At 40.1% G+C, this 72089-nt stretch overlaps 1 protein-coding gene across 4 annotated transcripts; it reads left to right on the forward strand.

Annotated features, from left to right (window-relative positions):
- The first annotated feature begins 6244 nt into the window (after positions 1–6244).
- Positions 6245–52925, forward strand: SLC27A6 (solute carrier family 27 member 6). Of its 4 annotated transcripts, XM_036410435.2 has the most exons (10): positions 6251–7046; positions 18017–18220; positions 22964–23122; positions 24681–24805; positions 34299–34493; positions 42045–42135; positions 45101–45299; positions 46507–46604; positions 47987–48117; positions 52344–52925. In XM_036410435.2, exons 1-10 carry the CDS (start codon positions 6566–6568, stop codon positions 52518–52520), a joined length of 1860 nt encoding a protein of 619 aa, XP_036266328.1. In that variant the 5' UTR covers positions 6251–6565; the 3' UTR covers positions 52521–52925. The 4 variants fall into 4 exon arrangements, with proteins under 4 accessions (XP_036266331.1, XP_036266330.1, XP_036266329.1 ...); XM_036410437.2 differs by lacking the exon at positions 47987–48117 and having other exon boundaries at positions 6248–7046; XM_036410436.2 differs by lacking the exon at positions 34299–34493 and having other exon boundaries at positions 6249–7046.
- The last annotated feature ends 19164 nt before the right edge of the window (positions 52926–72089 follow it).

Raw genomic sequence — 72089 nt, forward strand, 5'->3', positions numbered from 1 at the left:
TCACCTATGAAGTATTCTTGCCAAAAAATGTTTTAATCAGAGTTTCATCAAATCATCAGGACTAATTATCAGTTTACATGAAATACAGGGGGAAAACTAATGTGTTAATGGTATTAAAGAACTAAATTCAACTGAGAAAAAATAAAGAACTAAATGGCTCTATTAAAAAGTTTCTAAATGGGGCTACTCCCAGATAGCAACAACCGTGTTTCCCCGAAAATAAGACCTAGCGCATGGAAAGATAAGACATCCCCTGAAAATAAGACCTAGCACAACTTTGGGAGAAAAAATTAATATAAGACACTGTCTTATTTTGGGGGAAATAGGGTAGAAGGGTGCTCAGGTGAGTTGTATGTACAAAAGGAAGGATTTTATAGACAGGAGAAATGTGGAATTAAGAAGTTAGAAAAGGGGAGTATTTCAGACAAGGATACTCCTTTTAGGGAAAGGTGGAAAGTCTCATCAGGCAGATTACTTTACTACTGTTGATCAAAAAATTCCATCTTGTTTGCTTTAAAAGTCCACTCCTAGAAGAGTCTGCAACTGCGATTGAGTGAGTTATTAAATTTTGATTTGGTGATATAGCTTAACAAAAGTGATTCCATTTTGGCCTGCTGTTTCTTTTTTTAACAAAGGAGAACATAGGGAAGCATTCAGACCAATGCAGAAAAAGGACACCCAACAAGACCATTGCCCTATTATCTTTAACAAGGAAACGTCTTAGAAAAAGATAAAGAGGTTGTAATGAAGACTAGTTTATATTAAAAGATTAGAGGCCTGGTGCATGAATTCATGCACCAGTGGGGTCCCTCAGCCTGACCTGTGGGATCAGGCTGAAATTGGCTCTCTGACATCCCCTGAGGGTCCCAGATTGTAAGAGGGTGCAGGCCAGGCCAAGGGACCCCACCAGTGCATTATCGGGGTCACGGAGGGATGTGGGAAGTTGGCCAGCAGGGAAGGGGTCAGGTCGTGGGAGAGCTCCAGAGCATGGCCACTCATCTTGCTTAGTCCCAATTGGCTGGACCCCAGAAACAAGCTTACCTACTGGTCATAGTGTCTGCCCCCTGGTGGTCAGTACACGTCATAGTGAGCAGTTGAGTGAATTTAGCATATCATTAGCATATTACACTTTAATTGTTGAATAGATGACCGGACACTTAGCATATTAGGCTTTTATTATATAGGATAACTTGGACTTCATAAGTTGAATTGATTCTGGTTTTAGATCAGCCAACTCCACAAGACATTTTGGGAAGAATTAAAAAAGGACTATGGTATTAAAGAATTGTCAATTTTACCAGATGTGATCATGTGATTAGGTAAAAAAATGTTCTTTTTTTCAGAAATGTATTTGAAGTAGAAATGTCATGTTGTCTGCAATTAAAGTATTTCAGAAAAAAATCATTGAAACAAATTGGGCAGAATGTTAATCGTGAAATCTAGGTAATGAGTAGAGAGTGTCATTTTTATTATTTATAACTTTACGTGTGTTTGAAACTTTTCATTTAACAAAAAGATAAACAACAAAACTGAAACAAAAAACTACCAATTGACTGGCTTCCCTAGTGCCCCATTCCCCACCTTGATGACTTGTGTCAGGAAAGAGCTGAAGCAGCTGCCTAGACTCCATGAGTGGAAGCCACAGGTTGACCTTGGCAGAGTCATGTCAGCCCTGCACCTACCAGCACTGGACTGTCTGACCCCAAAGGGGGAAATAATTATCATAATAAAGCCATTGAGGGGAAACTTTAATTTTAAGTATTGTAAATTTTCATGATGTGTCAAGAAATGAGATACACAAGAAATAAGACTAAATCTTGGGCCTCATAAGACATGTACAGGTAGGGGCCCATGGAACCAATTCACTGCCATATTCAGAATATTGTTAATGCCCAATAAAAGTTATCAGTTTTTTTAATATATCTCACTGATGATCAGGTGACCTGTTTTCATGTAGGTGACATAAAATAGAAATGAAGCTACCCTGAGGACTTTGAGTCAGTGATAAAACTTTACATAAAGATCTGTTCCAAATATTACATCTCACCAATACTGAAGAAGGGGAAGTTTCATAAACAGAAGCATCTGGAGATAAGAAAGTTGTTTTTAAAGCCATAGATAAACTATATGTGTAAAATGTCTTGTCAGGAGCCTGATCAGTATAAATTTCTGGACATAGCTTTTAGTCTATGGCAAAAATGATAGTTAAATATTTAATTTGTTTGAGAATTATTACCAAGACTGTTATTATAGAGTCACTGATTGGTGCTATAAATTTTTTATATTTCAAGAGTGTTTGATGTGTCTAAGACATGTAGTAATGTTAACCCCTCCCTACCCTCTAACAGCAGCCCTCATCTTTAATGTTGAGTTTGCTTCATGAGTCCTTGTGAGGAATAATATTCTGGGTGATGATTGCTCATTAATGCAAACAGATTGTAAGAGGAGTAAGCTTCCCATCAAAAACCAAGCTATGATCAGAGACTAAAATAGTGATTAAAACCTGAACACGACTCTGTTCCTGGACAGAATTGTAAAGTAGATGAGTCTTACATTGAGTATCTGACCCTCATTTTTAGAGCTACAATATTTACTCCCTCACATATCCATTCCACCCTTATCCCCTTCCTGAAATGCCAGCTGCAGTCTAAGTACTCATGGCTTCTTGGCCCATTGCACACACTTGTCATCATGTATTGGGACCAACATAGCATCATTTGGGTCCTTTCTGAATATCTTCCTTCTCACCCAAACCTCCCGTATTCCAAAATGTGACTGTTGTAGAATTTCATCAGAGTTCTTCTGCACACAAGTAATGTGTTTGTATAAAGTCAGAATTATGAACTTACAGTGGTAAAATCCTATAGGCATAAGACAAGGCAAAATTCTATGGGCATAAGACAAATATGATACATTTCTTTCAGTCTTTCATCTACTCGCTGAACAGTTAATCTTCAACAGAACTGAGGGTGCAGAGGGAATTGGGGCTGTATTCGAGAGAAAACTCAAATCAGAAATGGAAAAAGGGCAGATATATTTTCTTTTTTGCATTGATCTGCATGGTCACAATATTTTCAAATAACATTAAAAACACAAAATTTCTACGTTTTCTAAAGAGGAACCTAAGAACCACTGCATTGTCCCTAGTCAAAAATAATGTTAACAAGTGTCTAGACTATTTGCATGTTGATACTTCTCCTTATTTTAGTTAAATGATAAATTTACTAAGTTGTTACTAGCTTATTGTCTATCCCCCATTTTTCAATAATTGAAAATTATAATTAATAATTATATCTTTTTACTCAGTTGTGCTTGGCACTATCTGAAAGTGAATCCAAAATTTCTGGGGGGGGAATAGGAATAGACACATGGCTTTATGCAGGAATGCACACATCCCAAGATTTTCAGATTCCTTCCTTCGTAGTAAGATTTCAGACACAAAGTTGTTCTTGGTAAATATAAATTTTGGCAACATATGCTTGTAGTTTTCCCAATAAGTCAGATTGTCTCACGTTTATGGTACCAAATATATTTTTCAACTCACATTAGTAATTGATGAAAATTTAGTTCCATGCCCCGGGGTATTGTTAGCAGGACCATGATAAAAATAAGTGCAATACAATGAGTTTTTCATGAAATTAATTTTATTTATTTTGAAATATGGTCCTTTATTATAATGTTATGCCCTTCCTTCTTTTTAACGTTGAAACAGTGGTGACAGTAGAGAGTAATTGTTTTAATGTGTGCCTACTGTTTCTAATTTAACAAAATAAAAAGATGGAAATGGTGTTTCTCTACTCATTGTCTTCCACTAGAGGAGAACAGACTTGTATTGTAAAGCTAATGTCTGAGACCAGCTGTTCTATATTCCATTCTCTGCTTCAAATGTTTTCTAGGTGAATGAAGCAGACTGTTGGCAGCTAGAATGCTACTAGGTGTTAGACAGGACCTTGGTCTAGTGACCCAGGTGCTTGAGTTCTGGCTGGGAAAGAATTCAGAGCCAAGATCCAAACTATAAGAGAAAGTTTATTTATTATAGAAAGCCAGAGGTAGAAGAAGTGAATACAGAAGAAATGGATTCAGGAAACAAATTACAGAGGCAAAAGAAGGGTTCTTGGAGCTTAGCAGAGAGGAAGGTAAAGGCTTTTAGAGGGAAGAAGAGAGGGAGGGGAAAGGCATGGGCATGCTGGGGGTGGGGGGGAGAGAGAGAGAGAGAGGGAGGGAGGGAGGGAGGGAGGGAGGGAGGGAGGGAGAGAGAGAGAGAGAGAGAGAGAGAGAGAGAGAGAGAGAGAGAGAGAGAATACAACTGGGTCCTCAGTCCGAAGGACTTTTAAGGATGGGGTTTTAGAGGGCCTCCCAGGGGATGGTTTCAACAGCTCTCAGCTTTCCAGGTGTACCCTCTCAGTATCGTGGTCTTCACTGATTGGGGGTCACTAGTTGCCGAAGCTGGTCCTGAGGTCAGCTCCGGATCATTTGTGTGGTTTTGCTGCTTATCTGGGCCTAGAGCTGAAACACAACTGAGGCCTAGATGTATTTGATGTGGGTTAGAACCTCATTGTCTAGGAAGCTTGATGCTTAAGGACTATTCTGTGGTCCCCTTGTTCCCCCTCTAGGCGGGACTACTACATGACTAGGAACATGCCTAGAGAAGAAAAGTCAGGGGAGGGACAGAACCACATGACCAGCAATATGCTAGGCCCCAGCAGCTAGGGGGAAGGAAACAAGGCACAGACCTTGTTTTCCTAGCTTTGCCAGTTGCTAAGCCCCTGGGGCTTTCTCCCTGGTGATCTATACCTGGCCCACGGTCCTTGCCACAAGAGAGGCCTCGGAGTGGAAAGGAGAGAACTTCCAATACGCTTTTCAAGCTGCAACTGACTTTCCCAGTTGTGAACTACTTGATGCTATCGCTTCTCTTTTAACTGAAAGATCTTTCTGAATTGCCAATTTAGAAATTATTTTCTTCATCTACACAAAAGGGTTTGAAGAGCGTCTTGCGGGCTCTTCACCATGACTGCAAGTAATCACTTTCAGACATCTGTCTTTGGAGTTACCAGCTCTTTATTAGAAAATCTGAGGTTAGCTAGAACCCAGTTGCAAAGCATAAGACAGAAGCAGAAGCCGATAATGTGAGACAGCGCTTCATCATTTCAACACGTGCAATTAATCTTAAAAGCAGAGAGCTGGGGTGAGTGTCTGCAAGGTAAACAGAGTAGATAAATGCCTCTGACTTGAGTCTTCGGTAAAATTTCATCATTTACAGGATTTTGCTATTATTCTTTGCAATTACCTGTTCCCTCTCCACCTCCTTCTGCCCCTTTTAGAATCCTTAGTTTGAAGTCTGATAATTTTTTTAATGGTCTAACTTTAAACTGTTATCTTATTTTTAAGGACAGAGAATATTCGGTGTTTTATACTATTTTTTTAAAAAAAATATGGATGTCCATATGGACTGAAGCTACCACATCAATCAATGTTTTTTGGAATTTTTGTGAAAAGCACTGTCTAGGCACTCTAAGCATTGAATTCCAAAATAAATGTCAACACCAACCTATTAATATGTTTTCAGAAATAAGTTTTGTAGAACAAACCAACTCTGTGGTGGTTTATGAACAAAGAATTCAAATATTCCTTGACCGATTGCTCCATTCATATCTCTCTGTCCCTCCCTCCCTCCCTATCTCTCTCTCGTTTTGTTTTCTGCGATTGTCTCCCAGCAGCCTGGTTCTCCTGGATCCTTTGTCACGTCCTCTGGCATCCCGGCCCTCCCCTCCACGGGACTGTCCTGTTCTCTGCCAGCCCGGAGGCCAGGAGGAGCTGGGGCTGGCCCGGGGCCCGGAGGCGGGAGGCAGGCGGAACACCCCCGCGGCGCCCCGGGCAGAGATAAACCAGCCCCCGAGGTTCCCGGGAGCCCAGGCGCCTCCTTCCAGCGGCGACGCGGACTGCGGGGCAGGTCGCCCAGACCCGGCGCGTCGGAGGGGAGTTGGGAGCGCAGCCGAGCCGGGGCCCACGGGCCTTGGGGTCGCACGCGGGACGGTGGCGCGGTCCCGAAACCTTCCTCCACGGACCCCGTGGTGTCTGGACAGAAGCCTCTGATCTCTCAGCTGTCGCCACCCCAGTTTCTCCAGGTTCCAAGTCGCAGTCGCTGGAAGAACTACTCCGAGGAAGAGGAGAGCATTGGCTCCCTGACTCCCTCCGGCCGCGGCGGGGCCGGTGCAGGCTCAGCCCCGGGGCAGGGGCTGCCCGGTGCGGGGGCGCCGCGGGCTGCCTGCCGGGCTGGGCTCGCAGACTCCGAGGCCCCTGGCGGCTGCCGGCGTTCCCTTCGCCTGAACCCAGCGCTCCCTACCCAGCCACCAGGTGTCTGTCTCAAGCCTCCCTCCTGGGATCCCCTCTGTGCAAGCTTCTCTTTGCAAACTTCTAACTCTGTTTCCGAAGCTCCCCTCCCCGCCCCCGGCCCCCAGAGGCTGGAAAGCAGGGCAGGTGCCCGTCCTGGGCGCTGAGCCCGGCCTGCAAGGGAAGGCCACTGTCAGGGCTGGGATCAGAGCGGCCTGCTGGCCCCGTGGCCCCCATGCTCCTGCCATGGGTATCAGGACTAGGGGCGGGCATAGTCTTCCTGCACTTCCTGCAGAAACTGCTGCTCCCTTACTTCTGGCAGGACCTGTGGTTCCTGCTGAAGGTGATCCGCTGCGGGATTCGGATAGAGCGGTACCGGCGGCAAGGGGAGCTGGTCACGGTCCTGGACACCTTCCTGAGCCACGCCAGGAGGCAGCCCCGGAAACCCTTCATCGTGTTTGAGGGAGACACCTACACCTACGAGGACGTGGACAAGAGGAGCAGCAGAGTGGCCCACGTCTTCCTGAACCATTCCCCGCTGGCAAAGGGGGACACCGTGGCTCTGCTGATGAGCAATGAGCCCGACTTCGTGCACGTGTGGTTTGGCCTGGCCAAGCTGGGCTGCGTGGTGGCCTTCCTCAACACCAACATCCGCTCCCACTCCCTCCTGCACTGCGTCCGCAGCTGCCAGCCTCGGGCCCTGGTGGTGGGCGCAGGTAGAGTATGGGGTGTCCTCCGCTGCAGATTGTCAGCCCCTTCCACCCTGACTCCAGCCATCCTTCTCCCCCACCCCCCACCTTTTTTTTGTTTTGTTTTGTTGTTGTTAGAACAGTGCACAGCTAATACTTTGGGTGTGTGATGAAGTTTGCAGGTTACAAAAGAATTTTACAATTCTACCGCTGGGGGTTTAATACCCTCCTCTCCCACTTACGTACTCTGTTGTAGATTAGTAAATATTGCAGGACAATTTCAAAACACTTCTGAAATCTCTGCTTCTGTTTTGAATAGAGGGCAGTTTTACTGCTATTTAGTATAGATTGATTGAGTGCAAAAGCACAGAGACTTAGAACTCAGTCAGTTCTAGATTTGATCAGATCTGAAAAAAAGTTTTTGATGAGTAGGAAAGATATCTTGATTTCATTGTGGAATACCTACCTGCCTCTAATAGTAACATTGTCAAGGTTGACTATTCGCAGAACAAATATTTTTCATCTGAGGTGCATGAATTCCTATCTTCATGTCTACTCTTATTTTGCACTGCCTGCAAGCTAGGATTTGCCTAGCAAGGTTGGGCACCCACCTGCCAGCCAGTGGGCGGGTTCTTGGCAGACTCTAAGGCCTCTTTCTCTCTTCCCCTACTCCCATCTGTATGTCATTTTTCTTTTTCTTTTTTAGAAAAATAGCAAACACAGTTGTTTCATTGACTTTATTGAGGTGACGTTGGTTAGTAAAATTATATAGATTTCAGGTGTACAAATCTATAATATTGTATTATGTGTTCACCACCCCAAATCAAGTTTCCTCCCATCACCATTTATTTCTCCACTCCTTTATGCTCTTCCACCTCCCCACCTCTTTTCCCCTCTGTTAATAATCATACTGTTATCTGTGACTGTGAGTTTTTTGTTTGTTTATTTGTTTAACCCCTTAACTTTTTCATCTAGCCCTGAAACTTCTCTGTACTCTGACAGCTGTCAGTTTGTTCCTTATGAGTCTTTTTCTAATTGTTACTTTATTTTGTTCATTAGATTCCACATATGAGGGAAATCATATGAGACTTGTCTTTCTCTGGTTTATTCCACTTAGCTCATCATTTTCTCCAGATCCATCCATGCTGTCGCAAAGGTTTAGATTTCCTTCTTTTTAACAACCGAATTGTATTCCATTGTATAAATGTACCACAACTTGCTTGCTGGCTTGCTTTCAGTAAGTTCTAACCTTCTTTCCCCTCCCTTTGGATTCAGACTTTGGATATACCAGTAAGTGTTGACACTGATCTAAGAAGAAAAGTCTTGGTTGAATGCCTAGTTACTAAAGATGGGTTGCATGATAAAGTAAAATCAAACGATGAAAAATGATATTTGTCCTCTGAACTGTAGCAGTAAGTAGTAGAAATGAGTCACACAATTTTGACAACATGGTGAAGCAATGTTTACCACTTGTGCAGGGGCAAGTGATAATGGGAGTGCAGGAGGAAAAAGGAATCACAGTTCATCTCTGGATATACCCTGATGTATTCCACGTCCCATATCATGTGTCATTCTAATCTAGATTGCAGCTTCTGGGGCAAATCTAAACCTCAAATCATGCTAAAAATTGATAAATCCACAAATTCTCTTTAGAAACGCAAGACAGTATCTCTGAAAAGATTTCTGAAGCCATGATGTTAAGGCCAACCTGAGAAATATCTCAGCGTCTCCCGAGGGCCTTTTAACACGCATAGGCCTGGTTACCTCTCAGAGTAGAGTATTCAAGCTTTGCTGTTGACTGGGTTGTTGCTTAATTGGGACCAATTAACTTTTTCAGTTTTACTTGTGCCTGCTTTTCTTTTGCTTTCCAATAACTGATTTCATTTTTTAGATATCAAAGCCACTTCGGGATGCTGGAGTTTTAAGAAAGAACCCTTTAGTCAATGTGTTCAATAAGAAGATAGCTGGAGAAATCAACCTTAAATCTTACTAACAGTTCTTTTTAGCATTCCTTCAATATATATAAATTACAAGTTTTTCAAAGATGGGACAATTCTATTTTGATTAGTTGCAAAATATTTTTTTAAGACATAGCTTAGATTACAGTCACTTTCTGTATTTGAAGCTCTTACCCTAAAAATATTGTATTCTTGGCATCTTGAGTGTAATCAGTGAACAGTGTATACATATAGATTTTAGAATAAATTTCAGCAGTCTTAGATTATCATTGGATATTTCTGATTGAGATGAACAGTTAAGTAATTATATCTCCAGGGAGAGTAAGTATATGGAGGTAGACAAACCAATCTAGCGGTAAGCCAGAGATAAGCCAGACTTGGATTCCATTTATGGTCTGTCACTTCTTAGCTGTGTGACCAAAGGTAAGATTAGCTGCCCTGGCCCTGGTCAGATTGTCTCAGTGGACAGAGCGTTCACCTGTGGACTGAAAGGTCCCGGATTCGATTTCAATCAAGGGCGCATATCTGTGTTGGGGGCTCCATCCCCTGTAGAGGGCATGCAGAAGGCAGCCGATCAATGATTCTTTCTCATCATTGATGTTCCTATCTCTCCCTCCTTCTCCCTTCCTCTCTGAAATAAATAAAAATATTAAATTTAAAAAAAGATTACCTGCCCTGGGCTATTTGCTTAGTTGATGGTGATAATACTGTCTACTCCACAGTGTAATTCTGAAAAGTAAATGACATAGTTTTTGTAAAGTGGCTAGCTGAGTACCTGGTATGTACTAACTAGATCCTCAGTGAATTGAAGTAATTGCTGTTATTATTACGGAATCATCCAAGCTTTTGATAAGGGATCTCATTTGGATTTTGTTGCTACAACCTAATTTGGTGTTAGCTATCAGAAAGACTAGTAAGGAATTTGTTTGGACTAGGACCTTAAACACTTTACTTTGGCATGTCTTAGCACAGTTTTATTTTTTAGAAGTATTACAGAGCCAGTTTCAAAAAGGTTTTACGGACAGGCCAGGTAATGTTCATGATGATAGGTAAAGTTTAGTCATGGCAGGTGTCTAGTATCGATAATTCTGTCTCCAGGAACAGGCCAAAGGAAAAGCCTTGTTCAGTTACCAAATAGACAGCAGAGGGACAACTCATTAACAAAAATTATAAATAAAAAAGTTACTGAATGTATAAAAAAGTTCATATGTACCTCCAAGTTCTTTGTTAGGTCTTTCATTGATCCAGGCAATGAATATTTGTTGAGCCTCTGTTTGTGCTAAATTCTGAAAGTGTATTTACTTTTGCTGTTATTATCATTAACAAAATTATCAACTGTTGGCATTCACTCGAGGCTGATTCTGTGAAAGGCACTCCCAGTGATTCTGTGAGGCAGAGGCAGGAGTATATTTTGGAGATGGAGAGGGAAAGAAATTCACCTAGGTGACTAAGATGACACAACTTAGTATAATAAGTTTCAGAGCAAATACTCAAAACCTGTTCTCCAAAGTAAGATCTGCTATCTGTATAGTCCAGAGGTTTCCATGGCTGTCAATCCCTTTAGGATATAACTATGACAATTATATGCATTCCGTTTATGTAAAAATAGTAAAGCAAAAGTTGCAAATATTAAGACATCAGGTTTTCAATACACAGATAACTAGAAAACAATCAAATGTTTATAAAATTAGTATTTCTTTCTTTTTATAAAAGACTCAAAATTCTTGCAAAAAAAAGTTTTATATCTGTGAAGTTTGGTTTAGAAGATGTGTCAAGTAGCATTTCAAATTTCCCTGCAAATTTTAAATATTTATAGAAAATTAAATAGTCTTAGATTAAACCTACTCCTTTCTGCCAATATTTCAACTCTGGCTATTATTGCTAGTAATGCCCACTGCCAAAGTTGTCATCTATGTATATATTCTTTTTTCATTATTTAGAAGAAACAGGAAATGTTGCAATGCTTATATATCATTTGAAAAAGTATACAAAATTACATTCTTTGAGAGATATATATAAAATCTTTCATTTTAAAGCAGTTCATACATTTCAGTGTTTTCCCATATGTTATCTACGGGATTCTTACCGCAGCCCTATCCTCCCTTTAAAGGTGAGGAAGGCATAGTTACGGAGGACAAGTAATCTCCTCCAGCTCAGACCTCTGAGAGAGGCAGTGTGGGATGCAGCCCAGGCGTTCTGATGCTAAATCATAAAAGCTTGTTGGGTGCACGTTTATCCTCCTTTCTGCCCCCTTTTATTCCCTCATCTCCACCTTTTCCCTTCCTCTCCCCTCCCCTCACTACCGCCCTCACACTGTTCCTTTTCCTTCCCCCTCTCTCACCTTCCATCTCCCCATCTGCTTTCTTTCAGCACCTTGTACACCTCAGCTATACTATGATTCACAGCAAAGCAATGCAATGGTAAAATTTTATTAGCCAACTTACAAATAGATATGTGTGTGGCTTTGGGGAATTAGGCCAAGCACGGTAATGTAACCTCTTTGAGCTGAGAAAATTTGTTTTGTTCACTGATGCAGTCTCAGAATTTAGCCCAAAGGAGATGCTCAATAAATATTCATGGCCTGGATGAGTGAAAGACCTAACAAAAAACTTTGAGGTACATATGAGCATTCAGTAACATTTTTACTTACAAATTTTTGCCAATAAATTGTCCCTCTACTGTCTGTTTGGTAACTTATTTTGAGAATAGGTATATCAATGGAATTCTTTGTTGTGTTATTTTATATCAATGTTGCTAAGTGCTAAAAGTACAGTGTTTTAGACATACTAAGCATCCACAAGATTTCAGAAGTATTTACAGGTATATATGTATTTGTCTCTCCTTTGTCAATATTCCACATATTAAGTCATTATAATTATCTGTAACTAAGCAATTTGTTCATATTACCCTGAAGTTTTTTACTTTAGATTCAATAGTATTTTTTGTCTTCACATGTTTAGAAGGGTTTTGGATTTCTGTTCACAAGAAGTGAAAATCCTGTGTCAGCTCCATAAACTTAAAATAATGCACGAAGCCCTGCCCTTTAGTTTTTGTAAACTGTTGCATTCAGAATGTGCAGGACAAATGTTCCAGTTAACAATCGAGCCATTGTAATTCTCCAAATGACTTGTAACCATAAAGTCATCTGTTTTTAAAGACCAAGAGGATGAGTTAGAGGAAAAATAAAGAGCCTTTAAATTTTGTAGAGAGTAATATGTATTCAGATAGAGAAATGGCCTGTGTGAACTTTTATTTTTTTGTATCCAGGTACTATGATATCCTGACATAAATCTATTTTCATTTTCAGGGAATGTCTATACTTTTTCTTATACTTAGTAGAATGAATCATTGTTTGGCCTTTTTTTTTTATTTTATTTTAGATTCAGCTAGGTCAAGAATTACCGCCATTCCAAAAGAACACAACTGACTTTGATAGGAAGTCTAAGTGGTTCGTGATTCACAAGCTGGCAAAGGCCGTGTTCTAAGCATTGATGATGCACCATTTATTCTTTACTGACCATAGAGACACTTGACCAGTGTTCTTATTTGCAATTTCTGCTGGCCTTCTATTTGCTGTAAGGGCATGATGCTTGAGTACTGGCAGGAGCAAAAACAGTTTAAAGGGAGGCCTTGTTTCCTCAGACAAGCTGTAAGGCTAAATGGGAGAAATATACATCTTGGACTCAGACAAACATGGGTTTGAATCCTAACTCTGCCATTGACTGACTGCTAACAAATTGCTGATGATGGATGAATATCATTGGGTCTTGTGTGACTTAAATATAAAGGACACAACGGAGTGCCTGAACCATAGTATATATTCAGTAAGTGGCTATCATAATTATTTTTTAATTGAACAGTGGCAGAGAATGCATAGTGGCAGAGACTTTGCAAAGTCTTTGCTCCCGAGTCTCCTAGTAAAGGATTTGCTGTGGGCAGAAGGCTGTATGAAGGGAGATCCAGGCACCTGTCACATGACCCGAGTAAACTGTTTTTAAGCCAGTTCTGTCCTCCCTAGTAACAGTGTAGTCATATCTGCTTCCCAGCCCTCAGAGACCAGGGCTGGAATGCTCTCAGACACAGGTTAGGAGCTAGATGGTTATCTACCCTCTGGCCAAGAAGGTAGATATTGCCACTTGTGGCAAATAGCCCTGTTGGGGTCTTGAATCTTACAAAAATGTCATCTTGGAATTGCCTTTAAAAAAAAAAAAAAGATATAATTTATGTACTAATTAATTGAATTGTGCCTAGAGAGATTTTTTTATGGATTTCCTTTTCTAATTTTCACTACTTTGTCATTGAAAAATGGTAAACTAGGCACATTATGTCACTGTGCTCCCATTTGAGTAATAATTATTCATTAGCAATCAGTGTATTGTAAATAATATTAAATGAAGAGTTTTATTTTTTATTTTCTTGTACACTCTTGCCTGCCTGTCCCCCAAAAGATGTGGGAACAGCTGAGAGGAAAACACATAACCAAACCTACAGACTTACGTGCATGTATTCAGGGCGGTTAATAAAATTGTTTCAAGGAGCAGTGTGTAATCACAATGGAAAGATATGCTTCTGTGCACTTCCTGGGGTTCTGATGATTGTTAGTAAACTCATATTTGTAAAAATAGCTGACACGTTGTTTATGATTAAATGAGTTTCAGGCCTGATGTGAGGTATTTGTACCTGCATCACCATATGAACTACTCTTGCTTGCTTATGAGTCAGTTTTCTTAGAAACTGTAGCCTGCTCATGCATTCCACGAAAAACCTAAAGTGTTGCTCTGACTAATAGGATGGTAGTTATAAGTATGTGGTGAAATTGTGACTTCGCTGTGGATGCTGTGTGAATATCGCTTTGCAATAATGGAAAACTCAAGTTGACCATTTGTAATTGAGTATCGTATCAGTTTTATGAATGCATAAAGTTTTAAAGTTGAAACGTTTGGCAATGTGTTAAGAGCTACAATACCTTTAAAAATATTAGCTTGTTTTATGTAAAATAGGGTAATTTGAAGAGTTTTTAATACAGTATGAGTAACTCACTGATTTTAAAGCCTCATTAGTTTGAATAAGGTATATAATACTAATGTAGAACCAAGAAATTCATTTGTACAAAACGTGCTAGTGGATGGCAAGGAGAGGCCTGGCTTTGTGCTGCAACCCCACCTAACACAGTGCATTACAATGTGAGAACCAATGGAAGACCCTATTGCTTTGCAAAGAGAGACTGAACCTTCTCCTGCAATGCAGACTTTGCTAAAGATCTCAGCTATTTCATTTTCTTACGGTAGCTTACTTTCAAGACCGCATGTACAGTGAATCCTGGGAGCAGAGGTCAATTCTCTGATCAGATATCTACCAGTATGCAGCCCTGTGGTGTGTATGTAGCTGGGGCAATCCGCCAAAGCATGGAGGAGAGCACACATCATTCTTTCGAGGCACTTACAGTCCTAGAGATTCCAATGGCCGAACACTTCACTAAAGAGTAAATCTTCATAAAACACGGCCAAGTTTCCTTGAAGTATTTTTTAAAATGCCACTTCTTGTCAAGACCTAATATTCAGAACTTAATTTCCAAATAACACTGAAACTTTTCTTCTTCCTATAAAAGATTGACAGTGGTAAGTGAATAGTAATTCTTTTATCACCTACATAATATTTCACTTTTTTATTTCAATCTTCACTATTTTCACCCACATTTCCTACCACTATTGCAGGAATGCTTTTGTTAGATAAAATTCTACTTGAAAATTCTAAAAGGCTCAGGTAGGTCACTTTACTTTTAATGTCTGAGGGAAGTTAAAATTGTATGTCCTTGGATTCTTAGGAACCTACTCGCTTCCTTTTTCCTATAAAAGTCATCACTCTTTGTAAATGCTCACTGTTTCTTTAGACAATGATTCCAACAAAGATTTGGGGCCACAATTTAAATGAATCATAGTGTAACTCAATTTGCACTTATTTTGCCAGTGTATATAGACATGTCATTCAGAACATATAGAAGTGTATGCTGCTAATTTACAATTCCAGGTGAGAGATTTGAAATGAAGATAGTGAAATGAGTCTGTTCAGAGGCTTGTATTTACACAGGGCAAAGTGCCAGAGAGAGTGACTAAAACAACATTGAGTACTAAAAGTTAAAGGAAAATAGGAAGTCTAGATTACTTGCTTGTCTTGCTTTTTCATTTATTTGGGACTCGTTCTTCCCCCAACATTCCTTGTGATTTTTCACTTCTCTGTCTTAGCAGAGCAATCTGCATGTGGCAGCTTCCTGTGCATGCTCACTTGTACTGGATGCTTTCTCTGGACTCCCACAGTTTCTTCTGTGTGGGTTTGTTACAGATATAAACATTTAAAAATTTCAAGGCCTGCCCTGGCCAGTGTGTGTCTGTGGTCAGAGCCTCGACCCTGGAACCAAAGGGTCTCAGGTTGGACACCCAGTCAAGGGCACGTACCTGTGTGTCTAAAACACTGTGCTTTTGGGATGTCGTGCTTCTAGCACTTAGCAACATTGATAAAAAAAATAACAAAAAAAATTCCATTGATACATCTATTTTCAAAATCAGTTACCAAATACACAGTAGAGGGACAATTTATTGGCAAAAATTTGTATGTAAAAACGTTACTGAATGCCCCTATGTACCTCAAAGTTTTTTGTTAGGTCTTTCCCTCATCCAGGCCATGAATATTTATTGAGCATCTCCTTTGGGTTAAATTCTGAGACTGCATCAGTGAACAAAACAAATTTTCTCAGCTCAAAGAGGTTACATTACCGTGCTTGGCCTAATTCCCCAAAGCCACACACATATCTATTTGTAAGTTGGCTAATAAAATTTTACCATTGCATTGCTTTGCTGTGAATCATAGTATAGCTGAGGTGTACAAGGTGCTGAAAGAAAGCAGATGGGGAGATGGAAGGTGAGAGAGGGGGAAGGAAAAGGAACAGTGTGAGGGCGGTAGTGAGGGGAGGGGAGAGGAAGGGAAAAGGTGGAGATGAGGGAATAAGAAGGGGCAGAAAGGAGGACAAACGTGCACCCAACAAGCTTTTATGATTTAGCATCAGAACGCCTGGGCTGCATCCCACACTGCCTCTCTCAGAGGTCTGAGCTGGAGGAGATTACTTGCCCCCGTAACTATGCCTTCCTCACCTTTAAAGGGAGGATAGGGCTGCGGTAAGGATCCCATAGATAACATACGGGAAAACACTGAAATGTATGAACTGCTTTAAAATGAAAGAGATTATTATTATTGATATATATATGTATATATATCAAAGAATGTAATTACGTATACTTCTTTCAAATGATATACAAGCATTGCAACATTTCCTGTTTGTTCTAAATAACGAAAAAAGAACATATAGTGGGTCACATGCGAGAGGCTCCCAGTCCATGTGTTTTGTTTTTTTGTTTTCTCTCTCTCTCTTTCTCTTCTCCTCTCTCCCTTTCTTCTACTCTCTCTGAAAAGCAATGGGAAAAATATCCTCAGAAGACAAAAAAAAAAAATTTTTTTTCAAGTCCCACTGTGCCTACCACCTATGACATATCAAGTCCTTACTGTTTTCTGTGTTTCCCTCATTTTCTTGCAGATTTTATTTGTGAACTGCCTTCCCCTATTTTACATATTTCTGTTGCTGCCTCTTTAGGATCAATCTGGATTATAGATTTTGAGGAGGGAAATCATGAGTTTTTCACAAATGTCTTGTATTATAGTAGCACTAACCAGTGGCTGACAGATGGCTTTTTTATATAACTGGATAGTGATTCACATTTCCAGGAAAATGTTTAATGTTTAATGCAGGACCCTGATTCAGCTTCAAAGCAGAATATATCTTGTGATTATTTTTAAAGTTTTGTTAAAACATTGGGATAGCCCTCGCCAGATTGGCTCCGTTGATAGAGCATTAGCTTGCGGACTGAAGGGTCCCAGTACTGGTCTGATTCTGGTCAAGGGCATGTGCCTGGTTGTGGGCTTGATCCCCAGTGGGGGTGGGGGGGAGGGGTGGTGTGCAGGAGGCAGCCAATCAATGCTTCCCTCTCATCATTGATGTTTCTATCTCTCCCTCGTTCCACCTTCCTTTCTGAAATCAATAAAAATATATGTTTAAAAAAAACACATTGGAATAAATATAATTGCTTAGATGGGAAGATCCATATTTGCATGCACGTGAGCATTCTGACCAGGGCACATTTTATTGTACATCTCTAAATCCTCACTTCACTTTGGGCTCTGAAATGGTCTCTAACTTATAATGATCTTGTGATTCCTTAGCGATCAGGGCTTCTCCCAAGTATATTTCATTGTGGTTGAACTAAACAGTGACAGGCAGATGGCTTTTTGGAGCTGCTGAGTTGTATTTCAAGGACAATGTTTAATGCAGTGTCCTGAATTTATCATAGATTTAAAGCAGAGTTTAAAAGTAGTTTTACTTAAGCCCTGGCCGGTGTTGCTCAGTTGGTTGGAGTGTTGTCCTGTACACCAAAAGGTGGTGGGTTCAACTCCCCGTCAGGGCACATACCCAGGTTGTGGGTTCGATCCTTGGTCAGAGCTTGTGCAGACAGCAACTGATATCTCTCTCTCTCTCTCTCTCTCTCTCTCTCTCTCTCTCTCTCTCTCTCTCTCTCTCTCTCTCTCCCTTTCTCTAAAAAATCAATTAAAAATTAATAAAATCATCCAGTCAGTAAAAAAAATTGGGCTGGAGTCCAATCCAGGGTTGTCTAACCCCAAATCTTGTCCCCTTTCTAAATATATATACACATTTCATTGGGGGGAAAAACATAGTCTGGATAATGGCTTCTTCAAAATTGAATTTGAATTGGCCTATTTGTGTTGATTCAATTAAATGATGGCTAGATTTACCTTTCAGTTGATCCCATTGAAACAGAATAATAAAATGACTCTGATGTTACTTATCCAACATGAAAATGAAATTAGCATTGTGTTTACATTTTATTTCTATTCCAACATGCCCCCCAAAAAACCCAAGGTGGATGGTCTGAGCTTTCTGTTTTGTTTACCTATTCCTAATCCTCTGGTTTTTAGATCTGCTTGAAGCCGTAGAGGAAATCCTCCCCAGCCTCCCAGCAGACCTGCGTGTGTGGGCGGTGAGAGACTCTGTTCCGCGAGGCGTGGCGTCACTCACAGAAAAACTGAGGACGGCGTCTGACAAGCCGCTGCCACGCAGCCACCATGTTGCCTCGAACCTCAAGACGCCGTCTCTTTATATTTTCACCTCCGGAACAACAGGTGTGACTCATTTTTTTCTGAATACCCAAAGAGAAAGCAACAGTGTTGGGCGCATTTCTGCCATGAGCAATGGCGTTAACCTGAACCTGGTCTAAGGCACCACGTTCACTTTTGATAGCACCAAGGGCCCAGGACTGTCCCGAGACTCGACCAGCTTGTTTGGCAAGATCTTGGCTAGCTTCTTTGTTCCTTAGATCCCCGGTATACAAAATGGAGAGATTCGTTTAAATAGTTTCTAATCATCCTGCTGGATCAAAAAATCCCTTAGTCTACTTTAAAACCGTTTTTTGTATTCTTGTTTAAAATGTTAAATTCTTAAAAACAGTTCAGCTGTCGCTGCAATTTAAGCTCCCGTCCCTGGCTCTGCTGACTCTCCCAAGGTGACTGGAACATGTGACAAACAGGAAGTCTTGAAGGCATTGCAGGTTTGGGAGAAAATACAAAACAGAATCAAGTAACTAAACTCTCCCTTCTTTAGGTAAACAATAATAACGTGCACACACCAAAAATAATAATAATTGAACTGCTTAAGAATTCAAAAGATTTGTTACACTTAATTGATTCTTAGGAAAAACCGAATGGTATTTCAGAGGCTAAAGAAGCGTTTGTAGTTAGTTGAAAGATGACTGGGGCGTTTGAATGAAACATATTAAAAATATTCTGTTACTAATTTCTTGTGCATAGGTGGTATTGGAAGCAAAACTATGATTGCATAAGTTTATTTGTTTACTTTTTTCTTCTTTCCTTTCCCTTCCTTCTCTTTGTTCCTTCCTTTCTTTTCCTACATTTTATTTTATTTATTTTATTTTATCTCTACTTGGAACCTAACAATGATCTCTTTCAAGTTAGAGAGTAGACTATATTTTTACTTGTTTACAAGCTTTGATAAATGAACTGGAAAATGCTAGTATGTACCAACTGGTCAGGCATAAATCCAGTCTGACTTGGACTTTGAAAGAGACAATGAAATTCTAGAAATGATCAACTTTGAAAAATTCCTGCAGAAGATTATTAACTGGTTTATCTTTATGACCGTGTTCTTGTAAAAAAAAAAAAAAAAAAAATAGAAAGTGAGTCTGGCCTTCAAACAATCTTTTCCACTGCTCCTCCTCTGCGGCCTCCTCCCAGCCCGAAGAGAACAGCTTTTGTTCTTCAGGATTAAAACCAGCATGTTCTATACATTTGCACAACAGGTTGATAGCAAAGACATTGCTATTTTTTCATATGGTATTTATTTGTATTGAAATGATATAGCAGAGAAGGGAAAATTTTAGAAGTTTTAGAGTCTCCTTCACCAAACCAACTACACTGGGTACTTTTGTATCTTTCTTTATATAAACACCTCCATGTGTCTAAATAGAATCTTACTAGGCACATAAATAGATACAATCTATAAAGCATCTACTGATTTTCCTCATGGGAGGATGAGGGTTTTGTCTTCTTTTATCACCACTCTCTTTCTCCACTCGTTTCTTTCTCTCCTGAGCCGGCACTTTCTCTCCCCAGCATCACACTAATATGGTTTCACCATAAATTTTGACTCTATTAGTATCAGTATCATAACTTACTAAACACTATTTCTAGCTGAGCTCTACAGTGTAGCATAAGTATATTTCTTTCCTTTCCCATAAAACTCCCTCCGCCCTGAAATTAATCACTTTTTGTTTGCTAGCCTGGTCTCTTATGCACATATAACTTACTCATGATCTCCACTTTGTCACAAAGGTAACTCACCTTTGAAACTGAAAGGAGAGTCTGTATTTTATCAAGCCCCTGATTTTGGCCACCTCTTTTCCAGAGCCTTCCTCACTCTGCTTCAGTCTTGACCATTTACCCTCTTCTTGTCCTGGTTTCATTCTTCGCCATATTCCCAGGAATTCCCTTCAACTCTGATCTTTTTTCTGACCCCCTGATTCTTAGATCCTAAGTTTGTTTCCTGTTTTACTTTTCATTTTGTCGTTGCCCTGCTTTCAGTAGCTGTCTGATAAAGAGCGTTTTGGATGGAGGGTTGATCTTCACATGTCTGGAAATGTCTTATTTTTTTCTACCCTTACACTTGTTTGTATAGAAGCCAAATTAGAAATGATTTTTGTGCAGGAGTTTGAAGACATCCTCTATTACCTTGTGACTCTCAGTATACATATTGAGAAGTCCTTTTCTTTCTGGGATTTCTTATTCTTTATATGCAAACTGGTATTCTTTTTCTTTCTTTTGGAGGATTTTTAGAATCTTTTATGAGTTTTCATTAGTCTATAACATCATAGTGATTTATAGGGGGACTGGTCTTACTTATCCTTTTTGCTGAGAAATTTGCAAGCCTTTTTAGTCTAGAAAGTCATGTCTTGCAATTATAGTTACTTGAAAAACAAATTAAGTCCTACTTCCCTTCTCTTTCCTTTTCTATTTCTGATCTTCCTCCCCATTCCTTTCTTCTAGAACATTTGCTTGTTTGTTTATTCTTTTATCTTTAGAACTATAACTTTTGAAGATTGGCCCTCCTGGACTGAGTTATTAATTCTATTTTTTTTTCTATCTGTTTTCCTTCTCTTATCTTTTGATTTATTTTTTGAAAGATTTGTCTTCTAACCCTTGTGTTCTCTTAATATTCCTTTTTTGGCTATTTTTGTATATTGATATTTTATATCCTCATATCTCTTCAAATATTAATTATAATAACTTTTTGAAAATTTATCCTGTCTACCTTGTCTTCATTTTCTTCATCATCCTTTTGTTTTGGGTTTGTATTGGTCTCCAGCCTTTACCATAAAGGATTTCCTCAAATATTTGGTGACTTTTGACTGACAGTTAATACTTAAAGTACAGACATCAGAACACACAGAAAACACAGCACATGCTGACTAGATGCCTCTGTGTGCCCGGTGGGACCTGTGCAGTGAGTGGGTGGTTTCATTGTCCAGGACACTTTGTGGGGGGATTTATGACTGTCGGTGTCTCAGCTTTTACTGAGGGCTATTCCGATTCCTCAGACAAGGATCCGGAAGGAGGAAAAACTAGGTAAGGGTCAAAAGGAAGCTGGAGACTTTCCCTTCTTCCCCCTATTTGTCCAGTATCTCTCTTTCCTGCTGTTTCCAGAGTTACCTTTTCCAGAGAATAAATCTCAGATCATCTACCAGTGTGGAGGAAGCAATCTGGGGCTGTAATTTTATTTTATTTTATTGAATTTTAAAACAAATACCAAAAGCATATATTGACATTCTTGCACAATTAGTTTGTGAATGACCTATTATGCAAGGAAAGTTATTTAAATATCTTCTTTTAGCTCAAAGTCCTGAGCACCATGAGGTCTTATTGAGGCCAGAACAGAGCAACATACAGAATTAGGCATACAGAATTAGGCATTCATACTTTATGAATACAAAGCTATCAAAGAGTGTAACAAAATCACATTGAGCCTCAGTAAGTATTTGCTTTATATTTTTTTTTATAAAAAGCATTTCTCTTTCTCTCTTTCTAATATAAACTGACTAGAGTCCTGGTGCAGGAATTCATACACCAGTGGGGTCTCTCGGTCTGGCCTGCGGGATTGGGCCAAAACCAGCTCTCTGACATCCCTCCGAGGGGTCCCAGATTGTGAGAGGGCACAGGTGCACGGTCAGGGCCAGGGAAGGACATGGGAGGTTGGCCAGCCAGGGAAGAACCAGGGGAGGGCTCCAGGACGTGTCTGGCCTGTCTCACTCAGTCTTGATCAGCTGGACCCCAGCAGCAAGCTAACCTACCAGCTGGAGCATCTGCCCTCTGGTGATCAGTGCACATCATAGTGACTGGTTGACCAGTCGACTGTCTGCCTCCTAATGGTCAGTGTACATCATAGCGAGTGGTTGAGAGACCTTTGCATATCATTAGCATATTACACTTTGATTGGTTGAACAGACTACCAGAAAACCGGACACTTCGCATGTTAGGCTTTTATTATATAGGATGTTTTACAACTCAAACCCAGAACTGAATTAAATGATTGTAATGGTAATAAATATGAGAATTTACATCAATCAGTATGTCACCTAATATCATAAATATCATTAGATTTTCACACAAAAAATAAATGTATACTATTTGAAGAAAGTGTTGATGCAAGTTAGGAAGTGATGCAGCAAGTCGGGATTTGAAAAGTTACATGATGGGAGTAGAGTCGGCCTACGGGCCCTTTCTGTAGGTTATAAGGGAACCCTTATATTGATATGATATTGAATATTTCCTTACCATTCTTACTACTGCCAAGTCCTGATTGCCCAGGACCGTGACAATATTATATTCTGGGACCCAGGAACAAATTCAGTGTATTTGACTAAGAAAAGAATTGAGGTCAGTATTCATACCATTAACATCTGTGGGACCTGCAACACTATGTGATATCTTGATGAACAAGAGGTGAGTTTTACGTATATAGATTCTGTGTCAATGTAATTGCTTCATATACATAATTTCTATAAAGCTTCCTGTTTATAGTTCCATAATAATCTTCTACTCCATGAAGTTGCTGGTAAGCAACTTTCTGAGCCTTTTGTGGGGTTCTAATCAGCTTTCTTCAAAGCTTCACCTTGGTTCTCGGGTTCTTGGATGGATGTGATCCATCTGATTTCCTAAATCGTGTTGCTGTCATCTCTAATTCCATTCTTCGTGCCTTGCGGGATTACGTTGGCCATGGTTAGGTAGCCTCAAGGATGTCTAGGAGAGACTAGACTTCATTCCTATTACAGATGTGTGTGTTTTCTTTTCTCCCAGGTGTACCAAAAGCAGCTGTGATTACCCAGCTGCAGGCTTTAAAGGGTGCTGCTGGATTGTGGGCTTTTGGTTGTACCAGTGATGACATCATTTATATAACCCTTCCTCTATATCATAGTTCTGGAGCTATCCTGGGAATTGGTGGATGTATTGAGTTAGGTAAGTTGTTATTTTCTGTATGATACGTCTTCAAAATTTCTAATAATTAGAACTTGTATTTTTAAATTTTGAAACTCTACCAGAAGAATTCAGAATGGTTGGGTGCATATTGTGTAAGGATAGCATTTAATGATGTATACAATGTATTAAGAGCACACAATGTCATGATATGCTCAGTGTATTCCTGAAGTGGGGAGAGTAGTGCCCCAGGAGTCTGGCCGTGCAGATGGAGCTGGCTGTTGCCTGGGCTTTCTTCCCCATGGGATCGCTCCTCCTTTACTAGTCTACCGCGGCCTCCTTAAATGGTGATAGAAACCTTCAAAGAGAGTGAATGTGGAAGCTGCACAGCCCTTAGGGCTTACCCTCGGAAGTCACATAGATCATTTTACCTGCATGTTGTTGACCAAAGCAAGCCACAAGCCAATCTGGTTTCAGAAACTGAAAGGTTGGGAAATAGACCCTGTCTCAGTAAGTTTAACATGCCAAACTTACACTGGCAAGTTAAGTGTGTAATAAGAATTGCTGAGGCTGTGTACACCAGCAGTGTGCCCCAGACACCAAATAAGTCAGTTGGTGGTGCTTGCGACACAGTTATGTGTCCCATAAACATACTGAGGTTATGTGTCTGTTACCAGCTTTTCCTGAAATTATATATACACTTAGAGGCCTGGTGCACAAATTCGTGCATGGGTGGGGTCCCTCGCAGTAGGCTGTGGGGATCAGGCCCCAGCTCATGCCCCCAGGCTTGCAGGCCCACAGCCCGGCCTGGCACCGCACCCTCACCTACTCCACCATCCTGCCTCCAGGGTGATCGATCAGGGCAGGAACCTCCCCTCCCCACCCTCCATCCCCTGCCCAGCTCCCTCAGTGCCTGGGAGCTGGGAGGCAGCCTCTGCCCCCGCCACCACCGCTGGTCACCATCTGCAGGGCAATCAGTGGGGCCATTAGGCCCTCACTCACACCCACCACCCGCTCACCTGCTCCACCATTCTGTTGTGTCCTGGTCCCACTCTCATCAGGGACCATTGAGGCCTGGAGTGCCTCCACTGCTGCCCGCTGCCAATGCCACATCACTGATGCCCGCCATGTTCCATGCTGCCCCCTGGTGGTCAGCACATATCATAGCGAATGATTGAACTAGTCTCCCAGTCAAACTCCCAATGCAATGACTACCCAAGGGGACAATTTGCATATTAGGCTTTTATTATGTAGAATAGAGATCATTTACTACTGCTTATATGTCTAAAGTACTCTAAAGTAACTTTTTAGGGTAGCATACTTAGAATAGGATCAATGTCCACAGCAAGTAAAGATGAAGGTCAAATCATTAGAGCTTTTCTTTCGGACACATTCATGTGACCTACAGTAGCTAAAGTTAGGTTTTGCAGTCATCAGTGAGCTTTTTATTGGAGCTGTCTTAGTAACCCCCTTACTCTCAACCTCAAGATATGGACTGTAAGATTAATGTTTTCAAATGAGCTTGATATAAAGGCCACTGCTGGATTATAAAATCCCTTGAACTTTCTACATAGTACCCTTTTTTTGCCTCTTCTCATAGGAGCTACTTGTGTATTAAAGAAGAAATTCTCAGCAAGCCAATTTTGGAATGACTGCAAAAAGTATAATGTGACCGTGTTTCAATATATTGGAGAAATTTGCCGTTACCTTTGCAAACAACCTAAGGTAAGAGTAATCATTCTCATGGAGAAAAAGTAAATCCAGAAAGAAAAGTATTGAAAGAAAAAGTAATTTTTGTTTGTTATACTTTATCTTCTTCCAGAACATAGTTTAGCTGACTTACACAGATAAATGGACTTACCCCAAGATAAAATGAATGCAAAGCAAATCAGGAAAAAAAATAAAAGGAGTGTTATGGAGGGTGCACTGTTAATGAGCTCAGTGTTGTGGCGGAAAAGGCAGACCTGCAATTCTGTTCTCTTCATGTTTAGACTGATGGCAATCTCCGTGTACACAGCATGCATCTGATTATGAAAAGAGATGCATGCTATGTTTACAGAAAGCAATTATTCCAAGGTTGAATTAAATAATCTTTCTAAATGCTGTTTAAAAAAAAAAACACACAACTAACAACATGTATTTTACTTGTTTTTCTATTTTTGTTTTGTTTTGAAAAAGTGACTATAATAGAATATCTTTTTGCTTGTTTTTTTCTTTAAATGTAAAAAAGAAATTTTGCTTTGACTTACACTTCTCTTCCCACCTAAAGCAATCATCCCCACAGAGTTTTGATAAAATGCCTCCTTCTGAAAGTAAACAGGCAGAGAATTGCAACAGCCTGAAGTTTTTTTTGTTTTTTTTTTATTAATTTGTTTGTTTTGCTGCCTTCAGAAGTTATTTTTATTTTCCTGGTCTCATCTGTATTTCAAGATGCTTTTTTTTTAACTGTCTGAATTTCTGAACATTTTTGAGGATACAAAGAAATGACTCGAGTCAACACCATCCCTTAAAGAAGGGTGATAGAGAATTCTCCCCTTAGAGACAGCCTGCCCTGGCCTCTGAGAAACCCCCTTTCCAGAACAGGGCGTTTCCCACTCGTCACCTTTGCCGTCATCACGCCAGTGTGAGGCCTAGAAGGCGGGCTGGATGCCTTCTCTGGCCAGCTAAAATAAGGAATCCTTCCTTTACCCACAGCACAGCTGAAATGAGATTGCAGACATTTATATAAAACTTTATTAAAGATATGGGATTACACAAGGGACATAAACACAGAAAAAAGAATATGACACTGAATAATCTTACTGACAAAATGCTTTTATTTATCTTAAGCTTGACGTTTACTAGGGACAGGCCTCCTGTTTAACGCCTGGCCTACCGCGTTTGGCAGAAGCCTGTTATCTTCACTCTGTTTAGTAAGGAGTGCTTCAGCAGCTATGGATTTCCTGGACCCATAGCTAAGCTAGGGAGTCCCAGAGAAATCTTTTAGATGGCTTTTAACCTTTATTCTCTTCAGGGAGATTCCCATTATCAGGATTGTGATCTTACCTGAAGAGTCCCAATGGAAGCATTATAATGCCACAACCTGGCATATTTTCTCTCCTAGTTTTCATTGCACTCTTTGGTAATATGATCTCCGGACTGAGTTAATTTAAGGAATTAATCTCCTGCAGTAAGATAAAGGCCATGGTCCATGGTGGGCACCATCTAATGAACTTCCCCACGGCCTTTCTAACTGTCCCCCAGCCACTCCCATTTCCTCTCAGCCTTTAATAGAAACATTAGCTTTTGCAAGGTCCTTGCTCACTAAGTAGTAATTGATGGTTGAATACATGCATTTATTATTGTCCTAAAGTTTTACCTTCTTGTATAATGCTGCAATTAGTATCTTCATGCAATATAGTCAGTACAAGGGTCTCAGAAGTGAAAGTAGGGGATATCTAGCGGACATGGATATTTTGGTGATTTTTATGGAATATTTCCAGATTGCATTTCAAAGTGGTTGAAGTGAATCTAAACAATGTGGAAATATGCCTATTGCACAGTCTTTTATCAGTACTGGGGGCATTAAAAATAGTATGCTAGAGATCTCAACCCTTCCTGAAGCTTCCTCAAAAGTGTCTGAAGGGAGGAAAAGGGGAAATAAGCCAGTCCTGATGGCCCACTCTTTCAAATAGGGTGGATAAAGCCCAATTTGCTTGGGCTTCTTAATAATAGTTTATTTTAACAAAGAATGCCTTGAGTTGTTTTGTTTTTTAATGGGGAAAAGATTATTTAACTTTATTTATAATTTTATAGGCTAGAAATAAGCATATATTTAATCTATTAAGATTACTGGCAAGGTATGATAGTGTTAATAAAGATATTAATAGTTTGTCATAGTTTCTATGAATCTTCTTCAAGGTGTTTTCCTTTGAAGTTTTTATGAAATGAAATTTCTTTTTTACCTCTGTGAAGTAGTAATGCACAAATTTTGAGGAAATTAGATAATTTAGAGAACTGAGCATTGAAAAAGAATTCCTGACTGCTTCAGTTAATTAAATATTTTAACTCTTAGATAAGTTATTTGAAGGAAAGACGGTGTTTGTGAAATAATCTCTAAGCGCTTACTTGTAAGCAGGAGCAAGGGAAATAAGTATAGCTTTGCCCGAAGGAAAGCTTAACCGTTTTTCCTAAGCAGAGATGCACTGTATTCCTAATCTCTTTGTTGGGCTCACACAGAACAAGTACAGGCAGTTCTTGGCATTAAAGTTTAGGCAAAGGGGAGCCTTCTGTCATGACATCTTATCTTTTTAAGAACTTGCTTTTTGCTGCCCAGTATTCATTCCTTTCAAAGAGCTCCTAGGAAGTGGCTGTGCCTACTGTGCAGCCAGAACAGCAGTGGCTTTGGGTAGGGCCAGAGAGTGAACAAGTGATGTGGTCCACACCCTCAATGAGCTAAAATTAATTGTCTCATAAGCCACGGTTTGAAGTCCCATAGACATTCATTTAAAATAAATGCTTAAGTAAAAGAAAGCAAAACCACACATTCTCTGAATATATCCAGATTCGTTGTGATGTCAGGGTAAGTAATATATTCCAAAGGAGATTTACCTTCAAGGAAAATCAGTCTGAGTTGAGTGTTTATATATACTAGTAGATGTATAGAAACACCCTACACCAAAACCGGTTTGGCTCAGTGGATAGAGCGTCGGCCTGCGGACTGAAGGGTCCTGAGTTGAACTCCGGTCAAGGGTATGTACCTTGGTTGCGGGCACATCCCCAGTGTGGGGGTTCAGGAGACAGCTGATCAATGATTCTCTCTCATCGATGTTTCTAGCTCTCTATCCCTCTCTCTTCCTCTCTGTGAAAAATCAATAAAATATATTTTAAAAACAAAAAACAAAAAAATTCCCTAAGATTGGCTTTCCTTGGCAAAAGTATTTATCCACCCCGCACCCAATCCCGACTTTTTTCTCTTTTTCAAAGCTCCAGTTGCAAAAGTTCCTTTGGCATAAACACTGGCATAAACATTTGGCATGTTTATGCCAAACTGGTGGCAGCAGCACTGTCCTTTAAAAAAAAAAACACGAAAAAACAAGGTACTGGCTCCTCTTATTCACGGAGCAGTGAGGTAACTATTCTCACTAGTGTGGGCGGGGTCTAATTTTAAAAATCACGCATATGTGTGAAGCCTACTTTTCAAGCTAATATCATACTTTATCATTTAGGCTATGGACAGGGTGTCCCATAAAAATGTATATACACTTTAACAGCTGATAGCTCCATGTTGAAAATGAAGTGTATTTTAATAAACACTGCCTTTATAATTATTCAAAGTGTGTGTGTACATTTTGGGGGACATCCTACACATATTTTCTGTAAATTATACCACCACCCCCCCTTTTATTTATTTATTTTTTTATTTTTATTTTTTTTTCTTAAAATCTGAGAGATTCACGGGGAGCCAGGAAGGATCCTTATAACTCTGGGTTATTTTGTTACAGTGCATTAAAACTTAAACAAAATGGGCCCGGCTGGAGACAGACTGACCACAATGGCAGGGCCTTCTCCCAAGATAGTCTTCAGACTGGCAGGCTCACAACCCCGTCTAGTCAGGGCTTGTCTTTAGATTAGACTCGCATAAACCAAAATCAAAAATGCCAGTTTATCGCTTTCAATTGTCTCCATGGCTCAATCTTCCTTATTTTTCTCACCTCTAGTGTTAGAGAGCCCGGGACTCCACAATCATACATTTCTCTCCTCTCTTTCCTCCTTCCCTGGACACGTTCCTGGCAGCACATACCTTCCACAACCCAACTCTACATCTCCAGCCCAGTCTTCTCTCTGGATTTCAGGTTGTCTATGTCTGGATTCCCACTTAATCGCTTCACTTAGAAATCTCATTGACGTCTTTTGTCAAAAACGGCGAGGGCCTAACTTTTCACCACCTCCATTAAAATGTCCTCCTTGCCACCCTGACCTTCTCAGTTAATGACAACTCCATCCTTCCAGGTATTCAGTCACAAAACCTCTGGGATTCCCTTGAAATTTTTTTTTTCTCACACCCCAGTCTAATTCATGAGCAAATCTTGCAGATCCTACTTTCAAATATATCCACCGTCAAACTTCAACCTACCTCTACCTGTTACTCTCATCTCAGTCAGCACTGCTTCCTGCCTCTAATTTTAGCAACAGCCTCCTCCTTACTCCACATCTGGGGTAGTCGTTGATATGATTCTATTAAAGTGCACCTCAGATTATGTCACTTCACTACCCAGATCCCTCAGATGGTTTACCTGAAAGAAAATCCAAATTCCCGTAGCATGGACCACACGCTCTAAGTAATCTGCTCCCCTGCTGGGACCTCCCCTGACCCCGTCCCCTCCCCCCCACCACACACACACTGTGCACGCCGCTGCAGCCTCGCCGGCCTCCTTGCTTTTCCTTCACGGCACCAGGACTGCCAGTTTCACCCCCAGCGATCCCACCCTCTAACCCTCCTAGCAAGTGCCTTGTCTGGCCACAACCCTTATTGATGTCTGGTATGGTCAGCTTACCAACTCAGGTGGGCCCCAAACGCTCCCTTTGTTCTGTTGATGCCACCAGGAGAATATGAGCAGACTTGTGGCTCACGTGACAAGGCTTTCTGGGGAAGGCAGGGTGGGATCCCAAGCATGTCCCAAAACGGCTGGAAGGAGACTGGTCCAGCTGTCGCTGCGATAAGCAGGCGGCGCAGGGGCGAGGAGTCCTGTGATGCAGAACTGCTTGTGGTACCAGCGGGAGGAGCACGGGGGGCTTTCTAATTAGCTCGCCAGATGTGGGCAGAGAGGAGAGGGGCCTGGCGGGTGTGGCTTCAAAGTCATCAGTAGTCAAACATCAAGAATGGAGCCAGGCGCTTCATTACGATGTGTGTCTCCTCGTCTCCTTTCACCGCTGTATTTTCCTTCATATAAGCTATTAGCCCATGACACATTACCCCTACATCACCCACACACACGACACGTTTCAGGAAAGCAGAGGGTTCATGTTTTGTCTCTATATAATTGTGTCCTCAGTACCGACAGTGGTGTCTGGCATAGAGTAGGTGCTCAATGAAAATTCGTAGAATTATATTTTAGAAATCACGTACTATATATTACAAGCCCAGTTGCTGGGAGACTCATGTGCTCAGGACCAACCCAGTCTTTCCCAAGTCCTAGACCTGCAAGGGAAGTCGGTTATAGTCAGGAAGTCGGAGTTCCTAGGGAGGACAGAAGCTAAGAGGGAGTTTAGATAAATCAGAGTTGCGTCATCACATGGAGGGAGCCAGGCCATTGCTGCATCCAGCTCACAGCTCCTGGGCACCTGCCCTTTCAGAACATTTCATTCATGAATCCTGGCTGGGGCTCAGGTTACCCTTTTCCTGGATTTCCTGGGAAGAGAAAGCTCCCTTGGAGTCTACAGTGTTGTTTTTTAAGGTTTTTTGGTGTTTTTTTGTTTTTTTTGTTTGTTTGTTTTTTCAGGTGAATCAGCACAGCCATTCAGATTAGAGGCAAGTCTTGCAGACTCTATGGGCTGCTCTTTCTTTTAAGGCAACTTTGAAATGTCTCTGGTCTGTTTTCCTTCCACTCTCAGTTCCCCCCAGGGCTGCCAGGGGAGAAAGCACCTGTTCAGAGTACAGCAATACCATTACTATTACAGCTAGAAAATGAGCGTGAAATTAGCCCACAGTGTGCTTGCGTTTTGCTGTAATACTTGAGATCACAGGGGTCTTTTCAAGCTATTGTTTATGCCTTAAGATGACTTGTGAACTGATGGCTGTCATCTCTGAAACCGTGGCCTGCCCAGACCCAGGCTGCAAAGGCAGCATGACAAAGACTTCCAGGGCAGGCCAGATCCGCACGGGCTGTGTCCTGGGCTCCCACCCTCTCCAAAGAGCCCCCCCCCCTCTCCCACTGCCATGTCTTTTCTGCTTCAGTGTAAGAAATTCTGCTGTTTTCTGTAGGGGGGGGGGGGGTGAAGGATAGGGGTGCCCCAGGATTCTCCGATACCCTGTTTGTATTCAGTGTTATTTTGTACCTATTCTATAATACCTACTTGACTTGCTATCAATATGTTTTCGATGTATATTAATGTCTGTAAAGGTAGCAAACTGTTCGAATGTGTAGTTACTGTTATGGGGTATATTGGTGTGCGTATGTAATTATCACTGAGTTTTAAGAAAAAGAGGTCTTTCCTTAAATAGAATCAAGATGGAAGAATTATAATCCCTAACAAACGTTGTTAATATATTTTATTTTTTTAAATATATATTTTATTGATTTTTTTTACAGAGAGGAAGGGAGAGAGAGAGAGAGTTAGAAACATCGATGAGAGTCATTCATCAGCTGTCTCTTGCATGCCCCCTACTGGAGATGTGCCCAAAACCAAGGTACATGCCCTTGACCGGAATCAAACCCGGGACCCTTCAATCCACAGGCTGACGCTCTATCCACTGAGCCAAGCCAGTTTAGGCTGTTAATATATTTCAGATGATCCTTTAGGAATTAGATCACACTTTTGTTTCAGGCATTAAGCAGCTAGTTTTCCAGGGTTGAAGGCAGAAACGATTTGCCCCTTTGTTTCCACTATGAATTTATGTTTCTTTTCTGTCTTCCCATCCGTTAACAAACAGTACAGTCTTTGTTTACTGAGAAATCAAAGTTGATACAAAATTACCCTTATCATGCTGCTGACTCTCCTTGTTCATTCTCCTGACCGTAACCTACATTCCTTCCCTTCTCATCTTTTACCGGGATCACTTCAGCCACTGTTCTCCCCCTGCCCTCCTCCCCATCCATCATGCCATTGCACAGAAATGCTAGGCAGGTAGTTGTGGGTCTCTTTGTTTTTGTTTTGCTTTAAGGCTCATCTGACGGATATTTTGCCCACCTGCCAACATGTTCAGTGTGCCTAAGAAACTCTCCACCCCTTGTACAAAGAAAACAAACTCCCAGTTATTTTCAGTAAGATAGATCCCTTCCTAAGAGAGATAAATGAACATACGTGGGGATCTGAATGAGAACGCTTAATGAACCAATATTTGTAACACCGATATGTTGTCCATTAACCAGGTGGTGCTGGGCGTGTGTTAATAGTAAGAACTGTTGGTTGTTTTTACTTCGGGGGTTCGAAAGCTGTGTCTGTTTTGTGGGTCATACGGTCTCTGTCACAACTACTTAATTCTGCCTCTGTTGCAAAAGCAGCAATAGGCAGTTCATATAAATAGGTATGACTAAGTTCCAATAAAACTTCATTTATAAAAACTGGAGGTGGTCCACATTTGGCCCCTATAATCTATAGTTTGCTAACCCTTAATTTAGATTTTATAACATCTTATTGTATATATATTTTAGGTAAAATTTCCATCCCTTTGTAAACTTTTTTTTTTTTTTTTTTTTTTTTTTACTTCTGGGTTTTCTTTCCTTTCTCTCTTTTTGTGTGTGTTTGTACCAAAAATAATGATATATTTTGGGTGATAGGGCTTCAAATAATTTTTACATTATTATTTATATACTATTTTTATTTATATGTATTTATTTTTACTTACAACTTAGTTCTGATAATTGGATTTTCCATACCAATTACATCATTTTGGATGAATGGTTATTCTTACTTAGTAAACTTGTGTAGCTAAAGCCCACACAGGTTAAAGTCTATGGGACTTGGTTTATAAATCACCTTCTTATCCGTTTCCAGAGTGTGCCAACACATTTTATAAATAATATTGCTTACTAAAACTCACCTCTGACCTGAAAAGCACCCAGCAGTTATTCCATATTAACGAGTTCTCTGTTCAGACAGAACAAATCCTAAGATTTGCGACACTAGTGTTTTACATAGAAAATGCAATGGGAAGTCCAAGAGCTAGTTCCTGCTGGGTGGAGCAGCATCTGGCATGCCCAGAGGTGGGAGCTGGGCAGACTCCCCAGAGTTCTAGTTAGTGGTAGAAAGAAATCCTTTGTTTTGGAAGGAGCTGCTGCTTTGAGTGAGGGTTTTTTATTCCCTTTATCTGCAAAATATTTATCTTAAATTCCTTTGGTGTGGGGCCTATGCCTGCAGCAGCAATTCAGACTGTTATTTCCAATGTATCCATAGTCTTAGCTGTCTCTTACTTCATTTTTATTTTATCAAATTGGTTTATTGAGTAGTTCTCTCAAGATAAACAGTAGCCTCCTGCTATCAATATTTTGCCTTTGCAAGGAACATGAGGGTGTATATGTATTTTCAAATAAGTGTTCTCATTATCTCAGATGAATACCGAGAAGTAGAATTGCTGGATCATTTGGTAGTTCTGTATTTAATTTTTTAAAGAAACTCCACACTGTTTTCCATAGTGGTTGCAATCCACTCTAGAAATCCCATTATCAGCACACTTTCCTCCAATTCCTCTCTAATACTTACTTCCTATCTTTTTTAAAGTAGTCTTTCTAACAGGTGTGTGAAGTGAGGTTATGATTTTTGATTACTGTAATATTCATATTAATTAATATAATGCTTGTTGAATGTAGAATAAAATGTAGTTATAATTATTTAAATTCTAGCATGATTTAGAAATAAAAATATAAGAATAATGCACATTTTAAAATATAATAATTACAAGTAGTAATCATATATTTGCAAACCAAATATTATAGTGGTTAGATGACCTCAATTCATTGTTTACTATATGCTAGGCATGACGCTTAACTGTATACTGCAGTGTAGTATAGGTGAGATTAATAGGTATTATTGTCAGCTTTTGCAAATGAATAAATTGAGAATCAAAATAGTATTCAACCTCTTGTTCAAAGGTATATAGACAATGTATACCTTTGAGTATACTATAAGATACACTTAGTGTATATACTGATAGAGCTAAGAATACAAACTCCAGTATATTTCATAATTTTTTTTTTAGTAATGCTTTTTTCCCCCCTGAAATATACTTTTTTCCTTACTGATCTTTATCAAAATAAGATTTCAATAAGCTGGAGTTTAGAAAGAGCTTTTCTCACATATGGGGAAATAAAGGTTTATTACTCTGGGCCAGGTTAGTTTCATTAGATTTTGAACATGATTCTGCAACAGATTTACATGGTTGGGGTTTTTTTTTTTTACTTTCCTTTCATTATTGCACATACACAGCTTCTAGGTATTTACCATTTGAGTAATAGTAATGAAAGAAAGAATTGGGAACCTAGAATTAATAAGTTACAAGTAAAATATTTTCTTCTAACAGAGAGAAGGAGAAAAGGATCATCAGGTGCGTTTGGCAGTTGGAAATGGTGTGCGGAGTGATGTATGGAGAGAATTTTTAGACAGATTTGGAAATATCAAGATGTGTGAGCTTTACGGAGCTACTGAAGGAAACATTTGTTTTATGAATCACACTGGGAAGATTGGAGCAGTCGGGAGAACAAATTTCTTTTACAAAGTAAGTACCATATTTTCTTTACAAATATTTTGAGACCTGATGACCTCTCTTCTAGCTTTGTGCTTATACCTTATGGTAAGTATTATCAGGTTTTGTTTTGTTTTTTAAGTTGAGAACTTCTATGAATAAAGTAGCCTCTAGGCAAATTATAATACTAGAGATTATGAAAACCTCAACCTTTGATGTTTTCCCTCTCATATGAAGATAATGATACCTAATTCTTTTGTTCAGTTTTCAGATTTAATGATGTCAATATGAATAGTAAGCATAGATCCTGACATATACTAATTTGACTCCATTTTCCTTGAGTATTTTCAATCCACTATTTCTATTTGCCTTTCATTTTTCATCAGTCAAAACTTATGTATAGGCTTCTAATATATGGTTTATTCTAAAATTTTATCAAGATACCACTAAAATGTTAAAAGTAGCCAAAAGATCACCTTCTTCAAAGTAAAAGACTTATAGCTGATTCTTCAACAGCAACATGGTACACAAAAAATAGTAAACAGATATCTTCAACTGAGTTGGGGAAAATAATTGTCAAAATAGAATTTGTACTCAACAATATTTTTAAAAAAATAAAATTGAAAATAGTCTCAAAATTTATATAACCTCAAGGGAAAATAAGTTCAGAATCATGGTAGGAAATTGTACTTATAGCTTTTTCAATATTTTATAGAACAAACAAAAAAATGTCAATGATATAGGATATTTGAATTATACAATGAACAAACTACTTGAACTAATGGACATATTTAGGACACTACATCTAAAAACTGCAGAGTATCCATTTTTTTCTAGCACTTGTGAAAATTCACAAAGATTATTGTTCCACTTAGGGAATTCCAGCAAATTTCAAAATATTTAATTTATATGGATTATGGTCTCTGACAACAGTTTAATGAAGGTAAAAGTATATTTTTTATATGCCAGCTAGATCATTTCCTATGTATTTGGAAATAAAACATCTCTACATTTTCATGACTTAACAAAATACCAGAAATTAGAAAAAAAAAATGAGCTAAATCATAATGAAAATGTTACATTTCAAAGTGGGTAGACTCAAAAAAGAACAGCTGAATATTAGTGGGCTAAATATCCATTTCTATAGTGTTAATTTTTAAAAACAAACTCAGATAATTAAAAGGAAGGAAATAATAAAAACCATAAATTTAAAAAATAGTAAAACATTTAATGTCAAAAGAGATAAAAATATGCTGTCAACTGAAACTAACCCAAAATAACATTGAATGTACATTATAATTTAAAAAATTTTTAATATATAAAATACATAATTTTTAAAAAGTAAAAAAAGTAGACTCAAAGCTAATATAAATTGCCCTAATGTTTGGAACCTAAAGAAGGTTAATGCATTCTTTGGGATTTTTAAGGATCTTGTTGTCCTGCCAGAAGTGCATTGGCATTCTGAATAAAGGTAATTGAATTATACAATTTTGGGGAAAGTAAGTGCTAATATTAATTGAGTTTTACATCCCTTACAGTTAATTTTTCTCAACTCATTGAACTAATTTCATTAAAAATTGGTATTTATATTAAAAGCTTCTTTAGTGAAGCTGAGTCACTCCAAAGTAATCATCTCACAGAGTACAATGAATAATATTTGTATTTCACTATTGGCTTGACTTAATTTTAATTTTCTGATATCTCAAATTCCCTGTCAGACTATAATCTATATATGTAAAAGCCTAATGTGCTAAGTGTCCCACTGATAGGTCGACTGCTCGACCAGTTGCTATTATGCACACTGATCACTAGGGGGCAGACTCTCCAACCAGTAGGTTAGCTTGCTGCTGTGGTCCGGACGATTGGGACTGGGCTGGAAGGGCTGGACATGCCCAGGAGCCAACCTCTGATGGTTTCTCCCAGGCCTCTAAAATATTTGTTCTAATTAATTTCCTTTCAATGTGCATGGATTCATGCACTGGGCCTCTAGTAATGTCAATAATGTAGGAAGTCATGATTGTCTCCAATTTATTTAGAAAACTTCTGTTTTTCCATTCATTTTAAGTTTTTTTCCAGTCTGGAAATGAAAGAAGAAAAAAAAAAGTACCTAATATTATATGAATTCTGTCTTTTATCACTTCATTCACATATTGTTTTGTTCCATAGCAGGCAATCAGAAAAAATCAGACCAGTAACTCTTTCATAATTGTGTAGAGAGATTTGATAAGTGTGTCTCAGAGAGGAATCAGCCTCTCAACAGAGATAGGATTTTATAAGTGAAGGAAAAAGAAAGCAGCAAAACAGTTTCTATGACCCAAATGTCCTTCTTGTGTGCTATACTTACTATTTAAAAGCAAGAGCCTGAAGGGATATGTGTCCCATATACGCTCCCAAAGCAATCAATATAAAAAATTTTGTGACAACTCATTTAAGAAAAAAAGCCAAGAAAAAGTTATGGACTGCCTTCCTGGGGAAGGAACAAACATGAAATCCCTAGGGGAAATAAAATTTAAAAGGGAGGTGGGGAATGAATCTAAATTAAAAGGCAGCTGAAAAAATATGGACATCAAAATAGTAAGTCCTCCAAAATGGCCTAGAACCAAAAATGAACTCACAGAAAGAGAAAGTAAACAATCCCACTTACCACTGCAACCAAAAAGTTAAGATACCAAGGAATAAGCTTAACTGAGGTGGTGAAAGACATGTACTCAGAAAACTACAGGCCATTGAAAAAAAGGGAGAGAGGAATATATAAGCAAGTGGAAGAATATATCGTGTTCATGGATTATTAGAATCGATATCATTAAAATGCCCCTACTACCTAAAGCAATCTGTAGATTCAATGCAGTCCCCATTAAAATACCAACAGCAAATTTCACAGACCTAGAACAAACTCTTCCAAAATTTATATGAAAAGAAAAATGGCCAAGAAAATTTTTGAAAAACAATTTTCTATAGATTCAAAAACTGCATTAATATTCTCCTTAAAAATAAGAGCTTAAAGCAGAGGAAATTTCAAGGAAAAGATAAATTAACAAACAAGTTGCCAGAAACCAATTACTGTTTCACTAATAGAGAGATGTGGTCAGGAAGCCAGGAAGGCTGTCAACAACATTCATTGCTCTAACCGCCCACCCGTTAGTTGGGACATAGTTCACTGAAGCAGCCTCCACCTCTGCCCTGTGTAAATTTCCGTTATTTCGTGCCTAAGTGCTATGGGTGTTTCCCCAAAGCCTCAATAAAAGGGATGGCAGGGCCAGAGCAGTGGGTAGTTCTCCCACTAGAGTTGGACTACCGCCTGGCCCTCCATAGCGCCAAATTAAATTTCTTCTAGTCTCTTTTCATTTGTGTGCAGCCCTTCTCCAGAACCCAAACCCTGAACCGGGACCCTGAACCATGCAGGACGTGAAAGGGGATCCCACAGGAGTTGGAAAATAGACATACTCATCTCAAAAAAAAAAAAAAAAAAAATCAATAGAGAGAAAAAAATGAAAATATTACAGAGATTACCACCACATTAAAGGACTTAAAATAAACAGGACTGTAAACATGGTTAGGGAGCAAGAGCAATGGGATTAAGGGGTCACACAAACAATAAAAAGAGTATTCATATCCTATATAATAAAAGCCTAGCAACTTAACAGCATAATGACCAGAACAACCAGTCGGCCAGTTGCTATGACGTACACTGACCACCAGGGGGAAGCTCCTGCATTTAGCGTCTGCCTCCTGATGGTCTGTGCACTACCACAGTGAGGGTGCCACTCAGCTGACAGGGATGAGTGGCTGCGAACCCCAGGCCAACAGGCAGGAACCTAGGCTGCGATCCTCATCTCCTCACCCCAGGCTCCTCCTCTTCGCTCCCTGCTACCTCCTCCAGACGGCCGCAGGCTATGCAGTGCCGCCACCGGGCTCTCAGAACTGACCCTGGAGGCTGGGAGGCAGGTTCGTGGCCATGGGGCTGAGGCCTACTCCGCTGCCTCTCAGGCTGTGTATGGGCCCTGGGCCCGGGCCAGGCCAGGTCCCCTGGGGAGGTGAGTGCTCCAGCTCCGCGGAAGATGCCGGGCCAGGGAGCAGTCGCTCAGAGGGCAGCGCACAGCCGTTTGGCAGATGGCGATGAGCAGCACTCCCACAGCGGGATGATCCCCCCAGGCCATGCCCCGCACCAGTGCACCAATCCTGTGCCCCCAGGCCTCTAGAAATAATATAAAATAAATTGACAGCCAAAACCAGTTTGGCTCAGTGGATAGAGCAGCAGTCTGCTGTGGACTGAAGGGTCCCGGGTTAGATTCTGGTCAGGGGCATGTGCATTGGTTGTGCGCACAACCCCGGTGTGTGTGTGGGGAAGGGGGGGGCGGTGAGGGGAGGGGTGCAGCAGGCGGCTGGTCCATGGTTCTCTCTCATTGATGTTTCTAGCTCTCTATCCCTCCCCCTTCCTCTCTGTAAAAAAATCAATACAATATATTTTAAAATAAAAATTAACAAAGTAGATTTTGAAAACAGACCATGACTTGATATATACTTAACTTGTGTTCCTGCAGGGGGAAAAAATCAAAGAGATAATTATTTGAAACATAATAGAAGAAAACTTCCTTAAAATAAAGATTTGAATCATTAGCAAAAGAGCACATTTTATTCCAGGGGTAGGAGGGATATGGTACAGAAGGATCATCTGAAAAACATATCCTGGTGGAAATATCAAACATAAATTAAAGGACCATGTTGGATTTGTTGAGGCAGAAAAAGCAAAGGATGCACATCGTGTAGGGTGAAAATGTACACGTGCATATTTACTTAGGAAATAAAGTGTGGCACCTGCTTTTCTGTAACATTGTGGAGCCTCTTGAAGGCAAGGGAAATAGAAATGCCTCTGGCTGAGACTTAATGCTCTGATCCTGGTGATTTCTAGAAGATGCTGTGATATATTTAAATTTCATTTATATCATGAAATTACCCAATTTCTGACCACCAAGTCCCCTGTACCTGCCAACAGGCGCATTGAACGGTGATTGGGTGTGGCGCGAATGTCACCCAGGCAGGTAGCTGCCAAATTAATTTAAAAGAAATAACCCTAAAGCTGATGACACCAGAGGCTGGGCAAATTTTTCAAAATATAAAGCATATTAAAACAGGAGGAAAAAGATTGGATAGCGAACAGGGCTCTGTTCTTGTTTGGCCAAATCGACAAATGCAGTTCTGAAACTTCTGGAATCTTCTTACCAGTCATTGGGCAAGTGGCCGATATCCAGTTACTCAGTTACAAAGACCAACAAGATGCAGGCTTGCATTTTAGTAAAGAATCCTTTATGTCTGGAATAGTAATATGTTTTTCTTTGCAACCACTTTCATTGGACCTCCTCTTAAAATGGGATAATACTAATTACTTTATAGGGTGATTTAATGATTAAATTAAAAACTGCTCCTAATTCCTTAGCACAGTGGCAGGCTCACAGTAAGTCAATATTAGTTGTTCTCGTTTACATTTTAATCCAGATAATGAATTGTGATTCTAGTTACATGCTGGTTTTACTAAGATTAAAAACCAGAGATATTTGTGTTTAGTCTTTGATAAAAATAATACTATTAATCTCACTCACCTTTTCCCTCTTATTCTATACTAGGAGCCTAGTGCATGAATTCATGTACCTTGAAAGGAACTGTGGGCTGCGAAGTTGTGATAGGCACATGGGCAGGTCTCATCTGATCCTCCACACCCCTGCCTGGCCCCTCCCAGTGCAACTCCCGGTCCCCAGTCTGCCAGCCTCCCCACCCCCACCACCGCCACTCCCACACGCTAATATCGAATAGCACTGTTCCGCTAGGAGCAGTTGGGGCCAGCCCCAGCTGCTGCTCTGATCTTACCTCAGGAGCAGGGAAGGTGGAGAAGCCCTCTGGGGCAATCCAGGCTGGCAACTGCTGATGGCACTGAGTAATCAGGACCGACACCCAGTGATCGGGACCGATGCCAGGCACTGGCAGCGGGTGCAAGCACTGGCTTCAGTGCTGGCAGCAGGCGCGAGCGAGGCCAGCATCAGCAGCAGGTGCAAGCGCCGGGCAGGACTGCAGCTCGTGGGAGCAGAGAATTTTCAGGAACCACCAGAAGCTCGCCCTGATGACAGCACCCTTCGTGTAGCACCCCCTCACCTGCTCCACCATCCCACATGGCCAATGCCCGCCATGTTCCACACATGCCCCCTGGTGGTCAGCACACGTCATAGCGACCGGTTGATCATTTGTTTCAGTTGTTCTGCCATTCGGTCTATTTGCATATTAGTCTTTTATTATATAGGACTAGAGGCCCAGTGCAGGAAATTGGTGCACTCAGGGCAGTCCCTCAGCCCGACCAGCACCTTATTGCAGTCTGGGAGCCTTTGGGGGATGTCCGACGGACAGCTTATGCCCCCTCAAGCCAAAAGTTGGACATCCTTAGCACTGCCACAAAGGTGGGAGAGGCTCCCACCACCACCACTGCGCTCACCAGCCATGAGCCTGGCTTCTAGCTGAGCAGCATTCCCCTTTGGGAGTGCACTGACCACAAGGGGGCAGCTCCTGTGCTGAGCATCTGCCCTCTGGTTGTCAGTGCGCATCATAGCAAATGATTGTTGGGTTGATTTGCGTATTAACCTTTTATTATATAGGATTTGTTCATTTCTTTCATTCGTCTAGCCCTCCTCCTTTTTCTCTCTCTCTCCTATTTGTCCTTCCTATTTTTTTTTTCACTTCATTTTATTTCCTCTATTTTAGTTTACTATTTTCTAGTTCAGCTTAATAAGATTGCTTATTTGATCAATCAGAGAAAACCTCAATTTTATTAACTATAAAATGAGGGGGTTTGGATTGAACCATTCTGTAGTTCTCTCTCCCGGGTCAGGTTTTAGTGGCTCTGTGAATCAGCATGACATGGTAATCATGACCATTTCAGGAGGGGGCCAACTGGAAACATTTGGGGACGAGGAAAGTTGTCCAAGAAGCTTGATACCCAATGTGATCAGGATGTTCCGACAAGTTTGCCATCTCACACCACAGGAGTGCACAGAAGTTCTGAGCGCTGCCTCAGGGACATTAGGTGAAAGGCCTGGGGGGAAGATCTAAGTGTCAGAGAACAAGTACCTTCTGGGCACCTGTCCCTTTTCAAGGGATTATAAATTAAAAATAGACAATGAGCCCCTTATATTCACATAGTTTACATTTTAGTTCTAACAAAACGTTCCCCTTCGAGGGATGTTCTGAATGACTGCAAAAAGGAGAAGGCAAGGCAGTGGTGCTGCTCCCGGTAGTTAGTCGAGTATGCAGTTGAGTGCAGGGATTGCTTGCATTCTCTCACTCAGGATAAAAGTTAGGAATGTTTGCCCAGGTGTAATGGGCAACAAGAAAGAAATGAAAGTAAATGCCAGCACATGAGTGCTGTTTACTCACACCTTCAATTCCGATGTTCAAATATTTAATTTTGCATCAGTAAAGAGTCCGTGTTTTAATAAATTCACATTCTAATTCACTGTTTCAACATAGTACAAAATCTTCTACCCATAGATGTCACTGCACAAATAACTAAGTCTTGTTTCCGTTTGATTTTTGTCTCTGCAGTTGTTTTTCACTTTTGAGTTGATAAAGTATGATTTCCAGAAAGATGAGCCCATTAGAAACCAGCAGGGCTGGTGTAGTCATGTAAAAAAAGGTAAGATTCTTATATTTGAAGATGTCACCTCAGGCATGGTTTCTGAATTTCCTTTTAAATTTAAATTTAGAAAAGAGAGAATGATTATTTCTAGCAGGTAATGTGACTTAACTGGAATTTCAATGTAGGTAGGATGGTTTAATTATTAGATGTTAGAGGCCACAAATGAATCTCTCAGATGCTAAATTATTAAAATTTAAAAGGGATTACTGTTGGCTTCATGGTTTTCTTAATCGACCATTTACTTCTGCTTTGTGACAGTGGCATATGTCCAATGTCCTATATCACCAACGTTAAAATGAACGACTTAATTTAACATTCTGGGTGCAGTGGGAAATCAGGCAGACTTTAATTTAAATCTGGGCTTTCACATTTAGAAACTGCACCGCTTTGGGAAGGTCACCCGGCCTGTCTGAGCCTTATTTTCTTCACATGTAGAGTAGAGGTGACGACACTTACTCCGTGATTTGAGATGATGTGTGCAAAGCCCTGCTGGGGGGCCAGGCGTGTGCTTGTCAGCCCCTCCCCCTCTTTCTCCCTTTCACTCCTCCTCCTCCACCAAGGTAGGCTTTCTTATAATTTTTATTGAGAAATTTTTGTTTTGTTTTGTTAATCCTCACCAGAGGATATTTTTTTCCATTGATTTTTAGAGAGAATGGGAGGGAGGGAGAGAAACAGAGAAACATCAATGTGAGAGAAAGATGTCAATTGGTTGCCTCCTGCCAATGCCCCAACCATGGATGGGGATCAAATCTGCAACCGAGGCACATGCCCTTGACGGGAATCGAACTCAGGCCGGTGTTCTATCCACCGAGACAAACTGGCTAGGGCTTTAATTGGAAATTTTAATGAAGAAAGTGCCCCAATTAACTTGCTGCTGCGTGTCATCAATCTAGAAAATTAAATGTAGAGATGTGCACTTAAAATTGTTTAGCAGACCAGACTGAATAAATCAGGCCAAACTTACATTTTACTGTCTAAGAATATGTTGAAACTACATTTCAGAGATGATTTCCTTTAAATCTTTTCTTCAGATGTGGAGGTAGATGCTGCAAAACTGGTTTTTGTTTTGCTTCGTTTTTCCTAGCAGCTGAAAGTAAAGAAAAAAAATTACAAATCTTATCTATTAAAAAACAGATTTCCCAATCCTCTGAAAGTCAAGCCTGGGGATATTTATCAAATATCTTTCCCTAAATGAACTCTATAGATAGTATTCAAAAGAAAAGCCATTTCTAAGAAACTTCATTTCAACACACCCTGCTAGTTAGTGTGTGGGGTTTTTTTTATTATTATTTTTTTTATAATTACAGTAATATCTGATATTAGAACTTGAATCCCAGAACTGCTTATTACTATTTTGCAGTTCTAATTAAAGGTTACTAAACATTTTCTTTTCTCATTAAGGCATTGTGTCTTGCATAAATTGCCTGTCAATGACAGATAAGAATACACTATGACCTTTCAAGCATTTGCAATAATTGGTTTCTTAGGGAAGAAACTCACTTGCGTCCTGAAAAAGAAAAACAGCATAAAATTTAAGGGAAAGGTGAGGCTTGAAAATCCTGAATTAATTAGAGGGAATGCAGACCGATGGAACAGGCAATGAGAAGAGGCATTGGAGTCAGGGTGTCCTGGTTAAAAACTCCAGCCCCACAATTGGCTGCTTGCGGCACTGGGCAAATTACTTTTTCTCCCTCCGTTTTTCAGCTGTAAAGTAGGGTTATAGGAGGCCTGTCTTACAGGTTTGTGATGAGAATCCAGTGGGATGCATACGTTAAGTGTTCAGAATAGTGGCTGGTCCCCAGAAATTGCTCAATAAGTGTAAAAATGAAGTTGATTATGATGATGATAATGATGGAGATGATGATGATGATGATGATGATGATGATGGGGTTGGTAATGACAGTGACCCTGAGGGGCCTCTGCTGTAGCAAAGCAGGCTTGTTTTGGCCATTGGTTTGTGAGCCTTTAGAAGCCAGAATATCCAGAACGAGGAGGAATAATTGGCAGTTGAATAAAAAGTTTAAAAAAAAAAAAAAAAAAGCTGGACTTGAACCCATTTAACTCATCACAAAGATGTTCACTCACTTCACAAGGAGCAAAACAAGTCACCAATAGCCTGGAAATTGTCTGGGGCAGCGATTGCTGTTCTCCTTGTCTTCCACCCTTCTCCTGGAAGTCATTTCTCACCTTGCAGATTGCTGGCCAAAATCTGGATTCATTTGAATAAATGTTATTGAAAAATTACTTTTGATAATGTGTCTGTAGTAAAACTAATAAATTTCGTGTTTCATCTCTTGCCCATCGAGGGTTACCAAACTAACATACCAGAGGAATAAGACATTTTCCTAAACTTCTAGTAACATATTAATTATATCAGAGATAGTATTATACAAAAACCTGGTTGCAAAAATTATTGAGACTTGAATTTGATTACTAGGCTCATTCCTGTCTATCTGTTGGACTCTGGTCCCTAGTTTCTTCCCTGTGAAATGGCGATTATAATTATTAATTTCGAAGCATTTCTGTAAAGAATAAACAAAATGGCAGTTTCGGGGCTTGCTACATAGTAAGTGCCCAGGAAATATTGCTGATATCATTTCCTTTTTAAAATTATTACTATGGTTGTTATTTATAGAATTTCCATTATGAGCAGAGGTAAAATCTGCATAATCCAAAAGAAAAGTAGCCATCGCTCTAACCAGCCAGGATGTAAAATAAATTTAATATGCTTTCTTCACATTCCATTTCCTTTTTGTTAGTTTTCCCAAAATAATTACATTTGTGGCAGACGGTGAAAAGATGTGGTGTTTGTACTCTGAGCACCCAGAGCAAATGATGTTAAGCATAATAAAATAAGTTCAGAGGAAGGGCAGATAGGCAGATAGTTGTGTTGGTCAGATGTAAAGTGGGTGCGGATATTAACCGCTTTAATCAGATCACTGAGGATGCCTTTCTCTCACAGGAGAACCTGGACTTCTCATCTCCCGAGTGACTGAAAAGAACCCCTTCTTTGGCTACGTTGGGAATAAAAAGCACACGGAGAAGAAATTGCTATGTGATGTTTTCAAGAAGGGAGATGTTTACTTTAACACGGGAGATTTAATGGTCCAAGACCACGAGAATTTTCTCTATTTTTGTGACCGTCTTGGAGACACTTTCAGGTATGAGACCTCATGGGTTACCCTGCCTGTTCTGTGACTAGGAACTGTGCGCTGAGCAGGGCTCTGTGGAAGCATTATAGACCGCATGCTCTTTACCTTCAGGGCAGACTCAATCCTGTCTCCCCATTTAAAAATCTACCAGCCTTCTGTTCCTAGATTGAAATATAAGTTAAATTTTGATGTCAATTTTTATAATTATTTTAATGAAACCATTTGGTCCAAATTAGTAAGCTCCTTTTTCTTAGCATATCTAATAGGTACACATATATGAAATCTAAATGGTAGGGTTAAAACCAATTTGGTCATATATGGTCCACTTCTTGACCTCGTGATAAAAATAATGAAACAGCAACATTTCCCTTTCCAGATTTTCTTTCTTAATAGTTAAGATTACTTTAGGCTTATGACATTTTACTTTCCTAATCAATGACGATAGAACAGTGAAGGACAAACAATAGACATACAAAAATTGCTTAAATAAATGAATTATACTTCCTCACTTTCTTATACCAAATTAGGAGCTCACACTATTTAAAATTAAAATTATTTTAAGGCCTGCTGGCGTGATTGAGTAATTGAACATCAACCTCTGAACCTGAAGGTCGTGGTTTGATTCCTGGTCAGGGTGTGTGCTCTATTCCCAGTGTGAGGCGTGTAGGAGGCAAATGATCAATTATTCTCTCTCATCATTGATGCTTCTATCTATCTCTACCTCTCCTTCCTCCCTGAAATCAATTAGCATTTATTTTAATTAGAATAAAATATCTATTCCTATGTACTGAAAGAGCCAAAGGGATTAATCCCTAGAAATCAAAAGGGTTAGGTACAGTAAAAGGCAACTAACTATAGCTTTTCTTTCAGTTTTTTCTATCTATCATTAGAGATAGGGGGCATTTTCTACTCAACTGTTATATTACAAAATAAAAAGGATTATCATGCTTTTCTTTTTATGACATATCATAAAAAAACATTTTTCAGTAAGCAGTTTATACCCCTGAGACATAGATAAAGTAATTTTAACTAAAAAATAGATACTGGTTTTGTTGAGTTATCAACAAATTGGTTCCTTAGAATATGTATTTTGTTTTGAAAACTGCCATTCTTTTTCATTACTAGGTGTTTGCACAGAGACAAGGCACTAAAACTAAAAGTGGGCACCTAGTTCTTCAGATATAGGTGTACTAACTGGCACTTGTGTTTTATTTAGATGGAAAGGAGAAAACATTGCAACCACGGAGGTTGCTGATATTATTGGAATGTTGGATTTCATACAAGAATCAAACGTATATGGTGTGGCAGTGCCAGGTATGAATATATTTTGGGTTTGGGAAGGATTCTCAGAGAGAATTATATGCCAACTTTTTTTAGTTTTGCAATTCAACATTTCTTACTAATTCAACATTTTATATATATATATATTTGATAGTTAACTCAGTCTTGGTATGGCAAATAGTGCCCTAGAGCAAGCTAACCAACTTCATGGCCACATCAGGGGAAAGAAACCCATTGAAATTTTTATGATTTTTGCTTTTTATTTTAGTGTGGGTTGATTTTTTTCCCCATTGAATTTTAATATATCGATATGTGTTTGTTTTTAAGCAGAGCTCAAACATTCTGGTCAGTGACTCACTGCTTTTCAATAGCCTATTATTTTTCTCTTTCAGACTGGAATTTATGCATGCCACTAAACAGAAACGTGTTCTAGTTTAAATGTTTAAGAACACTGACTTGTAGTTAAGTTGAACCTCTTAAAAAATATTTTTAAATTGTTTAGCCTCACTTATCTTTATAAAAATGCATGTGAGGACTGTATCGTCATGGTGGAAATGACAGATAAAAGTGACCAACTTGCTGAAACCGGTTTGGCTCAGTGGATAGAGCGTCGGCCTGCGGACCAAAAGATCCCGGGTTCGATTCCGGTCAAGGGCATGTACCTTGGTTGCTGGTACATCCCCAGTAGGGGGTGTGCAAGAGGCAGCTGATCGATGATTCTCTCATCGATGTTTCTAACTCTCTATCCCTCTCTCTTACTCTCTGTAAAAAAATCAATAAAATATATATTTTTTTAAAAAGTGACCAACTTGAAATCTCAGGACTCCTCGTCACTGTCTTTTTTTTTTTTTTTTTTTTTAACTAATGACAATATTGTCGGGTGGGGTGAGAGTGTGGATAGGGGAGTAGAGGAAGGGTGTTACTCTGAAATGGGTGCTGGAGAAATGCTGCGGGAGACTCCAGTCCCCGGGGAACTCCTATGGGTGGCATGACACGCAGGAAGCCATCTGTGGATGTAGCTAGGACAACACCAGCCTCTGAATAAAGACATGCCCTTTGTTTTTTGCATTGATGCTTATTATGGACATTTCTCTTCTTAATAAATATTTCTTTTTAATATTTTATATTAGTGATGGTAAGATGCAAATTATGGGTCATTGATGGTGTTTCCCATTCCATCTATTTCATTATTGTAGTGCAGATATTTAGGATTAGACTCTGCCCTTCCTTGTTCCTAAATTATTTCTAGGGAATAGATCGTTATGCTCAGGGAAGGACCCACTCATTTATGTTACCGTCGCATTGTCATTGCTGCAATATGTGTAATGTCTCCCTGGACAACAATAGTATGCAGGACTATTTTTAAAATGCACCTAGTACTTGTAAATAGACTCTATTTCATACTTATTTTTCAGGTTGTGAAGGAAAAGCAGGAATGGCCTCTATTACATTAAAACCAAATAAGTCTTTAGACTTGGAAAAAGTTTATGAACAAGTTGTAACGTTTCTACCAGCTTATGCCTGCCCACGATTTTTAAGAATTCAGGTAATTTTACTTATCCATTAAATTTAAAAGCCAGGAATGTAGGAGATTAATTATAAAATAAGATTTTATCTTTTAGCTAATATGTACATTTTATTTATATTGGAGAATTTGAAGAGCGATGAAAAGCCAAATTTGACACTTAATTATAGAAGGGGGAGCGTGATGACATGCGAGGCTGTCTTTGTCTTTGTCCTAGTTGTAGAATTGCTCCCTCCCTGTTGGGTCAAGATCTCAGAGACAGCGGCAACCGAAAACCACATTTTACACATGCCTTCTGAGAACATTTCATGCTATGTGCCCAAAATGGGGTTCCACCAAGCTGACATCAAGGTGTCTATAGGAGGTGTACAGAACCTAAAGGGAATTGGCTTTAAGCAATTTTGCTTTTAATCTTTGTCCTCATTCTGTCCAAAATATCATGTACATGAAATACATATTTATGACAGTTCAGATGACATGGCCCATTGGCCAAGCAATGACTTGGCTATAAGGATTGCCACAAAACCCCTCTGGGATTTTATATTTTGGAGGAATTCTGCATTTATTTGTTTTGAGAAATGGGCTTTTTCTCTTGTCGATAACTAGACTAAAACACAACAAAAATAAAAACACATTTATTCAGCTACTGGGTAATTTTGCTTGCTCATTTCTTCAGCCATTCATCTATTTAATATTATGCTTTAAATTAAATTTTCCAAATCTAGTACTCATCATCTCTCAACGTCCAATCACACAATTTTTCTGGGTACATTTATCATATTGCTGTTATATTTCTAATAGCATGATAGATGGGATCATATTTATTCTTAAAGCATTTGCTAAGCAATCCTTATGGTCCAGTCAGTGCTTGGGCAATGGGACATAACATCGGACCTGTCATAAATACGTCTTTCATTTACATGATATTTTTCTTTTAAGAGCTTTTACATACATTATCTCAGATTATTTTCATATCATCTGAAATACTAAAGGTAAGTAAATATGAAGCAGAAATAACACATTTTTAACTGATTCACATGCAGTTGTAAGAAATAATACAGAAAAGATCCTGTGTACTGTTTACCTGGCTTTCTCCAATGGTAACATGTTTCCAAACTGATATTGACATTGATACAATTTGGCCATCTTTTTAAACTTTTCTGTTTTACTTGTACTAGCGTGCATGTGTGTGCATATGTGTGTGTTGTGTGTTGTGTTGTGTGTTGTGTGTGCGTATGTGTTGTGTGTGTGTTATGTGTGCGTATGTGTTGTGTGTTGTGTGTGCATAGGTTTTGTGTGTGTTGTGTGTGTTGTGTGTGCGTGTGTGTTTGTGTGTGTGTGTGTTGTGTGTGCATATGTGGTGTGTGTGTGTGTGTGTGTGTGTGTGGTGTGGGAGGAAGAAATGTTCCTCTAGCCTCGGTTCTTCCAGTTGGTTTAATAATTAAATTTTCATGAGACAGATTACCAAGAGAAAATAACCAAATTTTATGCATACATACATCTGGGAGCCCCACGTACATGAGAGCCTTAGTGACAGAAAGTTAAGATGAGGTACATGTGGCATTCTGAGCTAAGGATGAGGTAAGGTTCACTGGGGCTTCACAGAGGAGGAAGTCCGTTTCCAAGACAATAAGAAGAGCGGGCATTCAGTAATTAGAAATTTGCCCTGCCATATAGATAGGTCGTAAAATGTTATCTCTGGTGATAACTTATTATGGGCAGACCCCTAATTTAAGTTCTTTAAGGGAGTCGTAAATTTTCTCATGAGTCCTCGGGGTCTCATTTGCCTTCAAAATAATTCACATGCCAAAGTGGCATTCTTTTGGGAGGCTTGTTCTTAACCTCTTCAGTCTTAAGATCCGTACACTTTTATTAGCTGTGTAGCTTTATCAGTGGCCACAGTCAGGATATGAACAATTTCAATACACAAGGATCCTTCCATGTTGTCCTTTTATGACCACACCCAGCTCCCTCCTAACCCTCCCTATCCCACTGGAAGTATAATATTTTAATGAAGTAGAAAGTTGAGAAATCATAATATTTTAAATATTTTCTCCTGGGACTACTTAAATTCATTGTTATTAAACATAAGAAGTATTTTGGCATAGGACTCCTCTAGAAGACTATATCAGTGTTATACAAATTTAGAAAGTATTTTAGCATCATTAAGCAACTAAAAGTATTTGGGCCATGACTGTTATGTTTAATACAGTATTTACTATAGTTAGAATAATGCATGACACTTCGTTGTCAAAATATTTATTTAATAAATGAGTTATGATCTGATATAAACAAAAGTATCTGACAAAAAAAGTATCTTCTAAAAAATGAATAAAACAATTATTTTATTAAAAATCTAGTTAGCACAAATTTTAAAAGAATTCTCTTGCCAATAAATTTATAAGAAAATTTTAAATGTTTTATTATTTAGTATGGCTGGGAGAAATTAAATTGATCCTTTAATTTTGAAACACAAATGTTATAACCTCTCTAGGAAACTATGTGCTAATATGTGATCAGACTATTAGAATTTGCATATATTTTGCCGTAGTAATTTTATTCCCAGAATTTTATCCTTAGGAAGTAATCAAAGATTGAGATGTTTGGTAGGAGAGGGGAGAGAATGCATGAGATCAGGGAAGGAGGTTCAAAGAGAAGTTGAGTCTAGTACTTGTTTAGAAGTATAAATCAACGCCGGGACCGGTTTAGCTCAATGGATAGAGCATCGGCTTGGGGACTGAAGGGACCCGGGTTCGATTCCGGTCAAGGGCATGTACCTTGGTTGCGGGCATATCCCCACTAGGGGGTGTGCAAGAGGCAACTGATCGATGACTCTCTCTCATCGATGTTTCTAACTCTCTATCTCTCTCCCTTCCTCTCTGTACAAAATCAATAAAATATATTTAAAAAAAAAAAAGAAGAAGTATAAATCAAAACAACCAAGTTACTCATAGAACTCCTTACAGACTCTACATGTCACTGATTTAAACAAGGTTGCCTCTCCATGCTGGAAACTGCCAGAGATTCCCTCTTATCTCCTTTAAATCCCTTAAAACGAGCTTTTTAAACTTTCTATATTCGTGGTATCTTTAATGTCTCAGTAATTATTTTATGACACTCTTGGACCAAAAAAAAAAAAACCTAAACATTTGTTTATTCAGCGGTTAGGCCAAAACAAATTGACAAGTATTTGGGTCTAACAAATTAGTTGCCATTTGAAAAAATAATACACATAAAGTGAAATAAAAATACTTTTATCTCATTTTCAAATAACCACAGAAATAAAGATGTGTAAGTTTGGTATTGCACAGCTCTTCAGATTTTGGAATTAGATTGGACTGAACAAGCCCAACCTAATTCCATGTTACATGTTGATTTGGATTTTCTTTTTATCCCACCTCCACTGAAAACTCTGTTTCGCAAAGATATGACATTACTGAAATGAATGTAACACAAACTAACATTAAGGTAGTTGTTTCTAAGTGGTGACTAACAGATGGCACTGGTTCATTTTGAAAATTTAAAATATTCTGTGGAAACCCTAGAAATTCACTGAGGTACCACAATGCACCTCAGTGAATAGCTTGGAAACTCAAGTTTTAGATCATTCTTTACTCCCCCTGGTTGTTATAGTAACCTGCCTTATGGAATAGATATCTATCTTTTACATGCTTTATCTTCCTGTTTAACAGCATTCTCTGTACATAATTATATTGACACTGAATTGAGGAGAAAAACCTATGTGTCTTAGACATATTTATAATCCGTTGTAATCAGTTATTGACTATGTTCATAGTTTTTATATGTTGAACAAAGAGCTAAATCAAGCTAAAGATTTAAATGTTTAGAGGCCAAATTTTTATTTTTTATTTTTTTATTTTTTTAATATATTTTATTGATTTTACACAGAGAGGAATTGAGAGGGACAGAGAGTTAGAAACATCGATGAGAGAGAAACATCGACCAGCTGCCTCTTGCACACCCCGCATGTGCCCGCAACCAGGACTTAACCGGAATCGAACCAGGGACCTTTCAGTCCGCAGGCCGACGCTCTATCCACTGGGCCAAACCGGTCCCGGCTAGAGGCCAAATTTTTAATTTCTAATGTTTTATTAGTAGTAGTAAGTAGAGATGGCCATTGGGTCTGAAAATGTTGTAACTCTTTATAGTCTATATTGTTAAATATGTTACTTTTGTGGTATATATCATATTTAATGATTCCACTAATCCTGGTAACTACTTTATAGGAAAAGATGGAAACAACAGGGACATTCAAACCAAAGAAGTTTCAGTTGGTGCAAGAAGGATTTAGTCCATTGAAAATTTCTGATCCGCTTTACTTCATGGATAACTTGAAAAAAACTTACGTTCCATTGACCAAAGGACTTTATGATCAAATAATGTTAGGTGAGATCAAACTTTAAGATTTCTTTTATGTACAGCGTTTTCAAATGCTTTCTTAGGAGAGGTGAGAGGAGAGTATGTGGTTCTTCAGCATGAAATGGAGGAGAGGATCTGACATTCACTAAGCCCGTGCGGTATTTCCTTATTATGCAATAGCTTTTCTTTAATTAACTTTAATTTGCTTTAATAACAAATTTTAATCATCTTTTTTTACCTATATGGGGAATATGGGGATTCAATGCATAACTAAATATTTGCCTTAATCACAAAACTCTTAATAAATAAGTAGCTACTGTCTAGATACTTACTAAAAATGTACTTTTTAACATTTAAAGTTTCTAGTTTTGAATAATTAGTTAAATTACTCAAATACCTAATTTTTATGTGCCCTGTCCTGTAGTTCAATAAAACCATTTTCATTAATATGTTTTGAGGTTCTGTTCTGATGTTTTGAATGATAAACTCGGTCAAAGGAACCTGACTGACTAAATGCATGCACTCCCATCTTCCTCATCTTAAGCTCACATTAAAATGGTAGAAGAAATATAAAACTTCAAAGCGGGGAAACAGGTAAGTCCAAAGGATTTAGGGATTTTTTGAAGATATATAAATGGGATCAAATTCACAATAAAATCAAATAGAGCTGAAGGAACCACTAATAATACATGGAAAGAATCAACTAGAATAATAGGTATTGACACCAGGATCAGAGGCAGAATGGGCACTGAGCATGCCAGGTTTGTGAGTGGTTAAATGGGAAATGTCCTACAAGGACAGTGTAATTAGCACAGCTGTACTTACCTCAATCCGAAAGCACCAGGCTCCAGGGTTTGCTTCAGCCATGAGAATGACACTTAACAAAGTGAGCTATCTTGCATAGGAGGGGGTTATTTGTTACTTATTTCTTCACAAATCCGTATCACATCTGAGAAGTATATGCAGAGGCCCTAGCATAGGAAAGAATTTGGCATGGTGGGTACACAGCCAGTACTCCAAATGGCTGGAGCGTGGTAAATGCAGAGGAGAAAACACAACTGGAAGATGAACCTGTAGGCACAGTGTTTGGATTTTATTTCAAGAGCAATGAGAAGCAATGGAAATAGTTTAATCATGGAAGAAACACAATTAGAAGGGTTATGCCAAATGTTGTGTGGGAATCTGATCGGGAAATGAGGTTAACATGGAAATAAGAAAACTAATTAGAATTACTCGTTTTGGTTTTATGTGTCATCTTGGGTGGGCTATGGTGTGTCTAGTTGCTTGGGCAAACACTAGTCCAGATGTTGCTGTGAATGTATTGCTGTGAATGTATGTGTATTTCATAGCTTACCCTAGAGATTTCTGACTTGCCAGGCCTTTCAATTGTATGAGCCAATTCCTTTAAAGATAGATAATCTTGTTGATTCTGTTTCTTTGGAGAACCCTGACAGATATGTTGTTATTGTGGTGCAGGCGAGAGATCAAATTGGAGTAGTGGGGGGGAAAACACACAAGTATACAGATCAAGATATAGTCTCTAAGTATAATTGACTAGATTTAATAATAGATTGGATAAGGAGTTAAGAGAAAGGAAGTGAATTACCTCTTAGGTTTCTGTTTAAACAACTAAGTGGGAAGTGATTTTATTTGCTGAAATGAAGGTAACTGGGGAACAATAAGTGTTTGGGTGGTGAGGATGGTGGGAACTAATTCTGCTGTGTCCAGGTTAACATGGAGATAGCCACCGATAGCCACGATAGCCACGTATACACCCAAACGTGTGAATATGGGATGCTAGAGTTCAGTGGGTGGTCTGCGTCAGAGATAAGATGTTGGTGCCACGTAAGTGCGATATTTAGAGTTAAGGAGTTTGAGGAGAACTTCTAGTAGCAGAATAAAAGATGACCCGGGACCAGCCCAGAGAGCCAGTGTGAGAAAAACTACAGTGAGAGCTCAGGGAGGAGTGGAAACAGGAGTAATCAGAGAAGTAGGAAGAGAATGAGCACCATAGGGTCACCGACCCATCAAGGAGGCAGTCAATAGACTATAGAATGATAAGGTCAGAAAGTGTCGCATGGCTTTGTCACAATGGATGTTGTTAGGGACTCAGCCAGAGTAGTTTTTGACTGGTGGGGAGGCAGCAAGAGTAGATCCAGCAGGTTGAAGAGTGAGTGATGGGTGAGCAAGTGGAGATAATTCTTTTATGAAATTTTTCACTAACAAGGACAGAGAAATAAAAATCTTGAGGCAAAAGTGGAGTAACAAGAGAATTTAAATATTTGATTTATATTTTGTTTTACACAAACCATCTTGATATAAGTAAAGTAGCATATAAATAAGACAAGATGAAAAGGTACCTTGGTAAGTCTTGGTTGCATGCGGACTGTCTCTTACCCTGAATAAACACTTTTTACTTTATACATTTCCTGGGGAAACGTTCAGTGTTTCTTTGTGAAGATACAGTAAATATGAATGCATGTTTTCATTTCTGGGCATATTTTAAGCATCTAAAATACTATTCTGTACCTGAAGTGTTCCATCTAAGCATGTATATGGAGAGCTTCCTAATTTTCATAGTGGTTTTTGCTGCATGTATCACTTTATAAGTAGCCTCTTATTAATGCAATCTTGGATTGTTTCCAATATTGTGTTACTACAGATAGCGCCCAAATCCGTGGCCTTGTAAATATTTCTTCTGGTGACTGTCCAGGTGCAGCAATTGAATAACTTCCCAGAAATGAGATGGCTGGGCCTGTTTCGGTGATGTAGATAGATATAGCTAAACTGGTCCCTGTGGGTTACATAATTTTACATTCTTAGCAGCAGTATGTGAGGGCCTGTTTCCCCATTCCCTTGCCAACTGTTGTGAAACCTGAATCTTGCCAATCTGATAAGTGAAAACAGAGGCTAAGTGTACTTTTAGTATGTGTTTCTCTTATCTATACATATAATCTATACATATAAAGAGGTAATATGCTAATATGTCCGTGATAGTGTCCCCATAACAACCAATTTGCATATTGATGGGCACACAGCAGGGGGCAGGGGGCCCGAACCCAGTTCCCTGGAGTCTGAGGTCAGTGCCTGACGGGAGCCCCCAACTGCAAAGCAGGAAGAGGAAGCAGCCACTGGGAGCTCTTCCATTCTCCCTGCACGGACACCCTACCCCCAGGGGGACAGGGAGGCTGACCAGACGGGGAGAAGAGCCAGCCTCGGGAGCAGCTTCAGTCCACACCTCCGACTCCCAGTCTCTTCCCAGACACAGGGGCGCCCAGGACAGTAGCATGCCGGGGACCACCCGTCAGCACCTCGAGGCACCCAGGGCCCCCCTGCTGGGGCCGGGCACACCTCTCCTCCCTACAACTCCAGACCCCTTTCTCTCCCTCCCTCCCCCCACCTCCCCACAGCAGCAGCACCATCTCTGCAGAGGAAGCACGCTGAACCTCGCTGGGCGTGCGGCTGAACCTGCCCTCCCAGCCTGCCCAGCCCCCACCCACTCCAGGAGATTGGAGCCCCGCCCGAAAGGCACAGCTGCAAAACAACCAGGTACAATCTAAAGAAGGGCGCCCAGCGGGCAGGTTTGACAGTTACTCCCCTTCAGCCTCACCGCCCCCCAGCGCCCCCCTAACTCCCTGCCCCTGCCAGCGCCTCCAGGGAGGACCACCGCTACAGGGCTGCTGGCCAGAGCCGCCCCTCCGAGGCCTGCGGAGCCCTCTGCAAAGCTGCTCTAGCTACAGTCCCAGGAGACAATCATGCCCTCCTCCTCTAATCAGCACCTGCTACCTGCGAGGGTACCTGTGAGCTTAAAAATAGCAGCCCCTGCCCGATTCGACATCAATTGCTTGATGAAACATTTCTAGGATTATTAGCTCAACCTCCTCCTGACAGCCCAGTGAGGCAGGCGGGGAAGAGATTACAATTCCCATGGTATACGAGGATGTGTTCAGACATGAAGCTCAGAGAGGAAAAGTGTCACGCCCACTGGTTCCCAAGGTGCAGCACACGCCCCACAGGGGGGCATTTTGACTTTAAGTGGGGGCAATTGGAGAATGAGTTAACAGTGAATTTTTTGAGTTTCTTATGGTTCTAGGGGGCCTCATCTACAGCATATCCTACATAATAAAAGGCTAATATGCAAATGACCAAGTGGTGGAACGACTAGTCTCTATGATGCACACTGACCACCAGGAGGCAGACACTCAATGCAGGAGCTGCCCCCTGGTGGCCAGTGCGCTCTCTCAGCGGGAGCGCGGCTCAGCCGGAAGCCGGGCTCCTGGCTGGCAAGCACAGCGGCAGTGGTGGGAGCCTCTCTCGCCGCCATGGCAATGCTAAGGATGTCCCACTGATGGCTTAGGCCCGCTAAGCCATCAGCCAGAATCGCCCCAGGGCACCCAGACTGCAAGAGGGCACAGGCCAGGCTGAGGGTGTACGAATTTTGTGCACCCGGCCTCTAGTTTTGATTAAATTTGGACATTTTTATAAACTTGAATTATTTTCTCTGAACTATTTGTGCTTATTACCATTGTCTTTACTTTTCTGTCTTACTTATATTTCATAAGAGATTTTTCTTTAAGAGATTATCCCTATCTGTGATGTGAGTGCAAATATTCTCTCCCCCAACTTTTTCATTTTTAATTTATTTTGTAGTTTGTTTTTTCCCCACGCAGAATTTTTCTTCTCTTCTCTCCTTTCCTCTCCTCTCCTCCTTTCCCCTCTCTCCCCTCCTTTTTTTCACCTGCTTTCTCTGTCTCCTCTCTCCTCTCTCTTTCTCTTCCATTCTAACTTCTAAATTTTCTGTTCTTGCCAAAACCGGTTTGGCTCAATGGATAGAGCGACGGCTTGGGGACTGAAAGGTCCCAGGTTCAATTCCGGTCAAGGGCATGTACCTTGGTTGCGGGCATATCCCCACTAGGGGGTGTGCAAGAGGCAGCTGATCGATGACTCTCTCTCATCGATGTTTCTAACTCTCTATCTCTCTCCCTTCCTGTCTGTACAAAATCAATAAAATATATTTTAAAAAAATAAAAAATAAAAAATAAATTTTCTGTTCTTTCTTTTCCTTCCTTTCCTTCTTGTAATCAAATATTTTTTATCTTTCCTCTGGTTTGTGAATTTTTGTTTAAGCTGGAAAGGCTTTAGCCTCTTTGTTATTATAAAGAAATTGACTTATATTTTATTTCAGTGTTCTTATGGGAATTTTTTTACATTAAATATTTCATGACATAGAGGTTATCCTCATGTCATGTGCAGTATTAATTTAACTGTATCTTTCCAGGTGGTAATTTTGCTATCTCAAGACCATTTATTTAAAATGTTGTCTTTGTCCTCTGATGTCACTTTTATTGTTTACTAAATTATTGTCATTGTTTTAACTTTTGGATCATTTTCCATTGATCTGTCCTTCTATTTATGAGCCAATTACATGGCTTTAATTGCTGAGAGTTTATAGTTTTAACCTCATAGATCTTCCTTTTTCAAAGTTATCTTAGATATTTTTGCCTTTTTATTTTTCCACACAAACTTTAAAATCACCTTGTTTAGTTATAGAAAAGGGAAGTATTTTTAAGTATGGAAAATTACAGAACCTATTTATTTGCTGAGGAAAATAATCTAGTAGTGAGGAGATGTTAAATGCAAACAAGAAAAGGGACCAGTCGCTACGATGGACATTGACCACCAGAGGGCAAACACTCCGAATAGTAGGTTAGCTTGCTGCTGGGATCCAGCCTATTGGGACTGAGTGAGATGGGCTGGACACTCCCTGGAGCCTTCCTGCGGTCCCTCCCCAGGCCCTGATAGTGCACTGGTAGGGTCCCTCAGCCTGCCTGCACCCTCTCACAATCTGGGACCCCTTGGGGGATGTCAAAGAGCGGGTTTCAGCCTGATCCCTGCAGGACAGGCTAAAGGACCCCACCAGTGCATGAAGCTGGTGTTCCCTTCTGGTGACTTATAGGTTCTCAAGTATGAGGAGAGCCATCAGCTGAATGTAGTGGGGTGGGTGAGGAATGGAAGACAGGAGAAGTTAAGAAATACTGGAGAATTACTGAGAAATCAATTGGAGATTGGTACTGACTGACGACATGAACTGGAAAGAGAAGGAAGCTGTAAGCCCTTCAAGTCTTCAGAGGTTGAAGTGGAGGCACCAAGATATGAGGATGTTAAAGCAAGATCACAGGACAAGAAAACATAATACAGAAGGGACCATGAGGTGCAAGTGCACAACTTCTTGGCCACAATTTTTGGGGTACAGGAGAGTTTCCAGCCTCTGCTTTAGTGGACCAATGGAAAAATGGTCCCCTCGAGGGAGAACCAGGTTTCCAATCAGACAGATATTGGCAGATGGTTTGACAAGACACTGAGGATATATATGGAATTTGGTATATACATACCTGGGTTCCAAGAGAGTCTAGGGGAAAGTCTGGGCAGCAGGGATAGTTAAAGAATGAGAATTTTAAAAACAGGCTGTAGTACTTAGCCAGCGTTCAGAATCCTGGGAGAGTTGTTAAAAATGCAAGCTCCCAGGTCTTTCTGATCCAGGAGTTTCTGATTCATAAGAGCTAGGAAGCACTTGAGAATCTGAATATTAAAAGCTGCACAAATGATGATTATGGCCCCTGGCCTCGAGCGCCCTTTGTCTCCTGAAAGAGGCTGGGGACGAAGGTGATTGTGGCTTTCTACAGTGACCTGAGGAGGAGGAGCCAGCACTGTCCACTCACACTTTCAGCCCTGTCGCCTCTGTTGAAATAGGACAGAGCACACAGATGGTACCCATACAGCAATGCTTCTACCTCTAGAAGGATTTGAGTTGAATCATATACATGGATTAAATGTCAAATTAAATCAAGAAACCAAAATTCTGCCGAAACCGGTTTGGCTCAGTGGATAGAGCGTTGACCTGGGGACTGAAAGGTCCCAGGTTCGGTTCCGGTTAAGGGCATGTACCTTGGTTGCGGGCACATCCCCAGTAGGGGGTGTGCAGGAGGCAGCTAATTGATGTCTCTCATCGATATTTCTAACTCTCTATCCCTCTCCCTTCCTCTTTGTAAAAAAATCAATAAAATATATTGGGAGAGGGGGGAGGAAAAAAAGAAACCAAAATTCTGAATAAGGAAAAGACAATGAAAGCACATTTCCAGATTTGGGAAAGGAAATAGGTAACTCGTTCACTTTTTTTCCCACCATAGCTCTTTTTTGTGCTATTTCTTGAACATACTATTATCTGAAGTGGACATTTGAGTCAAAAAGTGCCATTTTCTGTTTTATAAATTGTCAATGATATAGTGAAAAATTAAATTCTTCATATATATTAAGGGCTGTAGTATTGAGACCACGCATTATATTCTCATGCAAACAAGCTAAAATATTGAAGACGGTACCTGAAAGCTTATGCCAAAAGAGCAATAACATAATGAACAAATTTCTACCAGACTGAGTTTACAAACAAAAAAAAGCAATTATTTTTTATGTAATCAAGAAAACAAATAAGGAGAAATAGGAACTAATCAGTGTATGTCATATAGATAATAATCAAAATTACTCCTGTTCAATGTACAGATGACATATAATTGAACTGTAACATGAATCCTATATAATTTTATTAACTAATGTCACCCCAATAAATTTCATAAAATTTTTAAAAATAAAAATAAATAAATCTTCCATTTTAAAAAACTACTGTTAATCCTGCATTACTTAAATATTTTGATGATTGATAAGCCAACCAACTATTAAGCTTTTAAAAATCTGTGATTGATCCATTGTTTATTATTTACATTAAAATAACTTTCTAGCCTCTTTAAGACCAAAAAGAAAACATACTTGACCTACTTGTGTGCTATATGAAAAGACATTTAGATCAAATGGGGTTTTGTAGTCAAATTAATCATTTTCTAGCAAAAACACGAGTAATTCTTTCGTAACAATATAAAAATATCAACTTAAGAAAAAGAGAGAAAGAAAACTCCCTTTCATACTATTTGGCAGCATCTGAGGTTTACAATAGAAAGTCTCAATAACAAGGGGAGAGTATGATGAGGACATGTTCTCTGGATATGTGTTTTGTTTTATTTTTTCCTAAGGTAAAATTTTGCAAGCACCATGTGACTGGAAGAGAACAGGCTGTACAAATGTGAGTGATTCTTTCCTTCCCCAATACATTTCATTTCTCATAGCATTTACAAAATCTTAAACTTAACGTATATATATATTTTTTAAATCACAGACCTGGCTGATGTTGCTCAGTGGTTGGAGCATTGGCCCCTGCACTGAAGGGGTTGCAGGTCTGATTTCAGTCAATGGCATGTACTGGGTTGCAGGTTGGATCCCAGGCCCCAGTTGGGAGCATTGTAGGGAATCAACCAATAGATATGTCTCTCTCACGTTGAAACCTTGATATTTCCCTCCTCCCCCACGTAGTCCACTCTGAAAATCAATGGAAAAAAATGTCCTCTTGTGAGGAGAAACAAACAAACAAAAATACAATAAATAAAATTACACATACACTTTAAAAATGGTTAATTAACTGGCACTTTTTGTCTCTCCCACCTGAGTTTCTATTCTAGCCTGGATTTAACTCTTGAATGCTATTCCTCTCAAGGAGAGCCATTTTCACCCCACAATTCATCTAATTTTAAGAATTCCACATAATTTAAGAGCTTCTCCAAATATTTACTCTCACTCTCATGTGTCCTGTCCTTGTCCTTGTGAGTTTGAGACCAAAGCTGCATTGTATCCACCTCCTAGTTATCCCAGTAACCACCCTTTTCTCCCCTCTCCCTTCCTCACTACCCTCCCCACTGGCTGGGCCAGAGGCACCCATTACCTCAGAGTTGGCCTGTTAGCTATTGAAGAACACAGAACGACGTCAGTGCTCGGCTTCTGAGCTTCAGATGTGTTTGCTGCAACTTCGGTCAGACACTGTTTATTCTTCCTGAGGGTAACATCCAGTTCTCCAGACTGGAAGGTGGGAGGAGGCAAATACCAAAGCGTTAGTATTGGTGTGACTCCCAGAGAATGGGCTCTGAGTCCTGGCTGATGTCTGAGAACAAATACCAGGAAAGAGAAGAACAATAGAAACCACAGAAACCTGATGGGGGCGGAGGGGCCGGGGTCTGAACCCCAATTCAAGTAAAGACCTGGGAGGCCGCATGACTTCAAGGACCCCTTTATCCAACATGATGCAGTGTGGGTAGGAACTGCCTGTTGCACGTCTAAGCAAAAAGGGACTGAGATAGCATGAGAGAATTCTTCTTTTGCCAGCAGATAGAGTAATGTAGACACACATCCTATGTTCTACTTCCCAGAACCTGTGACTATGTTTGTTCCCTTCCATGCCAAAGGGACTTCACCAATATAATTAAGTTAAAAATACTGAGATGGGAGGTTACTTTGGATTATCCAGGTGGACCCAATGAAAATAAGGAGCCCTTACAAAGAGAATGAGGAAAGCCGGAGATGAACAAAAGCCAGAGTTATGAAGAGGAGAGCAGGGAGCTATGAAGAAGGTAGGCTGCTGGCCTTGAGGACCCAGGCAGGTGCCGCAGGCCAAGGAAAGCAAGTGGCCGCCTGATGCTGGAACAGGAGGCCAGTTCCCGTCGGAGCCTGCAGAGGGCGTGCAGCTCTGCGGACACCCACATCAGGATTTCTGACCTCCAGCGCTGTGGGATCCAAGGTGTGTGTTATTTATAAAAGTCACGAAGTTTGTGGTAGTACTTGGTCACAACAGCTAAAAGTCATACAGATGCCAAGTTCAAGGACAGGCAGAAGTTGAGGTGAAGACAGCGACTATGGCAGGTCAGTAGGAGCCTGCCCCGTCCTGATGCTGAAATCCGCTCTGAAGTAGCCTTCATCTGATAGAATCATGAAACTAACTGCTCTTTCACCAGGAAGGGATCGGCCTGGGCATGTAGAACAAGAGGTTCTGAATTTGGAGAACATGGATCCCTTGGGGAGACCTCTGACTGCTGCCCCTACAAATCGTATGTATTTACCTGGGAAACATGTCCATAGCTTTCTTCCTTTACTCAAGGTGAGCCCAGGGCCTAAAATATTTAAGAACTGCTAAGTGGAGCAATGGTTTCTTGTGTGTGATTTTGTTAAGTAATCTCTAAAAGTGCCAATGATGGCTAAAATTGCCAGCGTATGAGGATCTGAAGGAGATGTTGCTTCAGGGACAGCAGATGAGTTCTTTCTGGCCCGCTCAGGGAGCCAAGGTGAGCACAGTCACAGAGGGGGATGCTCCCACGTGCTCCCCTTCATCTGCCTCCTTCAGGCATTGTGCTGGTAGCCAGCGGACTTGCGGGGTTTTTGATCAGGCACCTTGGTAGCCTTGTAACTTACTATGTTCTCACTTAATTCTCACAAGAACCCTTTAGGGACCAGGATCTCTGGAAAGCACCCGGTTAATCAGGAGTGATCTGAGACTTCAGTGCAGACTTGAATTTTCATTGACTCGAGGAAGCAGTGTGGAGGGGGAAGAAGGAATCGGGGCTTCTCAGATACCACAGGAGGAAGGTGTTTTGAGCAGCTACCTGTAGCAAGGCAGTGGTCTCCGGCGGCGGGTTCTGGGCCAGCAGAGGCAGCGCCCCCTGGGAATTTGTTAGAAATGCAGCTCTGAGGCCCGACTGCAGACCTCCGGAAACAAACGCTGGGGGCAGGGCCCAGCAATCCCGGTTTTAACAAGCCCTCCGGGAGTTCCTAGTGCCAAAGCTGGAGAATCACGGAGCTCAAGGATAAAACCCAATCTGCCTATAGAGCACTTTGCATTGATTTTATCTTCGAGAAATAATATTCAAAATATAAGTTAGTTTTCCAGGGTTAAGAAGGAAATAGTGTGTGTGTGTGGGGGGGGGGGGGGGGGGGGTGCTAATAGAATCCTTGGCCTGATCACTTGTGGCTGCAAATAACTTCTTTCTAGGGCACTGGAGCCACTGAGAGAGACTGTGAGAATGTTTACAGTCTGAGGGGTTCTTCAGCCTCCTGGGCATTTTTCCTGTGATTAGATTTTTTATCATCAGGTCAAGAGTTCAGCCTTAGCCAATTTACTGTAGTCTGAACAGCTAAGCTCATCACATCAAGCACATCAAGGTCAAATTAGATTGGCTGCAGTGGCTTAGGGCAAACACCAATGGACATGGCAATCTGATTTTAAAATTTTTTAGCTGTCCTAACTTGACATATTCACTCAACTCCAGCATGGCCTTCCTTAGTTTTAATGTTCAACCAGGTGTGCCTAAATCTGGGATCACCGTATGACCAACACTACACAGGAAATATTGCTGCGACAGCAGGCACAAACCCCGAAAATAAGGATGTGTGATCTCTATTTCAATCCCAAAGGCTGTCACAAGTAGACAAGATTACCAGGTACAATGAATTGCAGTGAATGCTTCAAAACCCTTTTCCCAGCTCTTACTTTGTATCATAGTTTTAGGCATGTCTTCCTCTTTGACTTCTGCCATCTCAAATATCCATCTTATGCTGGCTGCTAGCACTTCCTTTGGCTGATGGATAGGATGTCCTGGGTGTCTAAGGGTAGTCTTACCAGTGATAATATAGCCTTTGTAGAACAGCAGCAACTCCGTTCCAGCCTGTAATCTTCGTTCGAACTCAGTCAGTGTACAAGATTCTTTTAAAATCTCCTCAGGCTTGGCCAGTGTAGCTCAGTGGTTGAACATTGACCCATGAACCAGGAGGTAAGGGTTTAGTTCCTAGTCAGGGCACATACCCAGGTTGCAGGCTCAATCCCCAGTAAGGGGTTTGTATGTCAACTAATCTAAGATTCTCTCTCTCCCTTTCCCTTCCTCTCTCTGAAATCAATGAAAGAGTGTGTGTGTGTGTGTGTGTGTGTTTAATTTTAGAAAAATGAAATAAAATAAAATCTTCTTGGTGGATTTGTTTGCAATTCCTTTTTTTTATTTGAGTCTTCATTATGTAGATGACTATTACAAATCATCTTATTTTTCTTAACTATAACATTTGTATTAAAATCAACTTCAATCGAGTTTTGAGATTGCAACTCATCAATATGTCTTGCATAGTTTAGAGTCTGATCATAAATCATCTACACAGCTAAACTTCCAAACATATTGCCGTCTATATCTTCATTAAGCAACCTTTGCCTAGACTCAGATGTTAAAAATGCCTTTCTGTTTTATGGCCAACTACTTCCCATTACTTTCCATCAAGACTTCTCTTTCTCTTTTAAACTAGTTTGGCTCAGTGGATAGAGTGTTGGCCTGCGGACTGAAAGGTCCCAGGTTTGATTCCAGTCAAGGGCATGTGCCTTGGTTGTGGGCACATCCCCAGTGGGGGATGTGCAGGAGGCAGCTGATCGATGTTTCTCTCTCATCAATGTTTCTAACTCTCATACCTCTCCCTTCCTCTCTGTAAAATATATTTTTAAAAAATAAATAAAGACTTCTCTTTCTCACTTGGTATTTTCTCCATCAACTATACATTTTTTTCTCTCCTCTATTTATCCTACCAATCCTCAGGGTCTTTCTAGATGTCTAACTTTATTTCTTCTTGGGGGAAGGGGAACAACATAAAACAAACAAAACAAAAAACAAACAAAAAACACTTTTCCTCAACCTAGCATCCCTTTAGAGCTATCACCCCATCTCAAAAGCCAAGATTCTTGAAAATCTGCTATGCCCTTGTTATTTCCACTTCCTTTGCATCTTAACTCACTCAAATCTTATTTTGGGTGCCATAATAATGTCTCTGAAATTCCTTAATCATCAACATAATGTTAAATCTAATGGCTTTTCAGTATTCTCTGTTTAGATTCACAGGTGTTATTTAACATTGTTGAGAACTTACTTCTTCTAGAAACTCGCAAATCTCTTGACTTATCAGATATCATTTTCTCTGGGTTCTCTTCTGGCCTGCTCAGGCGGCCAAGGTGAGCACACGTCACAGATGGTGCTCTCAATATTAATGATCTCAAAGTCCTTTGCCCTCTTTTCCAAGTCATTTCTTAAATATTGATGTACCTCAGTATTTTGACATACTGTATTTCTTCTGATCATGGTAAACTGCATCATTATCCATTCATTCTGAATCAGGTCAGAAACTTTGGTCTGATTAGAGGCAGAAATTTCTCCTTCGCTTCTCACATGATAAGATCTTAAAATAAATCTCTTCAATATCTCCCTGCATTGATTACCCTTTCCGTGTGCCCTTCTCTGCCTTGCTAATTCATATTCATTTTTCAGCTGTCACAAGGGGCTTGGTCTTTACCAGCAAATTTTTTCCTACTCCATAAGCAGTTTCCGAACAGAACTGCCTTAAGCAAAGTTTGAGGGATTAAAATAAAGTAATTGAGTCCGTCTCTTGACAACTGACTACACATTTTTCATCCACACCAAGAGCAATTGGGAGCTTTTGAGTTATTTAAGACTAACTCCCGTTTAGTTCTGGTAGCTGTCTCTTAGAGCCTGTTAACCAGCCATGCCATCTGGCCTTGTTTTCATCATTAAGAATAACCAAGCATAAACCTATGAAACTGAGATGGGAGCAATAGTCACATGAGCCCCCACTTCAACATAATTTGCATGCTAGGAGAACTGTCAGCTGTTCTAGCTTCATAGCATAGTAGTAGATCCTGGAAAATTGAAAGTGAAACTTGTCTTTTGTTTATTAGCTTCATTTCTGTCTTCCTTTCAGTGTCAGGGTCCTCCTATTATTACTCTGTATCTTCCAGGTTATAGATAAGTGGGATCCACTTGCTCCTTACCCCTAGATTATACCCATAATTATTGTGTTTTTCCTGAGAATCAGCTAAACTAAAGGAAGTTGATGTTAAACATGCTTGCATAAAACATAAGCCCAATTGAATATTGATGTAATTGGGCATTGGGGCAATATATATAACAAATACATTAATCCTTGACTTACAAATAAAAAATATAATATTAATGATTGAATTCGGAAATTCACCAATGTTGAATATTATTTGTGTGCTGTTTTTATTAAAATCCTTACATTTAATAAATTTAAAAAATAATAAAAGGGGAATTATTTTTACTGGTGGTAACAAATTACAATAGTTGTTAAGACCCCCTCTTCCCACTGATAACGAGAAAATCTGCATAAATTAAGTTATAAAATTATGTTATATTTGATCAGTATCCTACAAGGCAGTAAAGAATTATTGAATGAGAAGACAGAAAAGCAGAAAATTCAGTGCTGACAGAAATGCAGAGAAATGGGTATTTCTTTGGGGCTTGCTTGGCTCAGAGGTCTTTGGTCCGCCAGAGGTGGTAGCCGAGAAGCTGAGCAACACTATGGAAAGAATAGTGAAGGTAGGGGGACAAAAGTTACACTCCGGGGCCCACCAGTGGTGGGAACTCGTAGGGAACCACAATGCTTTAGGACTCAGAAAATTCCATTCTAGGAGTCAGGGTAAAGCAAGAATGATCAGCTTCTGCAGAGACAGAATAGCATAAGGCATCTGAGAGGTCCTGAAAAATCCCAGTCCTAGCATTTAGCACATTTACATTTAATGTAAGTTGAAACAATAGTATTTAAGTTAAAAACCTATAGTCTTGATACTTGCTTTATATATATTCTGCCTATTTTTGTTCCTTTTTACTTTTGTAACTTCTTTAACCATGTTCCCATTTATTTGCCTCTAACTTAAATTTTGTCTTGATTGCAATTTGAGTTTCTTGAATCTATGAATCAAAGTCTTTCATCAGTTTCGAGGAATTCTTAACTGTCTCTCTCATATTGATGTTTCTCTCCTCACCCGCCCTCTCCCCCACCCCCTAACCGTTCCCACTCTCTCTAAAAATCAATGGAAAAAATATCCTCTAGTGAGGATTAACAAAAAAAGGTTTTGTGACCTTAAGTACATTTAACTTCTCTATGTCAAAGTACCCTTTATTATATATAGACACTTACATGATAAAGATTATACTTCGTTGTTGTTAATCCTCATCTAAGGATATTTTTTCAGTTGATTTTGTATTCATGTAGAGTAGGGGTGTCGAACTCAATCAGAGAAGGGGCCAAAATCTAAAATCCAGCCTAAATCGCGGGCTGAATGGTTTACTGAACAGTCAAACTGTCATTGTGATGGAAACGCAGCGGAGTGCAGTGATGACAGTGCGGTGCGGGCCACATTGCAAGGCCTGGCGGGACGGATTTGGCCCGCGGGCCTTGTGTTTGACACATGTGATGTAGAGGAATGTATAAATATATAAATGGTTAAGACATTCCTCAGTTATTTTTTCAAATTTTATATTTATTGTTTTGCCATCCACATAAACTTAACCTAAGCGATAATATTTTATACAGCAAAAGAAATGTCTCCAGTATAAAAGGGTTAGTTTGATTTTAATAATAAATGATCATTAATAACCAAGTAGCTTGTCAGACACTTTTAGGTGATGCTTTCTTAATGTAAGAACATAAGAACAATCACTTTTTCTATTTTTCAATAACTTGTAATCATTACAATCTAGATGAGTGCCAACATGAACATACACATGAATCACCAGATGATGTGGTTAAAACGCAGACTCGGACTCTGGAAAGTTCAGGACCCAAGTTCTGCATTTCTAACAAATTCCCAGATGCTATCCAGCTGCTGGGCACAGATCCTGTTTGACAGCAAGGGTGAGCGAGCCTCCTGGACAGACTTCTGTTTATAAGTTCCCAGGCTTTGTTCTTTTCAGTTGCTCATTCCCTTTGGTGTTTGGTATTCTGTCCTTCTTCCAAGGTTATTTCACTACTGCAGGCCCGGGGCACCAAATTCGTGCGCCGGTGGGGTCCCTAGGCCTGGCCAGCGATCAGGGCCGATTGGGGCCTTCCTTTGTTCCACACCGCCCTCTGCTGATCAGGGCACGTCATAGAAAGCAATCAAATACGAAGTCTCTCGGTCAAACTCTTGAGGGGACTCAGACAAAGACTACTCGCTAATATGAGTCACTCTTGCATATTAGCCTTTTTATATATGTAGATTTTCTGCTGTTCTTTTTGAAGTATAATCTATGTGTTATAAGTTACCCCTATACTCTTTCATTTATTATTTCGTTTTCAGCCAATTGTACCATCAGTCACAATAACAGTTGTGACAGGAAAGTCTAATTTTTTTTTTAAGTCCCCTTTTTTTTTTTTTTTTTATAGCTCTGCCTTCTATAAGTCTCCCTTGGGACCAAACAAACCAGATGCAGAAGCACAGATTCTAGACTTTAGACCAAATGAGCTCAGGGGCTGCAGACCGCACCAGCAGGAAGAAAATAAGATGGAAACAGAAGAGCCGTACATTTGCTACAGGAGTCCTGGAGTTTAAATTTAGCCAGCTCACAGGGGGATTCTAGTTTGCAGATCTAGAAACTTGCATAAATGCCTGGGATAAGAGTAAACTCTGTCAGATTCTAGTGCCTGTCTATATGTGTTTCAACTTCATATCAATTTGGCAAAGTACTGAGTACTGGACGCTCCATGGTTCTGTCTTTTCCAGGCATCACCCTAGGCCTGTGGTTGGCAAACTATGGCTCTTGAGCCACAGGCGGCTCTTTGGCCCTGGAGTGTGGCTCTTCCACAAAACACCACGGCCTGGGTGAGTCTATTTTGAAGAAGTTTAAGTTTAAAAAATTTGGCTCTCAAAAGAAATTTCCATAGTTGTACTGTTCATATTTGGCTCTGTTGATGAATGAGTTTGCCAACCATTGCCTTAGGCCTTGTTTAGGGTAAATGAAATGACAAGAGGTCTCCTCTTCCTGCTTATTGGTAAGATTTGCAGGAAAAGCAGTTTTCAGCCCTTCTTACCTTCCTGAACTAACTTCCTACTGTGTCCAGCCTTATCATGGTTACTGTTTCTGTTACCCTAACATGTTATTTACCAGATATTTCCAGTTCACTCCTTTCCAGGCATATCAGGGAGGTACGTCAATTCCTTTGAAGTTATACGGGGCATGGTATTTGCTGTGGACCACCAAGTGTAATTAGAAATGCTTATCAGTTTGGGGAGGAAGCTCTGATGTCACAGAAGCTTCTACCTCGTGAGTCACTGCACCAGGCAGAGCCCTCTCTGACCCATGCAGAACAGGTATTGTAAGCAAGGAAAATGGCGTTCGGTAAAGCCATTGTGAAGAGGGATTACTTTTTACACAGCATAGCCTAGCATCTATTCTGATGAATGTAAACTTTGATTTGCTCAATCTCTGTCCTCCTAGTATTTTCTCACTTGTCCCATCTTTTTCTCACATCTCCCCTACTTCCCTCAAGCTTGCTCAGTCTGAACCCCATCCCCTGTGATGAGCGAGTAGTCTTTGTCTGAGTCCCTCAATTATCAACACGTAAGTAGCTACTAACGTCTACTCTTAAGGTCAACCTTGGCAGATGCTGCACTACACAAATAGAATTCCTAATGACAATGACGATATAAATTATCTCTCTATCATCTGGAAATGACTCACATTAGCTAATGACTGGCCTTCCAACTACTGGCCATATGTTTTTGTTGTAAATACTATTAACTGATGGACTTCAGCCATTATCTAAATGAGCAGATATGTAAGCCTGGATGAGCACTATGAAAACCCTTGCAGTTGGCAGCATGCTTAAATTCTGTTGTCTTTAGCTGCAGGCAAGGGGAACTCTAGGAGGTGCAATGGCTTATATTTCTCTGATCTGGGTGGAATATACATTTGTGCCGCAAATCCTTTCAGTGAACCACATGTATTAATCACAGTAAAGTCAATTTGAAAATGATTATAATTTCCCACCAGAGTTACCAAATATTGATTTGATTTTTTTCCTTTGTTAAACAAAATATCCGGCCACAAAATAGGCAATGACTTTTGGGATACTGATATTTTTAAATGAATTCCATTTTGAGAATATACATATAGAACTCTGCAAGTCAACAAGTAACAGATAAACACAAATGGTAAAGAATTAAAATTTCTATATTATGATAAAATATAAATGTCCAAACAAAAATCTGAAAAATGTTTAACCTCCTAATTAATTCATGAAAGCAAAATTAAAACTACAGAGAGCCCTGGCTGGTGAGGCTCAGTGGTAGAGCATCCGCCCACACATGGGAGGCTCACAGGTTCAATTCCTGGTCAAGCGCACAGAGCTGGGCTGCAGGTTCGTCCCCTGGCCCTGGTCGGGGCATGTGCAGGAGGTTCACCTTCCCTGCAGCTAAAGACAACGAACCAATGTCTCTCTCTCACATCAATGTTTCTCTCTCTCTGTCTCTCTCTCTCTGTCTCTCTCTCTCTCTCTCTCTCTCTCTCTCTCTCTTCCCACTCTTTCTAAAAATCAAAGAAAAACATTGATACCATAGGATGTTGAGTCTAGAAAACCCTTTCCTAGGATCTAGGGGTTGCAGAAGAAGCATTAACTAGGCTGAGGTGTTGAGGTTAAAGGAATCTAGCAAGCTATTCTAGAAGGCTCTGTCTTAAAAATTAAAAAAGATGTATCTAGCTTTTTGCTACTACTGCCAACTCAAACATGGCATTCCTTAGATGGATTGGTTAAAAGTCCATTCATTCAACAAATACCTCAGCTGCACACGGTTTATACAGCACACTTCTCACATCTCTCTGAGAGCCCTGCACTTACAGTGACTGTGTGTGTATAAGGTGATAAAAAAAACAAACAAACACGATGGAACAAGGAGTCCTGCCAAAGATAAGGAAGTGGGGGAATTCCATAACCTAGGAGGACTACCTTTAAAAAGTGGAACCTCTTTTCATCTGACTTCTATCTTGGCACATTCTGTCTGGGAAATTCTTCTATAGATTTTTTTTTTTTTTTCATTTACTTACAGTGGAAGCTAGTTTTTAAGGTCACAAATTTTCTAGGCTCAAATCCAGACACTGCCACTTAATAACTATATGATCTTAGAGAAGTTGTATAAACTCCCTGCCTCAGTTTTTCCATTAATAAATGGAAAGAGTAACAATATTTATTTTCATAGTCATGTGATTAAGTTAGTTCTACTGTCAAATACACTAGTTGGCTGGATAATGGCTCCCAAAGATACCTGGTCCTAATCCCTGGATCTTATAAATGTTATCTTAAATGATAAAAAGTGTCTTTGCAGCCCTGACCGCTTTGGTTCAGTGGATAGAGCATCGGCCTGCGGACTGAAGGGTCCTGGGTTCAAGGACATGTACCTTGGTTGCAGGCACATGCCCAGTAGGGGGTGTGCAGGAGGCAGCTGATTGATGTTTCTCTTTCACTTTCATTGATGTTTCTAACTCTCTATCCCTCTCACTTCCTCTCTGTGAAAAATCAATAAAAATAGTGTGTGTGGCCGAGACCTGTTTGGCTCAGTGGATAGAGCGTCGGCTTGGGGACTGAAGGGTCCCGGGTTCGATTCCGGTCAAGGGCATGTACCTTGGTTGCGGGCATATCCCCAGTAGGGGGTGTGCAAGAGGCAGCTGATCGATGACTCTCTCTCATCGATGTTTCTAACTCTCTATCTCTCTCCCTTCTCTGTACAAAATCAATAAAATATATATATTTTTTTTAAATAGTGTGTGTGGTTTTTTTGTGTTTTTTTTTTAAGGGTCTTTGCAGATGTGATTAAGGATCTTGAGATGGGGAGATTATTCAGTTAGACCCTAAATGCACCCATATGA

Source organism: Pipistrellus kuhlii, unplaced genomic scaffold (assembly GCF_014108245.1).
Source record: "Pipistrellus kuhlii isolate mPipKuh1 unplaced genomic scaffold, mPipKuh1.p scaffold_m20_p_4, whole genome shotgun sequence".
NCBI classification, from domain to species: Eukaryota; Metazoa; Chordata; class Mammalia; order Chiroptera; family Vespertilionidae; genus Pipistrellus; species Pipistrellus kuhlii.

Excerpts from the sequence above, each read along its gene's own strand:
- SLC27A6 (XM_036410435.2), top strand. The coding sequence starts at position 6,566 with ATGCTCCTGCCATGGGTATCAGGACTAGGGGCGGGCATAGTCTTCCTG. Across the intron at positions 18,221-22,963 it reads TTTCACCTCCGGAACAACAG|GTGTACCAAAAGCAGCTGTG; the intron begins GTGTGACTCATT and ends CTTTTCTCCCAG. Across the intron at positions 23,123-24,680 it reads TGGTGGATGTATTGAGTTAG|GAGCTACTTGTGTATTAAAG; the intron begins GTAAGTTGTTAT and ends CTCTTCTCATAG.